At 38.4% G+C, this 72089-nt stretch overlaps 1 pseudogene; it reads right to left on the bottom strand.

Annotated features, from left to right (window-relative positions):
* Window positions 1–37620: 37620 nt before the first annotated feature.
* On the bottom strand, window positions 37621–56856 carry LOC136319224 (ribosome production factor 1-like; annotated as a pseudogene).
* Window positions 56857–72089: the final 15233 nt, after the last annotated feature.

Raw genomic sequence — 72089 nt, 5'->3', positions numbered from 1 at the left:
CTTAGTGAAAACTGAAATAAATAGTTTTTGTGCCTGAAAATGAGCACACTTTTCCATCCTAAATCGTTAATGTAGGGAATTTGTTATAATCTAGTCAAGAATTAGTTAAGTTTGGTATTTTTTGTTCCTACTATATCCCATAATACACTACAAGCTTCAAATTCCTCAAGTAATAATACCTTATTTAGGAGTACAGCAAACCCTGGTTTGCAAAGATTGTTTTTTGTTTGCTTGTTTGTTTTTTTAACTTTTGCTCTAACCCTCAGGCTTGTCATCCCTTTGTACTACATTTTGGGGAGGGTCTTTCATCAGGCTCTTGCAGCTCTCCAGCAGTACATCCCTAGTATTCCTTGTTGATATTTATTAGTCTGCTTGTGGGGAGCTTTCTGTGTTGATGTGATTAAGCTGCAGTCTTAGACATTGTGTCCATCTCATCCTAAGGAGGATGATGTTGTCAGACTTTTCACTTTTCCCTACATGAATACAGTTTAAGGACTTTGTTTTCTATAAGAAAGAAGAATTCTGGTGAGGTTTTGTACTTTTCCTACAGTTGTTTGCTCTCCCTTGCCCTGAGCCTGTGCCGTGTGAGATACTTTCTCAGATCACGTGTCAATCATTTTTGAGAGTACTCGTGAACTCTGTGGTGAATGGCCTGTGTGTGGATGAAAATTCCCTTTATATACACCTCCTCAAAGTTTTCCATATTTAGCCCACATTTTGCCTTTACTAATTTAATAACTTTAGCTAATTTCTTCTAACCAGTGTCCAACTATGTCTGCCCCATATAAGTAGGTGTTTATGTTTCAACTTTTCTTGAAGTCTCTGAGAACTGAACTCAGTTTTCTAATGGGTCTATTAAAGTTGTGAATTTGCAATTTGTCTGGTTTATTTACTGTTTCTTGGATGTATGAACGGGATCTCTTCTCCTTTCTGCTTTCTACATACCAAGCAGAAATTTAGGAAGTTCTAAACATACATTGTAGGTTACAAATGCAATGCAGGTTTATTGCAGAAACCTGGGAAAATACACAATAATATAATGGAAAACTAAAACTCACCCCACAACTTCCCTATATAGGGATAAATAGTTTGGTGTATATTTCATATGCAATACGTATTTTACAAAGAAATTTTAGATAACACTGCATATATTGCTTTGAAATCTAATTATTTTATCCTGCTGTATATCCTCAACTCTATGGACAACAACTCACATTAGCTCAGAGATAGGTCCCTAGATGGTTTCATAGAGTTGTCATCCTAATACCACTATCAAAGCTGAAATGCAAGTTTGCCAGAATTCAGCATAAACCCTTAGGACAATAGCCAGTGTTACTTTGGGTTTTTTTCCCCCTTTCCTTCTACTTTCTCCTCATTTTGAGGCTCGGCCCACTTCTTCCTTTTGTACCAACTTGGTGATATATTTTAAAAGATGATTTCTAATACTTTTTTGAGAATAGTTTGTTTCTATGAGTGGTATCTTTTGGGATAACTCTTCTGCAATACTGTTGGGAAGAAAAGTGAAAAGTCATTTAGCTTTCCATTCATCTTACTAAATAAAAACACCAAATTATTTTTTATTAAAAATTTTTATTTATTGACTTTTAGATAGAGAAGAGAGGGAGGGGGAGAAGTGGGAAGCATCAACTCATAGTAGTTGCTTCCCGTATGGTCTATGTGCCTTGACTGGGCAAGCCCAGAGTTTTAAACTGGCATCCTCAGCATTCCAGGTTGATGCTTTATCAAGTGCACCTCCACAGGTCAGGCCAAAAATAGCTGATTATATTGTTAGCCTTTAGGTATGGGTAGATTTTTCTACAACTCTACTCTTGATTACAATTTGTTTGAAAGATAGAATAACTCATGTTTTAGATTTTTTATAGTCTCTCAAAGGTTTATCACAAGACATTGAATGTGAAAGGTAGTTTATAAATAGTTTTCTAAATGCATCATTGATGCAGGCACCTCATTCTCTCTAGGTTGGTGTGTGTGACAATCAATATGAACAATGCGAACAATCAAACATGGTAGTCATACTTCTGACAATAAATGCACTATTTAAGTTGAGTAGAAAAGATGCATTTCTTTCTTGTTGAAATGCAATTAATTTCTTACTTTGTAAAAAGCCCTTCAAAATTTACCATAAGATTATCAAATATAGTATAACAACGGAAAGTTCACAATGTTGAAGTTTGACCAGCTTGGGGATTTGAATCCCAGAACTATAGCAACTAGTTAAATGATTCAGAGTAAATAGTTGTTCATTACTCAATTATTTATTCAATAATATATATTCAGCATCTACCATATGCCAGACATTGTACAAGGTATTTATATGGTTACTATCAGCACAGACATTATCCTTGTCCTCATTATGGTTACAAATTAGCAGGGAGATACATATTAACTAAGTAAACTATCATTGCCTGTGAATAGAATGTTACTTAGGAATACAATTAGTTTTTATTTTTATTTATTGCATTCTATTCTTTAAAAAAATTTCCATCAACATTGTAAATAGAATAAATGAATATATTCAAATTTCTAGCCAACGTCTCCCACTTGCAAACACAGAGGCAAGGGCGCCTAGAAAAGGCAGCCAGTGAGGATTAGGATCAATCCTCTTATAATACAATATAATCAGTCTCTATCTAGAGCAAAGGATGGGGAGCAAGGACTGAATCTGATAGAAAAAAGTCTAAGAACTAGGATGGGGTCCACTAATACTATCGTTATAATAAACTTTTACTAATTAATTACGCCTAAAATTGCACATGTAAAAATAATACAGTATTAGTTACAATTACTGAGGTCCTGAGAGCTGTTTTATTTCATATGAAGAACTAGGAAGAAAGCAAGAGTCTTTTATCTCACTGAATCTGAACTCAGATTTGTCAGATTTCAAAACATGGCATCTGGCTTTGGCCAGGTGAATCAGAGGTAGAACGTTGGCCCAACGTGTGGATGTCCTGGGTTTGATTCCCAGTCAGGGTGCACAGGAAAAGCGTCCAGCTGCTTCTCCACCCCTCCCCCCTTTGCTACTCTCACTCTCTCTCACCCCCCTTCTCCTCCTTCAGCCATGGCTCTAAGAAGCGCTCAGTTGCTGAGCAACAAAGCAACACCCCAGATGGGCAGAGCATCACCCCCTAGTGGGCCTGCTGGGTGGATCCCAGTCAGGGTGCATGCAGGAGTCTTTCTGCCTCCCCACCTCTCACTGAATTAAAAATAAATAAATATAAATAAATAAATGAAAGAGAAAACATGGCATCTAATATTCTTGGTGACTTCTTTAAAAGTTAAGTAATTTTAGAACAATAACATTCTAAACAATAAAAAAAAAAGAGTATGATTGCACATGTGTTTTTTAGGTAGTGACCACTGCATTAAATCCCATTTTTAAAGTCTAGTATTATTGTTTTTGTAGATTTAGGCTCTGGAAATTTTTTAAATGCTATTTAAATCATTTATTAGACTGGAAAAAATGGCATTTACAATAATTTTATCATTATTTGAAGTTTGTTTATATTGCTTTGGGGGGAAATCCTTTGCTCAAAACATTTTAAATGACTTGGATATATAATTTATGTGATTAAATGACTCACACTTTTTTAAATAGTGACAGATTTTCATTCAGCAAACATTCTGTTTATTAATTTAATATTCTTTATGGGATGTGTATTAATTAAACAGCCATTTGTCATATAAAGAATTGGTTAGAGTTCCCTTTTCTCCCAAGCTTTAAATAGAACTTTATATAATGACTTTTTTCTAGCCAAACTGAACATAGTATTTTGGTGTCTTTAAAGTATAGACTTCTCTCAGCATCCAAGTTGCTCGTTAATAGATCAGACATTGTCATACAAACAAATTCAATCAAAATTGACTTATACAACTTGAAACTCTTCCTTTCTTATAAATGGAGAGAGAGGAACAGCCATTACAATAAAATAAGAGACCCAAGAAATCTATGAACTTCCAAGGTGAGACATACTCACCAAACAGTTGCCTAACCCCAGATCTGCCTGAAGAGTAATTATTTTGACAGATTAAATAATTTAAAGAAAAAAAATATATAACATGCTCTACTATGAAGACTGAAAAGCCATAATGGCTCATAGTGGTTAAGTTTATGATGCCCTGTTTATCCTTTAATCTAGAACTCTCCCCAAAAGTGTGTATATTATATATAACATGAATACTACAATTTCATAAATAAGGGTATTGAGTCAAAAAAAAAAGTAAGTTAATTTACCCAAGGTCTTAAAACTAGTAAGATACAGAACTAGATTTGAATCCATTGTATAACCTGAAGAGGATGAGGCTTAATGTACTATGCTTTAGTGCTTGCTTTTTATACATACATCAATTCAATTAATTAACAAATATTTACTGTACTAGTCATTGTAATAATGTGCTGAATCAGAGAGATGCATGTTATCAGTTATAAAATTCTAAACTTTAATTCATGATGTGCACCAACTAGAGCACTATTACAATAATATTAGGCGTGATTTTTACATTATTTGATAATATTTAACCAGAGGACACAGAAATTTCTGAATCTTACACAGAAAACCATCCCCTTCTTCCACTGCATTCCCAAAAATGTTATAAACACAAGAAAGTAGGAACTAAGTATCACTATCTTATTTGCAGTGTTGAATTCTGATAAAGGTAGGTTGAAATATGCAGTTTAAACTTTAATTCTAAGTAAAGCTTCTATCTCCTTTATGCCAGAACCCCAGGCATAGGCTCTTAGGACTCTAGCCAGCCATGTGATATAAAATCTAAATCAAGGATCTAACATGCATGAGAAGGGAAGAAGATGTATGGCCTGTCCCAAGCAAAAATCTACTTAATGATCATTCGTGAGGGGAAAAGAAATCAAAAGACATTGAAGCATGGCATACATGGCCACTTAAAACAAAATGGTCCTATTCGTGCAAACACAGTTTAATCAGTTCTCTGTTCTCTGAACAATTGGAGGAGGGACATAAACTTGTTAGAAGAAAGAGATTGGAAACCTTCCTCTTCCTTGAAAAAGCCTATGAATAATATTAATAAAAAATGATGCCTCATAGTCACCACTGATAAGGAAAAAAATACTCAGGTGACAAAGACCCAATGGGTAGCAGTATGGCAAATTAAAACTAATAGTACAGCCCTGACCAGTGGCTCAGTGGATAGAGCATCAGCCCAGCATATGGACATACCGGGTCTGATTCCCAATCAGGGCACACAGGAGAAGTAACTATCTCCTCCCTCCCTCTCCCTCTTTTCTCCCTCTTCCCCTCCTGCAGCCATTGGCTCCATTGGTTGAAGTGTGGCCCTAGGCACTGAGGATAGCTCAGTTGGTCCAAGCATTGGCTTCAGGTGCTAAAAATAGCTCAGTACTTGAGCATTGGCCCTAGACAGAGTTGCTGGGTGGATCCAGTGGCAATGCATGAGGTAGTCTGCCCCAGTATCTCCGCTCCTCTCTCTCTCTCTCTCTCTCTCTCTCTCTCTCTCTCTCTCTCACACACACACACACACACACACACACACACACACAAAAGCAAGCTAATAGCACAAAATCCAGTTTCCTATACCTCTGGGGCAAATTAATTCAATGACCTGAGCAAGTAATTCAACTTTTGCACTTTAGAATCTTATTTTTGAAATGAAAGACTTTTGTAAACCAATAATTCAGCTCTAAGGGATTATGATTTTTCAACTATTAGATAATACCTTGACAATCCATGAAGTCTAGAGACCCCGAAAAATCTAATACAATAAGAAAGACCCTAATGCCTCTTTTAAAGAAGTTGTTATTAGATCCAAGCTAAGAATGGAAACAATCTAAAATTTACAAACAAAGTGGCGTAACTAAGTGTAAGTAGCCAAAGTCCCCAATTCATCACAATTCTTCATGTTAAAAAATAACTTGACAACTAGCAAGACATATTGTTATTTTATATTGCCAGGGAGTTCCTCTGCAGAGTCCTTTGGATCTAAATAATGAACATACTCTCTAATTCCAGGACATAGTTCAAAATTTCCCTTCTTTCCAGCTCTACCTCCAAGAAGAAGCACTAATATATATCAGTCAAAAACATTCCATTATAAGAGTTCAGCTTTGGGTAAAAGTGGTTAAAAAATTAAATCCTTTTTGCATTGGGATTACTTGCTTCTCTTTCTTCCCACTCATTGTGGGTGCTCTTAGTGCCCTACCAAAATCCTCTTAATACTGGAGCATCCACACCCTAGCTGCTGTGACTACTGACTGCAAAGAGTCCACAGCTGCCCCCTTCTGGAGAGAATTTACCTTGGCCAAACAGAAATGAAAGATTACAATACTCAGCCAGTGACCAATTACTGATTGACCTGGGCTACAAAGGACCAGACTTGCCCTCTGCCTCATCTTGTAAACAACTGTTCAGGTACTTTGTGTCCCAAAGATTCCCCCATGAAACCGTACTGAAGCTAGTGTTAGGTTAAATAATATGCTCGCTTAGCCTTCTCCCTTGCCCTGCCCTGCCTCTTCTGAGAGTACTCACTCAATAAATCACTAGAAAAGAATCCTCATTTCAGACACTGTGTAGCACACCCAATCTAAGAAGACATGCCTGGAAGCCTGGTGATATAAGGTGGGCTTGGAACCATCTCCACGCTGAGTCGGGGCCTATTTGCCTCAAATGTCATTGGACCAGTGATGTCCAAGGAAAGGATGCCTAAGGCTCTGTCCCTCTGTGGGAATATGGATCTGTTTCTCTTTACTTCTCAGGCCTTTTCTCATAATCAGAGTAAAGATGCAGAAGACTAAGATAAGTATATGAACCCAAAGAAATAAGGCCAAGAAGGCCACTTGATCTATAAATATTTATTTGTTCCTTTTTATTCTAACACACTTCATTTAATTTTTTTATTTCATAAGTTTGACATTACATTTTATGAATTTAAGATGCACAGTGTGTTACTTTGATACATTTACATATTGTAATATGATTGCTATTGAAAGAATATTTATCATGTTACATTATTAAAGTATAATATCATTGTCTATGTTCATTATACTGTGCATTAGAGCTTTACTTATGACTTATTACAAGTTTGAACCTTTAAACACCATTAACTTCATTTCCCTGCCCCCATCTCCTGTAGCCACCATCTAACCATCTGTTTTTCTTTTTATGTTTGACTTTCTTAGATTCCACATAGGAGTGATACCATATAGTTCTTGTCTTTGTCTGTCTGACTTATCTTGTTTGGCATAATGTGTTCAAGGTCCATCAATGTTGTTGCAGATGGCAGAGATCCTCCTTTCTCGTGGTTGAATAATATTCATCGTTTATATGTGCCATATCTTTTTTATCCATTCGTCTACTGATGGGCATTTCAGTTGTTTCCGTATCTTGACTATTGTAAATGATGCTGCAATAAACATGGATATGGGATTGATACTTGATCTATCTTTACATTTTATGCCCCCAAAAAAAGGGCTTTTACATGGTCCCTCTTAGTTCAATGCAAGAGAAGGAAACCACTCCAGATTTGGAGGTCAAATTCTGGTTAATAGAAAGCAATGTGAATTTACCCAGAGGATCTTTGAGTACTAATTTTCCCTTTAACTATTCAACAAAAGTGACTGGTCAATGAGTCTTGTTATTCAGGTTTCTAGCCATCTAGAGATCAACTAATATGAAATACTGCCCACCACCATGCAATATACAGTATAACATGATTTTACACACAGAATGTTTGGACTGACTCAAAATGGGTTCTTCTGTTTCATTGCCAAGCTTGTGGTTGGCCTAGTGATATAAAATTAGGAGAGGAAAATCTCATGACCAGGATACTTAGAGAAGCCTAGACCAGGAACAGATAGAGTTAATCTATGTCCATCTGTTTTTTATTTTTCACCAACCCACTCTGTCAGACACTACAAAATATTCCCATGTGTTCTTGGGTACTGTTGAAGAAGACATCTGGAAACAAGCATCCTTGTTTTTAAACCATGATAACAATAGAGGAATTAGAAAAATTATATTAAATACTTCATTATTCTGTTGGGAAAAATCTCTAGCCAGAAAAACTATGTTAAGGCCTATATTAGAAAGTGTTCTTTTCCTACATATCTTGTCCCAATTTACAGGTTTGATTAGCAAGCATACAAAGGAAGTGGGCTTGGTGCAAAGAGACAGGACTGGTTAGGTGGCCCTTGAAATCAAAACAACCAGGTCCTGCTCTGAGTTAGAAAAAAGCATTGAGTTTGGGGTTAAGGACCTCCAGACTTCCTCCGAGAAATAGAAAATACCAAAGAAATAAAAAAAATACCAAAAAGGCAACATTTAAACAAATAAAAAGACTGTTGGAGCACATATGCCTGTACTTAGTTCTGTTAATTCAGAGATATAGTTATTCCTTAATCTCAGTTTAAGCATAATTATGGAGTCCTAGAGTATACACTTGGGTGAGACTTCTGTGCTTTTCAAAGATAACTACCTCATTAAGCATTGAGACGCAGGATGGTGAAGGAACAGCAGCTGGAACCGGAGCCAGGGAGAGCTCTGCCACCCAAGTTAGTGCACTCCCTGCCCTGTGCCGCAGAATACGGAGACTCCCCCAAATGTGACAACTTCCCAGGATTAACTATGGTCTCCATTGCTACCTTTAAAAACTTAATTAAGGTGCATTAACATAATTGTGCTAACAAAATCCTTTCTCAATAAAAATGAATATATTCAGCATAGAGCTGTTAGCTCTACTCTTTCATTTCTTCCTTACAAATCAGGCAGAACTATCATTTTTCTCCATTGTAACTAAAACTCAGTGTAACAAATAACGCAATGGCATTTAACAAAAGCTAGGTTTTTTAATTGAATTCAAACCAATATCACTGTATTGTTAACACTTTCATATAAATTACCGTGAGATGAAAGCCCGGATACTCTGAGACGGCTGTGGCCTATGCAGACAGGGCACAATTAAAGGGAGCCGTAAATAAAGTTATCAGCCGACAGTTCTGCTTTTCTCTGGGACAGCACCAGAAGGCGTACCTAACACTGAACTCCTTCATCTGCACAAGCTTCAAATTAAGAAATAGAACTCAACTGGCCCACCTCAGTAACATTTTGCAAGGATTCATGTGTTAGAATAACGGCTTCAAATAAAGGTCTACTGTAGAGTTAACACAGTGAAATTTTGTGTGGTAGGGGTGGGGAGGGGGAGAATTGAATGCCAAGTAGAGAGATGAGTGTAAAATTAATTTTTTTTTTTAAATCCCAGAACTCCTCTAGAGCTTCCTCAGCTTTAATTCTGTCCCAACCAAGTGGAAGAACTGGGCTGCCCTGCTGACATCAAATCAAAATGGATTAATTTGCACTTACTCAGAGTTGCCGGGTAACCACCCCCCTTTTCCCCATTCATTAAAAGCCCTCCAGATGTGTGAATTCCACCTTACAAGGATATTCTTTCTGCGGCACATTACAAGTCCCCTTTGTGGTTTTAAAGGAGATGAAAGATGAGGTTGCACCTGGGCACAGCTAATGCTCAAAGTACTGGCTTGGAGATTTTCTAGAAGGCCAGACACAAGAAAAAAAAAGGGCAGATTCCTTTTTTTTTTTTTTTTTTTTTTCAGCTTTGGAACCTTGTTTTTGACAACTCTCACTGAAACGGGTGCATTTCTCTAAAGCTTAAATCAGCTTGACCACCCCCCTTCGGGAGCAGTACTCCTAGGGTCACATAAAGGACAGGAAGAGTCTTCAGAAATCCCATGGTGACATCTCTCCCTCTCTGCACCCTCACTCTCCACTCCATGCCAAGACACCTTAAGAAGGTGTTACATTTAAAGCCTAGCTGGGACCATTCCTTACCCAGGCTAGGCCAAGTGTGCACAGTAAGGAACTCCCACCCTGCTGGCATTGGAATGCACCTTTCATTCATTCCATAAACATCTACAGTGTGCTTATGATACGCCAGGCTGTGCTAGGTGCCAGGGATTAAGAGAAGGATCGGAAAGTCCATGCCCACCCGGAGCTCAGCCTGCTGTGTGTCTAACAGTTCATTTGCCATTTGGGGTTTTATTTGTTCATTTATTTCAGTTTGGAGCCTTGGAATAAGAACTTTTCCATCATTTTGCTAGTGTATGCCTATGTTTAGAAACTCTTATCCATTTCCGAAGGCTTTCTTAGTTCTGAGTACTGTATCCCTATCTTCATGACTAAAGAAACCTCATTGGGCTGAGCATCATTCAAGTTAGTAGACAAAGCAGGAGTTTATCCCCTGAAAGGTGGTTAGTCCAGGCCTATTAATGCACAGTAATGACAAAGTAGAGCAGCTGTGCTGCCTCGAAAACCCTGTGCCTATGGCTTTCTCTTAGAAATCTACCTGGATATCTGAAGCCACTTCGCTAGATTAATACATAAACGATATTAGGAATATGTAATCATAAAAGGTTACATTTAAAGGGCCCTTACACTTTGTAAAGTATATGATTGGAAGGAAGGAAGGAAGGAAGGAAGGAAGGAAGGAAGGAAGGAAGGAAGGAAGGGAGGGAGGGAGGGAGGGAGGGAGGGAGGGAGGGAGGAAGGAAGGAAGAGGAAGGAAGAGGAAGGAAGGAAGGAAGGAAGGAAGGAAGGAAGGAAGGAAGGAAGGAAGGAAGGAAGGAAGGAAGGAAGGAAAGGAGGGAGGGAGGGAGGGAGGGAGGGAGAGAGAGAGAGAGAGAGAAAGAAAGAAAGAAAGAAAGAAAGAAAGAAAGAAAGAAAGAAAGAGAGAGAGAGAGAAAATAGAGGCCTTAGATTTAATCAAGCGCACACTTCTCTTTATAAAAATGAAAAACAAACAAACAAAAAAAAAAACAATGCAGCAAAACCTTGTGGTATTGGGTAGTGTTTGCACTCTAATCATATGCTCAGGTCTCGAGTTGAAAGAAGCGGCCTCCAGAAGCCTGGCAGGATGGCAGAGATCTTTAGCAAGGGAAGGTATTTGGAGGCTTCTTGCATTGTACCTAATAGATGTTGCCCACTCTAGAAAACCCTCCCCAGAAGTGCGCCTGCTGGAACAACTTCTTTGGAAGTATTAGGATTCTCCAGAGAGTAGAACCAATAAAATTGATTGATTGATTGATTGGTTGATTTTAACTCAGGTAATTATGGATGCTAAGATCTCCCGTGATCTGCAAGCTGGAGACCCAGGAAAGCTGCTGGTGTGGTTTGAAGGCCTGGATGTTGGAGAGCTGATGGTGTAGCTTCCATGGGACTGAAGGCCTGAGAGCAAAGAGCAGCCAGGGCAGAAGGAGATCAATGTCTCATTTCATGCAGTCAGTAGGAGGGTCAGTGAACCCTCCCTTCCTCCACCTTTTTCTTATATTTAAGCCTTCAGTGGGTATGTTGATGCCCATCCACATGGTATCAACATATATGAACATCCTTTAATCCAATCAATTTGACATAAAATTCACGGTCACAGTGGCATAACTCACACTTGCTACAAAAAAAAAAATGCAACAAACGGATGATGGTCTATGCTCTACTTTCGATGTGCTGCTGTTCTCTTTTGGGTTTTCTGGGAAGACTTCTAAAAAGAAGACATTCTTTTATCCCAGAATTTGAGTATACTACAATGTATAGAAGTACAAATTAATGGAAATTTAATGACACCTTTAGCTGCTGCCATGTTCATATTGGTTTCCCTTTCTTCCAAGCCACATTTTTTTAAGTGTTGCCAAAGGGTGAGGATGGGGCCATGAGAAAGTAAAGACTACAGGATTCTAAAAGAAATTCAGCCTAAGTTTAAAAGAAACCAGGCAGCTGTAATAACAGAAATATAAAGTCTGCTCTTCTATTACATTTTTTAATCAACCTACAAATCTTTATAGAATGTCTAGTGTGTCCAAGTCACCATGGTGGATAAAAGATGTAATCACAACTGCTACCTTCAAGGAGGGAATGTGGATGTGGGAAAGAGTCGCACAACAATTTTACATTTCAGAGCTATACACTGTAGGAGCCAAATGGGTGATAGAGATAATCAGTTATATCTTACTCACATATGCCATGCCTTTATCTTCATTGCACTTCCTTCTTACCAGCCACTGTCATTTCTTGCCTTGACTAGTGTAGAAGCTTCCTAACTAGCCTTCCTTCATCTTCCTAGCTTCCTGCATTCTATTCTCCTCCCAGGACTCAGAGATCTTTTACAAATCCAAATAGGACCCTGACAGACACTTGAAGCTGCTTGGAGTCCACTGAAGGCCTCTCATTGCTTTCAAGACAAAGTTCAACATCCTTAAACCGGACCCATTTGTCCGTGCATAATCTGACCCCATTCTTCCTCTCAAACTCATCTTCCAGACCTCTCTCCTTCACTCACCCCTTCCAGAGGTTCTGGGCTTTGCTCTATTCTGAAATGCTCCAAGTTCTTACCAGTTTCAGGACTTGAGGGACTGGACTGTTCCCTCTGAACGGGACCCAAGGCCCTTCTTCCTTTTCCACTTTACACTATCTATCAATTAGGATATAACCTCAACATCATTGCCTTGGGAAGGCCTCCTATGACTCTTCATTCTCAAATGGTCCCCCATTGTACCTCCTGCTTTTTCCTCACAGAACATATCTCAGTTGACTACATGGACCAAGAAAGCAAGAATGTTGATCTTTTTTCCCCCACTGCTTTATTACAAACACACATAGTAATAAATATTTGCTCAATGACTATTTTTGAAAGCACGATTGCACTGGGAGATCTGAGGAGACAGCAAAGCACTGGCATTTGAGGTCCTGAGGGAAGACTTAATGACATTGTGTTATAGTCAATCTTATAGATTAAGTAGGGCATTAATGGATAAAGAGAGAAGAGAAGAATTACGGGATTAGTGTTTTGTATGGTGACTTTGGTCTCAGTTATAAGGCTTAAAATTCCAGCACCATTTTTCAGGTTGGTTTCATTTTCATTGGATATTTTACAGAAATAGTTGCTAAGTAGCAAATCAACTTTTGAAAATTCAATCTAATTTCTTTCCCAGTAGTACTGCAAATAGATTCCATCACATTACTGTCATCACTTTACATGTCTAAGTTAACATTTAAACAGAAAAACTAATTTAGATTTAAAGCGGTTTCACCACAGCCTCCTAAAGATTTGATTTGATGTTGAGCTCACACTCACCTTAACTGCAATAAGCAGGAAGAGAAAGTGCATAAAAGGGAGGTGGAGGTGATGTTGGTTTACATGGGCAGGGCCTGTGCAGTTAATGAAGCCAAAATCTCTGGAAAAACTCAAACATAATTTGGACTTGTCTGCTAAACAGATTTAAGACAAATGAATTTTAAAAATATTTAACTGATTTAGATGAGTTGTTAAAAAAAGCTGTTATATGAGAGCCCACATCATAAGTAGTTGAGAAAACATACTTTTAAAAAATAGAGAAAAGCTAAGACGAGTCTTCTCAAAAGAGAATTTTAGTTTCAAGATCTAAGGATGGGGACAGAAAGAAAGGATTTGGGAATGAGGTACTTTTTAATTTATCAAGCTTTTTATTTTATGCAGTAGTACAGGATCCTCCAGTACATATATTGTCCCTGTCTTACTGTTCTACAACCTGTTGGCATGTACCACACTCACACCTGACTTTAACCTACATACACGCTTCTCTTTTCCCGAAAACTTTTTCCTAGCATCTTCATCTGGCTGCCTGCTACACAGGGGTCAAAGTTTACCTTACAACAGAGTTCCACAGCTCCCTCCCCCCCTCTTTTACGTTCTCCATACTCGACTCATTTATATCACCAACCAGTCTCAGAGTGTGGACCCTGAGACTAACATAGCGGTTAAACTCAATAATGTCCTGAGGTTCTTTCATTTGCAGCCTAGGAAAGATTGGACAGAAGCTCTGACAGTATGGTGCTCATCTGATTTGGCTTCTTGACTGAGGCAAAGACACTTAGAAACTAGTTTTTTGACTCTATAGAAATAATGAGTAGCTCCATTTAAACAAAAGAAAATGCTAAGTTTTGTTCTGTTGGGTTCTAAATAATACAGATATGTACTTAACATTTTCTGCTTTATCAGTTTACTCTTAAGAGCTTTTATCAAATCTTTGTAAATAGCATAGTCTTGGGCACAGCTCAAAGAGAATGAATTAGAAATAGCTAGAAAAAAGGGTATGTAAATAATTCAGACATGGAAATCTATCTATCTTTCTTTTCCACACACACATATGTTTATTATACATATATTAAATAAATATATATATTTAAGCACAATCCCTTCCCTAAGTATAGCAGTAGGTATAATTTTAGGGCAACAGACTCAGGCATGCATTAAAATGTTCCTTATTTTGCCATAATTCAATTTATTTCCTATTCCCAACTCCACTCTCACAGATGGAAGAAACTTAATCTCAGTTGGTTTCATTTTACTTCATTTCTGGGTTTTTCAGTTGGTCAGAATCCCTGGGTCTGCATATAAAGTCCAGGTGCCTACAGAGAGCCAAGGTGTCAGGAGAGTGGTAGGCAGAACCGGGTGTCTGATTGTCATCCCTTCGAGTGGGCACCTGATGTCATTTCAATGCTGCCAAGCCTCTCCCATCGTTCTGCAAATCTCTGCTGCATTTTCCTCATGCTACCTGGGAGGCCTTGACAAGCCATTCAGCTTCCTCTGCCATGTATATACCCATTTCAAACACTCTGTTCCTGTTCCTCCTTCCCCAGTCTACCGCCACAAGAGCTATCTGTGCTTCTCTCAGGCTACTTGGCCTGCAGATGCCTTTTCTATTCATTGTCCCCATGCCAGCAGGGCTAGAAGTAATACATTCACCTGGCTTGATCTAAAAGCTGAAGAATGGTGGGAATAGCCATGGAAATGTCTTAACATATTCTTAAAGAACAAGAAAGACATATCTGCATATGACATACCTAGGGAGAAGGATCAGAGATTGACATGAGATGAACTAATAAAAAAGGATACAGAACAAGAGAAGAGACTAAGGTGGGACTCTGAAGACATGGAAGGAGTTGGCCCTGCTGAAGGATTTTCACAGAGAGGCTAATGATCTTGAACATAATCTCTGATGAAAAATGCTGCCAGGGGACTTACGTAGAGTGGAGGGAATATAGTCCATGCTATTATTTCAAGGAATGTTGAAACGTAAATGGACTTGAATATCATCAAATCACCTGCTGGTCTCAAATACGGAAAGTGTCCTAGAACTCTGGATGTTTGCCTCATTTGCTACATATAATATGGAATTCTCACCATCTTGGTTTAGAAGTGTAGCACCATTCTAGCTATCCATTGTATTTAGATAAATGTTTTTGAATTATAAAAAGTAAGCTATACTGCTTAAGTGAAATATTTTGCCAATTTTCTAAACTAGTATTTTTTTCTGACTACTAAAGTAAAATAACTTCATTGTAAATATTTGAAGAATAGAGAAAAATCTTAAAGAAGAAAATAAAATCACCTATAATTCCTTTACTCAGAGATAACCACCATAAACATTTGATGTATGTACTGACAGTCTTTTTCTCTACATAATAATGTGAATTACAAAAATGTAGTGATACCTCACGTACTATTTTCTAACCCATTTCCCCCTTTAATTTATTGTGAACATTTTCCTAATTATTAGCTATTCTTCTGAAATCATCCTTAGTTATTGTTCTTGATTCAATTATGTGTATGAACTATTATCTATTAATTCAATGCCCTATGACTCAATATTTTATGTTGTTTTTAATTTTTGTTATCAAGAGTACAGCTTGCTTTAAAATTAGTGAAGAAGCAATTGCTATTGTCATTACTACTGCATTTTTTTTTTCAGAACAATATGCAACTTGAAATCACACCTACAGTTCCAAGGAGTGAGACAACCAGAAAGACAGGATTACTTTGGTAGCAGTGTTAGGAATTTTTAGATTTTGTTTAAAATGAGCGCAAGATGTCATTGGCTATAAAGTTCTAATCACCAGTGGAAGAGATAACTAGCATTTGGGCTCAGAGAAGAGAACATCACAAACAAATGGTGTTATAAGAAGAATGAAGAAACAAGACCATGTAGAAGCAAAGCAGAAATTTTAAAATGATTTGTTAGGAAGCAATTTTGTTGACTCTAATGGCAAACAAATCAGGTGCTAAAGTCAATGGAAGGGCCATGACACCTCGTGATGCAGACAGCTTCTAGACAAGGACTCCGGCCTCCGTGCTCATGGCTGTGCATAGGGTCTTAGCATCAAGCTAAGTTCAAATGCTGACTTGATAATTATGGACATTAAATTGTACCAATAAGAAGAATGGATGTCTGTAAAAGTTTATCCACATCCCAAGTGTCTGTAGGAAGTCCAGATCCTTGTGACTCATTTGTCCTACTCCATAAGTAACATTATTTTGAAATGATTAGTCCAGAGAACAATTTTCTCCAAATTGAAACAAGAATATCTGAGGATATAAAGGGGGAAAAGCATTATTAGTATTATTAAGCTAGGTACTGTTTACTTCATGTTCAGGACATTCAGAATTGTTTAGAGAGACCATGGATACCTTCAAAGAACAGGAACTGGATACGATTCCCCAAGGCCCTTTCTTGTCTCCTAAGAACAGCCCAAGCAACAGCCCATTAAGAAGATCTCTGACTCTGACTTTCAATATGTATCATGATGTTGGGGAAAGACAGTGCCAAGAATGTTTCAGTCTTTAGATCTTACAGAAAGATGCTTGCAGTTGGGAAAATGAAAGTGTTTGTGACATTAAAAGGCAGCAACTTGTCTTGGCCTATGGTTTGTGACTGCTCCGCATTGCCTTCTACTCAGGCAAGCCAAAGAGACAGTTGAAAAAGAAGTTCATGGATTAAGTTTCCATGTGTGTCTCCATTCACAACAGATGGCCTCCACACGGACAAGCTTTACGCATTTGGTGATCTCCAGATGGGCAAATAAAATGCCATTTTTTGATCTTATTGTAAATTGAGGATGGGGGTTGTTATAATCTTTCAATCAAACAAAAAGAAAAATGAATATTCTCCAGGCAGAAACCCTAAGCTAAAAGAATAAACATTAAGACTATATAAGGATTCTACATGTAAATTTATTTGTCTTCACTAAAGCTTAAGGTTTAATTTGTTACAAGCCTCAGAGATAAAAATATATAAATAATGAGAGAATACTTTTGATAGGTTATACACATGGCATACTCTAGAAAAGATTATTATTCAACTTCTGGTAAGTCCTATGTGCTTCAATATGTATTGTGAAAATAACCCTATTTTAATAGTTTTATTGAATATTTCATTTTATAATTATCTTCCTAACTATTTAAAACACAGACTCCTAAAATTATCTTTTTTTTCCTTTCTTGATGAAGCATTCAGTTTTCCCCATTATTCTTAAAATGTTTCATTATCTCTTCATTTTCACAAATAAAACTGCAGCCATATCATACAACACCTCTTTGTTTTATGCAATACAGTGCACAATTGATGTCTTGCCTTTGATTTGGTGTTTCATTCTGCTTCCCCACCTGAGCCAGTCTCTCCAATATTCTTCTCAATTATGTGACACCCCCCATCACCAACACACACACACAACACACACACACACACACACACACACACACACATCTGAAGGTATTGGATCTGAGTAGCTACCCCTGACTGAAAGCCAGGATTCTGACTGTGGCAAGGAAACTTAATTATCAATTTAGCAAAATAATGTTCTGTGTAAACTTCAGTTTTGAAAACCAAAAGCTCTGCTTTTAAAATCAGAAAAAGATAATGCACACATGTTTTTGATTCTATAATTATGTTTAAATATCACAGACTTTGCATTTTTCACTAGGATACCAAATAGTCAACACACACATATAGAAACATTTCATTAATGCCTCTATTTTTAATTAAACCAAACAATCTAGCCCAGTGTTAAGTTTATTCTCAATATTCAGTAAATAATAATTTCACAGCCCTGGCCACTTGGCTCAGTGGTAGAGCATCGGCCAGGCATGTAGATGTCCCATGTTCGATTACTGGTCAGGGCACACAGGAGAAGCACCTATCTGCTTCTCTGCCCTTCCCCCTCTCACCTCTCTCTCTCTCTCTCTCTCTCTCTCTCTCTCTTTATATATATATATAAAACAGCTTTTTAATCCACTCATCCACTGATGGACACTTGGGCTGTTTCCAGATTTTGGCTATGGTACACAATGCTACAATAAACATGGGGGTGCATTTTTTCTTTTAAATCAGTGATTTGGTGTTCTTAGGATATATTCTTTAAAGTGGTATAGCTGGGTCAAAAGGCAGTTTCATTTTTAATTTTTTGAGAAATCTCCATACTATTTTCCACAGTGGCTGCACCAGTCTGCATTTCTACCAGCAGTGCAGGAGGGTTCCCTTTTCTCCACATCCTCGCCAGCACTTGTTGTGTGTTATTTTGTTAATGAGCGCCATTCTGACAGGTGTGAAGTGGTATCCCATTGTAGTTTTAATTTGCATTTCTCTAATGATTAGTGATGTTGAGCATTTTTTCATCTGCCTATTGGCCATCTGTATGCCCTCATTGGAGAAGTGTTTATTCATTTCTTTTTCCCATATTTTGATTGGATTGTTAACCTTCCTGCTGTTCAGTTTTACAAGTTCTTTATAAATTTTGTTTATTAACTACTTATCATATGTATTATCAACTATGTTCTCCCATTGTGTAGTTTGTCTTTTTATTCTGTTCATATTGTCTTTAGCTGTGCAAAAGCTTTTTAGTTTGCTATAGTCCCATTTGTTTTTCCTATCCTTTATTTCACTTGCCCTTGAAGATAAATCAGCAAATATATTGCTGCGAGAGATGTCAGAAAGCTTACTGCCTATGTTTTTTTTTTTTGCAAGATAATTATGGTTTCATGACTTACATTTAAGTCTTTTATCTATTTTGAGTTTATTTTTGTAAATGGTGTATGTTGGTGGTCTGGTTTCATTTTTTTGCAAATACCTGTCCAATTTTCCCAACAACATTTGTTAAAGCAACTATCTTACTCCATTGTACACCCTTACCTCCTTTGTCAAGTATCAATTGGCCATAAAGGTGTGGGTTTATTTCTGGGTCCTCTGTTCTGTTCCATTGATCTATATGCCTGGGCTTATGACAGTACCATGCTGTTTTGAGTACAATGGCCTTGTAGTATTACTTGATATCAGGAAGTGTGATACCACCCACTTTATTCTTCTTTTTCAAGATTTCTGAGGCTATTCATGTTCTGTTTTGGTTCCATATAAAATTATGGAATATTTGTTTTATATCCTTGAAGTATGCCATTGGTATTTTAATAGAAATTGCATTGAATTTATAAATTGCTTTGGGTAATATAGACATTTTAGTAATGCTTATTCTTTCTATCCATAAACACAATATATGCTACCAATTGTATATATCTTCCTTGATTTCTCTTATCAATGTTTTATAATTTTCTGAGTATAACTCTTTAACCTACTTGGTTAAATTTACTCCTAGGTACTTTATTTTTTTGTTGTTAAAATAGTGAAGGGGATTTCTCTTTCAAAGAGTTCATTTTTGGTATATAAAAATGCCTCTGATTTCTAAATATTAACTTTATATCTTGACACATTGCTGAATTCATTTATCAGAGCCAGTAATTTTTTGACTGAGACTTTAGGGTTTTCTATGTACAGTATCATATCATCTGCAAATAATGATAGTTTAACTTCTTCTTTTCCAATTTGGATGCCTCTTATTTCTTCTTCTTGTCCGATTGATGTGGCTAGGACTTCCAGAACTATATTGAATAAGGTGGTGACAGGGGCACCCCTGCCTTGTTCCTGGTCTTAAGGGAATTGATTTTAATTATTGACCATTGATCATGATGTTGGTTGTGAGTTTGTCATAGATGGCCTTTATCATGAGGTGTGTTCTCTGTATTCCCACTTTGCTGAGAGTTTTGATCATAAATGGATGCTGGATTTTATCAAATGCTTTTTCTGTATTTATTGATTTTATCATGTGGCTTTTCTCCTTCCTTTTGCTTATGTAATGAATCACATTGATTGATTTGTGAATATTTTACCAGCCTTGCCTCCCCAGAATAAATCCCATTTGATCATGATGTATGATTTTTTCATGTATTGCTGGATTCAGTTTGCTAATATTTTGTTGAGAATTTTAGCATCTATATTCATCAGAGATATTGGCCTCTAGTTTTCTTTCTTTGTGGTGTCTTTGCCTGGCTTTGGAATGAGGATTGTGCTAGCCTCATAAAAGGAGCTTGGAAGTATTCCCCCCTCTTGAATTTTTTGAAATAGCTTGAGAAGGATAAGAGTTAGATCTTCTTTGAATATTTTCTAGAATTCGCCTGTGAAGCCATCTGGACCAGAACTTTTGTTTGTTGGGAGTTTTTTGATAACTGTTTCAATTTTATTTGTTGTAATCAGTCTAAGTTTTCTGACTCTTCCAGATTGATTATTGAAAGATTATATGTTTCAAAGAATTTGTCCATTTCACCTAGGTTGTCTAATTTGGGGGCATACAGTTCTTCATAGCATTTTCTTACAATCCTTTGTATTTCTGCTGTATCAGTTGTTACTTCTCTCTCATTTCTAATTTTATTTATTTGAGTCCTCTCTCTTTTTCTTGATGAGTCTGGTTAAAGGTTCGTCATCTTGTTTACCTTTTCAAAGAACCAACTCTTGGTTTCATTGATCTTCTGTATTGTTTTTTTAGCTTCTATATCATTTATTTCCACTTTGATTTTTATTATTTTCTTCCTCTACTTCCTCTGGGCTTTCCTTGCTGTTCTTTTTTTAGTTCTTTTAGATGTAGTGTTAAGTTGTTGATTCAAGCTTTCTCTTGCTTGTTAAGGTATGCCTGTAATGCTATGAACTTCCCTCTCAGGACTGCTTTTGCTGTGTCCCATACATTTTGAGTTGTTGTATGTTCATTTTCATTTGTTTCAAAGAAATTTTTTATTTCTTCCTTGATTTTATTCTTAACCCATTTGTTATTTAATAACATGCTATTTACTTTCCAAGTATTTGAATGTTTTTCAGTTTTTCTATTGTAGTTGATTTCTAGTTTCATACCAATGTAATCAGAGAAGATGCTTGATATGATTTCAATCTTCTTAAATTTATTGAGACTCATTTTCTATCTTAATATGTGGTCTATCCTAGAAAATGTACCATTATAACTTGAAAAAAAATGTATATTCTGCTGCTTTAGGATGAAAAGTTCTGAAGATATCTATTAAACTCAGTTGATCTATACAGTGGTAGTCAACCTGGTCCCTACTGCCCACTAGTGGGCATTCCAGCTTTCATGGTGGGCAGTGGCAGAGCAACCAAAGTATAAATAAAAAGATAGATTTAACTATAGTAAGTTGTTTTATAAAGATTTATTCTGCCAAACTTAGTGAAAATCCAACATAAAGTATTTGGTAAGTAATTATTATTATATACTTTAACTTGCTGTAACTCTGCTTTATAAATTTTATAAAGTAAAGTTACTTCCCTACTTTATAAATCACCATTACTGTAGAACTGGTGGGTAGTTAGAAAATTTTACTGCTAACAAAGATACAAAAGTGGGCAGTAGGTAAAAAAAAGGTTGACTACCCCTGATCTAGTGTGTCCTTAAAGGCTGCTGTTTCTTTGTTGATTTTTTTTTTCTTGAGAATCTATGCATTTATGTTAGGGGGGTATTAAAATCCCCTACTATTATAATGTTGCTGTTGATCTTGCCCTTTATATCCATCAAAGTCTGCTTTATATATTTAGGTGCTCCTATATTAGGTGCATAGATATTTATAATGGTTATATCATCCTATTGGATTGCTCACTTTATCATTATGTAGTGACCTTCTTTATCCCTTGCTATAGTTGTTGTTTTAAAGTCTATTTTGTCAGATATAAGTATTGCTACCCCAACGTTTTTTTCATTTCCATTTGCATAAAATATCTTTTTCCACCCCTTCACTTTCAGTCTATGTGTATCTTTTGTTTTGAGGTGGGCCTCTTTTAGACAGCATACGTACGGGTCCTGTTTTCTTATCCGTGCAGCTACCCTATGTCTTTTGATTGGAGTTTTCAAGACATTTACATTTAAGGTTATTTTTGATATGTAGTTGTCTATTGCCATTTTATTCTTTAAATCTACATTCCTCTTTTTCTAGATTGTTTTTTCTTTATTTTCCTTTGTTCTGTTTACAACAGGCCCTTTAACATTTTTTGCAGCATTGGTTTGGTTGTAATGAATGCCTTAAGTTTTATTTTGTCTGGGAAGCTTTTTATTTTTCCTTCAATTTTAACCAATAGCCTTGCTGGATAAAGAAGTCTTGGTTTTAGGCTCTTGTTCTGCATTACTTTGAATATTTCTTGCCATTCTCTTCTTACCTCAAGTGTTTCTGTTGAAAAGTCAGATGTAGTGACATCAGAGAAATGGCACCGTGAGGGGTGCTTCTGATACTGCTCCCTGAAATTTCAACAAATTCAACAACTAGAGACAGAAAAACAATTCCAGGAGCATCTGAAATACACATACATCAAACAAAGGTACAATTGGGCGAAAAGGTGGCTGAATATATAATCCACTCTGAGGGAAATAAGACAGAGAATGGAGTATTCCGCTTTTCTCACTGATCTGAGGAAAGGCTGCTTTCTCTTGGAACTGAGAGGAAAGGAGGGCTGGGGGAGAAGGAAGAAGCTGGGCTAGGGTAGAGATGTTCAAGCTGAGGAGAGAGTGTGCCCACGGCTCAGCCCACGCAGAGCTAACGCTGGCGGCAGACCCTGGCAGAGGGGGGCAATCAGTTGCCAGCAGAGACTGATACCAGAGTGTTTTGGGGGTTTGTTTACTCCTGGTATCCCAGTCGGCAAGCACCAGCAGTGTGTGAGTACATTCACCTGGCACTTTGAGTGTGTGTGCCCGCATTCCCGGATGGAGGGGCTGGGTTGAAGACTGTCAGCAGTGGCCCTCTGTGTGGGCTGTGGCCAGAATTTCTGTATAATCCAAGCTTCTCGAACAACAGTGCACAGGAAGTGCGCAAAAGCCGGCTCCCCTACACACAGACCTGTCTGGGAGTGGCACCTCTGCCAGCCATACAGGCTAATAAAGCACAGTCCCAGGGAAGAGAACTGTGGAAGTGGTGGGAGGTAGGGCTCTCAGGCAACTTGCAGGCAGCTTCTGGAGAGCAGACCCATAGAACACTGAATGAAGCCTAACCCACAGTCCGCTCACTTCCCAGCTGGCTTACGCTGGCAGCTATAGCTGACAAAGCCTCCTTTCCCAGGCCTGTGATTTAAGAGGACCCGGAGGAAAGACTTGATAGTTCTTAGGGCCCCTTGGTCTGCAGGCAGTGGCTGGGGCACCTTACTGCCAGCCGATACAAGTTAAAAAGTATAGTCCCATGGAACAGACCTCAGAGAACAGTGCGGAAGTTGAGTGGGCTGGGCTGTAGGCCTGCCAACAAGGCAGAAGCCTGTGGAAAGCAGACCCATGGAGCACTGAGGCAAATTTAACTAGACATACCCGGGTAACCTTAGAAAGGAGCTTGACCAGAAATCAGCTCACTCCCCTGCCTGCTTGAGCTGGTGGCTCTGGTTGACAAACCTTTCATACACAGAGCTGTGCTTTGAACAAACCTGGAAGAGGGACTTGGCAGCTTTTGGGACCTCTTGCTCTGCAAGAAGTGGCTGGGGCATCTTCCTGCCAGCTGATACAGGTTACAAAGTGCAAAAAGCCTGGAGAGAGTAGACCTGTGGAAAACTGAGGCATACTAGACATGCCTGGAGGCTCATAGAAATACACCTGAAAAGCAATTGGCTCCCAGCTCTGGCTGATTATGCTGGTGGCTCTGGCTTGCATAGCCTTACCCAGAATCCTGCTTTGAATAGGGATGTGGAGGGATTTGGCAGCTCCTAGAGCCTCTTGCTCTCCAGGCAGTGGCTGGGGCAACTTAACAGCTGGGTCCCAGGCTGCTGGTTCAGGAAGGAGAGATTTGGGGAGAGGCTCTGGGAAAATAAACTCTCCAATTGTCGGAGCCTGCAAATGCTAACAAGGCCGACCTACCAACGGGACTGAGGCCTAGTTTATGTCATCACCATAGTGACAGAACAGCAAATCTCTGCCTAAGAGTGCCACAGAGGCAGAACCTGGGGTACAGTGCAACCGGCCAAAAAGATAGAGAAGAAAGAAAAAGGAAGAAGATAACTTCTCAAAACCAGGAAAATCCACAGTCTTTATAACTTTTTCCAATTTTTTCATGTATTTTTTATCTTCTTATTTCTTTTTTTCCCTTCTGCCTAGGTCATTTTGTCCTCTTTCCATTTTTTCTTTTCATTTTGAACTTTAATACCAATAGATGTTACATTTTTTTATTCATTTTTTTCTATGAGAGTTACATTTCAAAAAGCTTAACTCTATTTTTTTCTCTCTCTCTTTATTTTGTTTCTCTTCTCTTTCATTTTTTCTTTCATTTGAATCTCACTCACAAATTATTTTATTCTAGATTCAAATTTTTTCTTTGTGTGCTTTATTTTGTGTGCTTTTTACTTCAATTTTATCTCTTTAGCATTTCCCCCAACTCCAGCTCTCCATTCTATGTAGTTTTTGTTCCACTTAATACAATAGAATTTTCATTTTTTACTGTATTTTTTTCTCTTTTTCTTTTTTTTTCTTTTCTCTTTCACTATTTCTCTTATTCAACCATCATTTACAAGCAAATTATTTTATTTTTGATCCAATTTTTTTCCTTGTGGTATTTTGTGTGTTCTTGCCTCGTTTTTTTGCATCTTTGTAACATCCCCCAACTCAGGCCCTCTGTTCTCCATACTTTTGTTCCACTTACCACAATAGAATTTTCTGTTTCTCACTGCATTTTCTCAAAAAAAATTTTTATCAACTCTTATTAGTGTTATTAACAATACCACTCTCAAATGCAACTAAGGAAAAAGAAATATAATATCATGGATACAAAAGACAGAGATGTAGCTCAGATAGATGAGAAAAACTCTATAGAAAAAAATTTCAGTAGCTTGGAAACCTTGGAGTTAAATGACAAAGAATTCAAAATTGAAGTCCTAAAAATACTCAGTGATATATAAGAAAGCACAGAAAGGCAATTTAGAAAGCTCAAAAAACAATTTAATGAACAGAAAGAATACATCATCAAGCAAATTGAAAATATAAAAACAAATCAAACATAGATGAAGAACTCAATTCATGAACTGAAAAACAAGGTAACAAGCTTAGCCAATAGAATAGGCAAGATAGAGGAGAGAATTAGTAACATAGAAGACAGGCAACTAGAGGCACTACAGAAAGAAGAGGAGAGAGACTCACAAATTAAAAAAATAATAATAAAACCCTACAGGAATTGTCTGACTTCATCAGAAAAAGCAACATAAGAATAATGGGTATATCAGAAAAAGAAGAGAGAGAAAATAGAATGGAGAATATATTTAAACAAATAATAGATGAGAACTTCCCAAGCCTGTGAAAAGAACTAAAGCCTCAAATTCAAGAAGCAAACAGAACACCGAGTTATCTTAACCCTAACAAACCTACTCCAAGGCACATCATAATGAAATTGGCACAAACCAATAACAAAGAAAAATTCTCAAGGCAGCCAGGGAAATGAAGAATACAACATATAAAGGAAAACCCATTAGATTATTAACAGATTTCTCAGCAGAAAATCTAGAATAAAAAAGAGAATGGGCCCCAATATTTAAAGTTCTGAAAGAAAGAAACCTTTAGCCAAGAATACTATACCCATCAAAGCTATCCTTAAAATACAAAGAAGAAATAAAAACATTCATAGATACAAAAAAGATAAGAAAAGTTATCATTGGAAAAGCCCCACTCCAGGAAATACTAAAGGGGGTTTTCCAACTGGATAAAAAGAACAAAACAAAACAAAACTACAAGTAAAAGCTTAATCAAGATTGCAATAAAAACAAGATTAATCTGTGACAACAGAAACAAAAAAGGGGAGAAGACCAAGATTAACAGTAGCAAGGGAGGATGGAGTGTAAAAGCACTCATGAGGTAATGTACTACAATGAACATAATATGTATTATTTTTATTACTTAATAGTAACCAGCCCTGAAAAACCATCACAGAAGCACTTGGCTTGAAAAAAAAAGTAACAGAGAAAAGAAGTATGGATTACAACCAAACAAAAACAAATGATAGGAAAACAAAAGGGAAGAACCAAACAAGATACAAAACTAACAGAAAGCAATATATACAATGGCAATAACAAACCCTCAAATGTCAATAATTACACTAAATGTAAATAGATTGAATTTACCAATAAAGACACAGAGTAGCAGAATGGATTAAAAATGAAAATCCAACTATATGCTGCCTACAAGAAACACATCTAAGCTACAAGGATAAAAACAAATTCAAAGTGAAAGGTTGGAAAACAATACTCCAACCAAATAACATTTAAAAAAAAAGCAGGTGTAGCAATACTCATATCTAACAATGTTGTAGTAGTCAACATTGTTTACCTATGAGACAGAAAAAGTAATCAGAAATAAAAACAGTCATTTCATAATGATAAAGGGGCTATTGAATCAAGAAAACATACCACTTTTTAATATATATGCACCAAACCAAGGAGCACCAAAATATATAAGACAACTACTGACAAAACAAAACTGACAAAAATACAATCATATTGGAGACCTTAATACACAGATGACAGCTTTAGATCGTTCATCCAAATAGAAAATTAATAAAGAAATACTGGCCTTAAATGAAACACTAGAACAATTGGATATGATAGACATCTACAGGATATTTCATCCCGAAGTGCCAGAGTATACATTTTTTTCTAGTGTACATGAAACATTCTCAAGAATTGACCATATGTTGGGCCACAAAGACAATATCAGCAAATTTAGAAAAATTGAAATTGTACCAAGCATGTTTTCTGATTATAAAGCCTTGAAGTTAGAATTCAACTGCAAAAAAGAGGTAAACAAACCCACAAAAATGTAAAAACTAAACAATACAGTTTTAAAAAATGAGTGAGTCAAAGAAGAAATAAAAACAGAGATCAAAAGATACATACATTCGATTCCCGGCCAGGGCACATAGGAGAAGCGCCCATTTGCTTCTCCACCCCTCCGCCGCGCTTTCCTCTCTGTCTCTCTCTTCCCCTCCCACAGCCGATGCTCCATTGGAGCAAAGATGGCCCGGGCACTGGGGATGGCTCTGTGGCCTCTGCCTCAGGCACTAGAGTGGCTCTGGTCGCAACATGGCAATGCCCAGGATGGGCAGAGCATTGCCCCCTGGTGGGCAGAGCATCGCCCCTGGTTGGCGTGCCGGGTGGATCCCGGTCGGGCGCATGTGGGAGTCGATCTGACTGTCTCTCCCTGTTTCCAGCTTCAGAAAAATGAAAAAAAAAAAAAGATACATACAAACAAATGAAAATAAAAATACAACATATCAGAATCTCTGGGATGTAGCAAAAGCAGTAATAAGAGGGAAGTTCATATCACTATAGGCCTATATGAATAAACAAGAGAGAACCCAGGTAAACCACTTAACTTTACATCTTAAGGAACTAGAAAAAGAAGAACAAAGACAACCCAAAACCAGCAGGAGAAGAAATAATAAAAATCAGAGCAGAAATAAACAAAATAGAGAACAGAAGAGCTATAAAAAAATTAATAAAACAAGGAGCTGGCAGTGGTAGAGCGTTGGCCTGGCATGCAGGAGTCCCAGTTTTGATTCCTGGCCAGGGGACACAGGAGAAGCGCCCATCTGCTTCTCCACCCCTCCCCATCTCCTTCCTCTCTGTCTGTCTCTTCCCCTCCTGCAGCCAAGGCCCCATTGGAGCAAAGTTGGCCCAGGCACTGGGGATGGCTCTATGGCCTCTGCCTCAGGCACTAGAATGGCTCTGGATGCAAAAGAGCAACGCCCCAGAGGGGCAGAGCATTGCCCCCTGGTGGGCATGCCAGGTGGATCTCAATAGGGCGCATGAGGGAGTCTGTCTGACTGCCTCCCCGTTTCCAACTTCAGAAAAAAAACACACACAAAAAAAACCCAAGGAGCTGGTTCTTTGATAAGATCAACAAAATTGACAAACCCTTGGCAAGACTGACTAGGAAGAAAGAGAAAGGACTCATATAAACAAAATCCAAAATGAAGAAGGAGAAATCACCACAGATATCATAGATACACAAAGAATTATTGTAGAATATTATGAAAAACTATATGCTACAAAATTTAACAATATAGAAGAAATGGATAAATTCCTAGAACAATACAATCTTTCTAGACTGAGTCATGAAAAAGTAGATAGCCTAAACAGACCCATAAGCAGGGAGAAAATAGAAACAACTATCTAAAACCTCCCCCAAAATAAAAGTCCAGGACCAGATGGCTATACTAGTAAAGTCTATCAAACATACAAAGAAAACTTGGTTCCTATTCTACTCAGTCTTCCACAAAATTCAAGAAGAAGCAATACTGCCAAACACATCTTATGAAGCCAACATAAGCCTCATACTGAAACCTGGCAAAGACAACAACAGCAACAAAAAAATAACTACAGACCAATATCTCTAATGAATACAAATGGTAAAATACTAAGCAAAATACTAGCAAATCAAATACAACAACACATTAAAAAAATAATTCATTATGACCAAGTGAGATTCATTCCAGAATCACAAGAATGGTTCAACATATGTAAAACAGTTAACATAATACACCATATCAACAAAACAAAAAACAAAAAATCATATGATCTTATCAATAGATGCAGAAAAGGCATTCGATAAAATATAACATCATTTTATGTTTAAAACACTTAACAAAATGAGTATAGAAGAAAAATATCTCAACATAATAAAGGCCATTTGTGATAAACCATCAGCTAACGTCATATTAAATGGCATAAAACTTAGGACTTTTCTCCTAAAATCAGGAAGAAGACAAGCTTGTCCACTCTCTCCACTCTTATTCAACATAGTGCTGGAAGTTCTAGCCAGAGCAATCAGACAAGAGAAAGAAATAAAAGGCATTTACACTGGGAAAGAAGTAAAGTTTTCACTTTTTGCAGATGATATGATTCTAAACATCGAACCCAAACACTGCACAAAAAGACTACTAGAAACAATAAACCAATACGGTAAGGTCACAGGATACAAAATTAATATACAAAAGTCCATTGCCTTCCTATATGCCAACAATGAAACAGAATACGAGTTCAAAAAAATAATCTCCTTCATGGTTGCAACAACAAAATAAAATAAAATACCTAGAAATAAACATAACAAAGAATGTAAAGGACCTTTATAATGAAAACTAAAAAGCGTTGTTAAAGGAAATCAAAAAAGATATAATGAAATGAAAATATATTTCTTGTTCATGGATATGAAGAATAAATATAGTGAAAATGGCCATAATACCCAAAGGAATATACAAATTTAATGCAATTCTCATCAAAATTCCAATATCATTTTTTAAAGAAATGGAACAAAAAATCATCAGGTTTACATAGAACTATAAAAAATGGGAAGAGGACATGAACAGACACTTCTCTCAGGAAGAAATACAAATGGCCAACAGAGATATGAAAAGATGCTCATCTTCATTAGCTATTAGAGAAATGCAAATCAAAACTACAATGAGATATCACCTCACACCTGTTAGATTAGCTATTATCAACAAGACAGGTTATAACAAGAGAGACTGTTATTGGAGAGACTGTGGAGAAAAAGGAACCCTCATTCACTGTTGGTGGGAACGTAAAGTAGTACAACCATTATGGAAGAAAGTATGGTGGTTCATTAAAAAACTGAAAATAGAACTACCTTATGACCCAGCAATCCCTCTACTGGTATATACCCCAAAAACTCAGAAACATTGATACGTAAAGACACATGCAGCCCCATGTTCATTGCAGCATTGTTCACAGTGGCCAGGACTAGGCTCAGAAAACAAACAGCAGTGAAATTAAGACTTTTATGTGGCTCACCTTGTTAGGGAGAATTAAAATCTGATCAACCAGCAGAGGCTGAGGGATTAAGCCCTGGAGGAGGGGCTGCATTCCCTGTAACAACCTCAGCTGCCTTAACCTAGGAAGCTTGCAACTGGAACACAGAAAAAAGAATGAAGCTGGGGACATTACAATACCTGACTTCAAATTATATTATAGAGCCTCCATAATCAAAACAGCATAGTATTAGCAGATAAAATAGACACACCAATGGAACAGAATATAAAGCCCAGAAATAAAACCACATGTATATGGTCAAATAATTTTTGATAAGGGGGCCAACAACACAGTGGGATGGCAGAGAAATGTAATCCAAATGAATCAACAAGAGAAATATCCAGAAAAAGAATTGAATGAGATGGAAGTAACCAAATTACCAGATGCAGAGTTTAAAACAACCAAAAAGCCCTTCAATAGATGACTGGATAAAGAAGATGTGGCACATATACACTATGGAATATACACTTCAGGATGCTCAAGGATCATAGAGCTACAATGGATGGACATAATGAGAACCTAAATAAAGAAATAGCAAGCATAAAAAGGACATTAAAGTCATAAAAAGAATCAATCAGAAAGGACAATTACAATATCAGAAATAAAGGCTACACTAGAAGGAATAAACAGCAGGCTGGATGAAGCAGAGAATCAAATCAGCGACTTAGAGGACAAGATAAATGAAAACCAGAAACAGAGGAGTGAAAAGAAAAGAGAATCAAAACGTTTGAGGAAACTCTAAGAGAGTTCTGTGACAACATGAAGAGAAATAACATCTGCATCATAGGGGTTCCTGAAGAAGAAGAGAAAGAACAAGGGGTAAAGAATCTGTTTGAAGAAATCAGCTAAAAACTTTCCTAAATTGATGAAGGAAGAAGTTGCACAAGTTCAAAAAGCACAGAGAGTCCCATTAAAGAGGAACACAAAGAGACCTACACTAAGACACATCATAATTAAAATACTAAAATTAAGAGATAAAGAAAGAATAGTAAAAGTTGCATGGGAAAAGCAGTCAATCACCTAGAAAGGAGTCCCCATAAGGGTAACATCTGACTTTTCTTTTTTTTTAATTAATTTAATGAGGTGATACTGATCAATCAAGGTACATAGGTTCAGAGAAAACATCTCCAGGTTATTTTGACAGTTGATTATGTTGCATACCCATCACCCAAAGTCAGATTGTCCTCTGTCACCTTCTATCTAGTTTTCTTTGTGCCCCTCCCCTGCCCCTTTCCCTCTCCCTTTCCCTTCACCCCCCGTAACCACCACACTCTTGTCCCTGTCCCTGAGTCTCGCTTTTATATCCCACCTACGTATGGAATAATGCAGTTCCTGGTTTCTTCTGATTTACTTATTTCACTTCGTATAATGTTATCAAGATCCCACTATTTTGCTGTAAATGATCCGATGTCATCATTTCTTATGGCTGAGTAGTATTTTATTGGATTGTTTGCTCGTTTATTGTTGAGTTTTATGAGTTCTTTGTATATTTTGAATATTAGGCCTTTATCTGTGCTGTTGTTTGAAAATATCATCTCCCATTTAGTTGGCTGTCTGTTTGTTTTGTTGTCAGTTTCTTTTGCTGTGCAAAAGCTTCTTAAACTGATGTGGTCCCATTCATTTATCTTTGCTTTCACTTCCCTTGCCTTTGAAGTCAAATTCATAAAAGTGCTCTTTATAACCAAGGTCCATGAGTTTAGTACCTATGTTTTCTTCTATGTAATTTATTGTTTCAGGTTCTTTCTCTTCTTCTTCAGGAACCCCTATGATGCAGATGTTATTTCTCTTCATGTTGTCACAGAACTCTCTTAGAGTTTCCTCAAACGTTTTGATTCTCTTTTCTTTTCACTCCTCTGTTTCTGTGTTTTCATTTATCTTGTCCTCTAAGTCGCTGATTTGATTCTCTGCTTCATCCAGCCTGCTGTTTATTCCTTCTAGTGTAGCCTTTATTTCTGATATTGTAATTGTCCTTTCTGATTGATTCTTTTTATGACTTTAATGTCCTTTTTATGCTTGCTATTTCTTTATTTAGGTTCTCATTATGTCCATCCATTGTAGCTCTATGATCCTTGAGCATCCTGAAGATCATTATTTTAAACTCTGCATCTGGTAATTTGGTTACTTCCATCTCATTCAATTCTTTTTCTGGATATTTCTCTTGTTGATTCATTTGGATTACATTTCTCTGCCATCCCACTTTTTTTCTGTGTTCCAGTTGCAAGCTTCCTAGGTTAAGGCAGCTGAGGTTGTTACAGGGAATGCAGCCCCTCCTCCAGGGCTTAATCCCTCAGCCTCTGCTGGTTGATCAGATTTTAATTCTCCCTAACAAGGTGAGCCACATAAAAGTCTTAATTTCACTGCTGTTTGTTTTCTGAGCCTAGCAGGAAATTTTTGTGATTAGGATGGGGGTAGTGGGCATATCTTGCTCTTTGGCCCCAACTGAAACTCTATCCAGGCCTTTTTTTTCTGTGTGGTAAGTCCACAGGAATGCCATGGGTGTGACCTCTGAGAGCCAGAAGATGTGATTTGCCCAGCTACTCTCTGGGAGCAGGGTGTGTTCTCCGTATCAGAAGGGGGAGGTGTAGTTCAGGTCTCCCAGGAAACCTGAGTCACTGCCCCTCCCCTTTACTTCCTCCTTTCCAAACAGCCTTTTGTGCTGTTTGGCGCTAGAGAGCCTTCTGGAGGTGGATCAATTTGTCTTACGTCAGGCTCATACTGGAAGAAGGGAGTGCCTTTCCCCATGCATATGGCCACCTCAGTATTGGGGAATGACAGCACAGGTATTCTTCTCCCCATCACCATTTGTGTCCCTGTGCCTCAATCTCCCTATTCTCCTCATGCAAGACCAGTCCTATCAGCCCACCTTGTCCACAGAGCCCCAAGCAAGTGGACATGAGCAAGATCCTCTGTGCTGGCCCTTTAAGGGTGGATCTACTTCTACGCAAGCCATTTCCACAGACAGAAATCCTGCTCTTCTCCCAACTCAATGCTGTCAGGCTGTCTCTTCCAGTCTCTGGGTCTCTAGGCTGGGGCTCCGGTCCTGGAGCTGAGGACCCCCATTTCCCATGGTCTCTCTCCCCACAGTGAGAGTTCCTCTGGACCCTCAGCTGCCCCTCACTCCTGGGAGCAGAGGAGCCCCCACTGCATCCCCACACTTCCTACTAGTCTTGGTGTGGTTTCTTCTGTGCTCCTTGGTTTTTGAGTCCTGTTCTTTTATTCCAAAGTTGGTTTTCCATGATGATTGTTCTTAAATTAATTTGTAATCCAGTTTGATCCTGGGAGGTGGCAGTTTGTATGTCTGCCTACTCTGCTACCCTCTTGGAATCTCTCTCATTTGCTCTTGCTTTATAATATGCTGTCCACTTGTTTTTCTTTTAAGGTAGAAAACATAGTGGTTAGACAATTATATAATTTATGAAATGATTTCTTAATAATTTAAGTACCCATCTGGCACTATATATAGTTATTACAATATTATTGACTATATTCCCTATGCTGTACTTTATCCTCATGACTACTTTGTAACTATCAAGTGTACTTCTTAATCCTTTCACATTTTTCACTTAGTCCCCCAACTCCCCTCCCATCAGGAAACCCTCAGTATGTTCTCTGTATCTATGAGTCTTCTTCTGTTTTGTTTGTTTGTATATTTTGTTCTTTAGATTTCACATATAAGCAAAATCATATGGTATTTGTCTTTCTGTGTGACTTATTTCACTTAGCATATAATACCTCCCAGGTCCCTCTATGTTGTCATAAATGGCAAAATTTTGTTCTTTTTTATGGCCAAGTAATATTCTACATCTTCTTTATCCCCATGTCTATTGATGGGCACTGGGGTTGCTTTCATATTTTTGCTATTGTAAATTACACCACAGTGAATATAGGCGTGCATATATTTTTCAAATTAGTGTTTTAGATATCTTTGGATATATACCTAAAAGTGAAATTGCTGCATATCAGGTAGTTATATTTTTAATTTTTTGAGAAACCTCTAAAATGTTTTCCATACTGATTGCAGCAGTTTGCAATCCTATCAATAGTATGTGAGGGCTCTCTTTTCTCCACATCCTCTGCAACACTTGTTGATTTATTAATGATGGCCATTCTGACAGGTATGAGGTAATATTTTATTGTAATTTTAATTTTCATTTATCAGATAATTTGTGACATTGAGCATGTATTCATATGTCTATTGGCCACCTGTATGTTCTCCTTGGAGAAGTGTCCATTCAGGCTTTCTGCCCATTTCTTAATTGCTTTTTTTTTTTTAGTATTGAGCTGTATGAGTACTTTATAAATTTTGAATATTAACTTCTTATTGGATATGTCATTGGCAAATATCTTCTTTTATTCAGTAGGTTGTCTTCTCATTTTCTTTATGGTTTCCTTTGCTGTACAAAAACTTTTTAGTTTAATGTCCCATTTGTTTATTTTTTGTTTTGTTTCCAGTGCCTAAGGATATTAGCAGATAAAAATACTATTTAGAGCAATGTCAAATATCTTACTGCCTATGTTTTTTTCTAGGAATCTTATGGTTTAAAGTTATACATTGAAGTCCTTGTTTTAGTTTAATTTCTTTTTCATGTATCTGTTCAATATTTTCAACACCATTTATTGAATAGATTATCTTACCCTATATGTTCTTGCCTTCTTTGTCATAAATTTCTGAGTTCTCTATTCTGTTCCATTGATCTATGCCTGTTTTTATGCTATGCTGTTTGATTACTATAGACTTGTAATATAGATTCACATAAGGTAGTATGATACCTACAAGTTTGTTCTTTCTCAAGATTGCTGTGTTTCTCCAAAATGTTTTATGATTCCATATAAATTTTAGAATTAATAGTTCTAGTTCTATAAAAACTGCCATCACTATTTTGATAGGAATTGCATTGCATCTGTAGATTACTTTGGGTGGTGTGGACATTTTATTGATGTTAAGTCTGCCTATCCATGAGCATGGTATATTTTTCATTTTATTTCTCTCTTCACTTTTTTCCTTAATGTCATATACTTGTCTGAGTAGAGGTTTTTTAGTTTTTTTACATCCTTGGTTAAATTTATTCACAGGTATCTTATTCTTTCTTTTTTTTTTTTTTTTTGTATTTTTCTGAAGCTAGAAGTGGAGAAGCAGTCAAACAGACTCCCACATGTGCCTGACTAGGACCCACCTGGCATGCCCACCAGGGGGCAATGCTGTGCCCATCTGGGTGTCACTCCATTGTGGCTGGAGCCATTCTAGCACCTGAGACAAAGACCATGGAGCCATCCCAAGCACCTGGGCCAACTTTGCTCCAATGGAGCCCTTGCTGCAGGAGAAGAAGAGAGAGACAGATAGGAAGGAGAGGGGGAAGGGTGGAGAAGCAGATGGGCACTTCTCTTGTGTGCCCTGGCTGGGAATTGAACCCGGGACTTCCACATGCTGGGCCGATGCTCTACCACTGAGCCAACCAGCCAGGGCAGTGTTTTATTCTTATTGATGCAATAGGAAATGGGATTGTTTTCTTAATTTCTCCATCTGATAGTGTCTTAGTGTATAATAATTCAATTAATTTGTGAATATTATTTTTGTGTGTGTGTGTGTGACAGAGTCAGACAGAGGGACAGATAGTGACAAACAGACAGGAAGGGAGAGAGATGAGAAACATCAATTCTTTGTTGTGACACCTTAGTTGTTCATTGATTGATTTTTCATATGTGCCTTGACCAGGGGACTACAGCAGACCAAGTAACCCCTTGCTTGAGCCAGCGACCTTGGGTTTAAGCTGGTGAGCCTTGCTCAAACCAGATGAGCCTGCACTCAAGCTGGTGAGCTCGGGGTCTCAAACCTGGGTCTTCAGCATCCCAGTCCGATGCTCTATCCACTGCGCCACCGCCTGGTAGGCTGTGAATATTATTATTGTATTCTACTTGAACAAATTTACATATTAGTAATTTGGGGTGGAATTGTTATGATTATTTCTATATAATATAATCTCATCTTCAAATACTGAGTTTTACTTCTTTTTTTTCCAATCTTGATGTCTTTTATTTTTTCTTCTCATCTGATTGCTGTGACTTTTATCCAATACTATGTTAATAAAAGTGGTGAAAGTGGACAACTCTGACTTGTACCTGATCTTAAGAAAAATACTTTTAGCTTTTCCTTGTTGAGTATATTAGCTGTGGGTTTATTGTATATGGTCTTTATTATGTAGGTATATTCTTTCTATTCCCATTTTGCTGAGAATTTTTAACAAATGGTCACTGGATTTTGTCAAATGCTTTTCTGCATCTATTGATATGATCATATAATTTTTATTCTTCACTTTGTTTATGTGGTATGTTACATTAATTAATTTGCAGATTGACTTATTTCAATGAATCAACATTGAATCTCAGGAATAAATCCCACTTAATCATGGTGTATAATCTTTTTAATGTATTGCTGGATTTGTTTTGCTAACATTTTGTTTAGAATTTTTGCATCTGTGTTAATCCAGAATTTGGCCTATAATTTTCTTTTATTTCTTTTATTATTTATTTATTTATTTTGCAATGTCTTTGTCTGGTTTTGGAATCAAGATAATGCTGGTCTTGTAAAATGAGCTTGGTAGCCTTTCCTACTCTTGAGTTATTTGGAATAGTTTGAGAAGGATAGATGTTAATTCTTCTTTTAGTGTTTGGTAAAACTCACCTGTGAAGCCATCCAGTCCAGGACTTTCGTTGTCCGGATTTTATTGATTTCTGATTCAATTATGTTAGCAGTAATTGGTCTGTTAAGATTTTGTGTTTCTTCTTAATTCAATCTTAGAAGATTGTACATTTCTAGGAATTTATCCATTTCTTCCAGGTTGCCCAATTTGTTAGCATATAATTGTTTGTAGTACTTTTTGATAATTCTGTGTGCTTATATGGTGTCAGTTATCACTTCTTTTTCATTTCTGATTTTATTCATTTGGGTTCCTTCTCTTCTTGATGAGTCTGGTTAAAAGTTTATCAATCTTGTTTATCTTTGCAAAGAACCAGCTCTTGGTTTTATTAATTTGTTATATTGTTTTCTTAGGTGCTACTTTGTTTATTTCTGCTCTGAACTTTATTATTCTTCTCTTTCTACTTACTTTGAACTTTGCTGTTCCTTTTTTAGAGCCTTTAGGTGTAAGATTTACCTAATTTTTAAAAAATTTCTTGAGATAGGCCTATAATGCTATAAATTTTTCTTTTAAGATGGTTTTTGCTGTCTTAGATTTTGGGGTTTTGTGTTCTTATTTTCATTTGTTTCAAGTTATCTTTCAACTTCTCCATGATCTCATGTTAACCCATTCTATTTTTAGTAACATATTATTTTGCCTCCATGTCTATGTGTGTTTTTTTGTTTTCTTTTTTTCTTTTTAATTGATTCTTGTTTCATACCATTATGATTAGAGAAGATGCTTGATATGATTTCAATCTTCTTAAAAATTTTTAACTCTTACTTAAATGACTTTCAGTTGTATTTTTTATATAGAAACAATGAGTGGTTATTAATGGCACTTGGTAATTTATCCAGACATGAAAGAAGATGTATGAAATCAGTAAATGCCATTTGAAAGAGTCTTCTTTCCCAAATTCTAGATAGGTCTATTCAGAAAAATCCAATGATATTTTACACGACTTTATAAATGGAATTTTCTTCTATTCTTATCCATTTCTTGGAGTTTACAGACCCATTCATATTCTCCCCTATTTAGAACCAAAGGTTTCTTTTTGAAGAGATCTTAGTTTTAAGGTAAAAATTGGTCTAAGTTCCTGAATTCCCACTTTTTTCACTTTTGAATATGTATCTGTGAAATCTAAAGAAGATATTATCCCATTGATTATAGAATATGGCAATATTCTACCTTCCAATAAACTGAAGATTCTGAGGTAAAAGAAATGCAAACATCCCTCCAATAGAGTGATCCAGCCATGTTGTAAAATTATTCAAAATTATTTCAGGTATGTGTTCTTTGAGGTCTTTGCATCTTCTCTCAATTTCTTTATGCAGACAAACACTGCTCATTTAAAAATGGCCCATTTAGCAAATGATTTACTTAATCCATTTGGTGTTTTACAGTCTTCATTAATAACTATCAGATCTATGAAATCTCTTGAGATGTACTGTGGAATAATTTTTTTCATAGCCAGTCCTCTTCTGTAATAAACATGCAAGTTTGGTATAACTGTGGAGAGCTGTTCACAGAGTCATACTGCTCTCCCATGAGGTTTATCTAATGTTGCAATGAGAATCTTGGGAGAAGTTTGTCTTTTGAAATAAGAAGCAAATTCATCTGTAGCTTTATCATAAACAACCTCTTTATCATTAAGGCCTAGTGTAGTTTTATAAGACTCTCACTGGTATCAATGGTCTTGGATATAGGCTTTGGTGGAACCTTATCACCAAGAGCCTCTCTCTCTTTTTTAAGTTTTTTCTTAGCTTCCAACTTTTCATTCTGTTGCTATTTCCACCATGTGAACATCAAGTGCCACTGCTGTTTATTTTTAATCTTTAAAATGCTAAAGTCTGGAGGTAAGGCAGACATTTTGGGGGGCTGGACCCCACTTGCCATTATCTGATCCTCAATGACTAAAGCCTCTTGAGATCTTTGGTAGCAACTTTGCATTTCAATCTTTCTTTTTGTTGCTCCAGTCTTCTCTATGGTGTTTGCTACCCAATCTTCTTAAATGTATTAATACTTGGTTTATGTCCTAACTAACATGTTCTATCTTAGAAAATGTTTCATGTGAACTTGAAAAGAATGTATATTCTGCTGCTTGGGGTAAAATGTTCTGATATATCAATTAAAATTATGTGATCTAGTGTGTCATTTAAACCCACCATTTCCTTGTTAATTTTCTGTCTGGAACATCTATCCATAGATGTCAATGGGGTACTAAAATCCCCTTTTATGACTATTAATTTTTATCTCTTCCTTTATATCCATCAAGATTTGTTTTACATATTTAGGTACTTCTCTGTTGGATATGAAAATGTTTACAAGTGTTATATTCTCTTGTTGAATTGTTTCCTTTATCATTATGTAGTGTACTTCTTTGTCTCTTACTATAGCCTTGTTTTAAAGTCTAGATATCAGATACAAGTAATGCTACCTCAGCTTTTATTGTTTTCATTTGTGAGAAATATCATTTTCCATTCTTTTACTTTTAGTCTATGTATACCTTTTATTCTGAGAAGGTTTCTTGTAGACAGTATATATGTAGGTCTTGTTTTATTATTCACTCAACTACCTTATGTCTTTTGATTGGGGCATTTAAACCATTTATATTTAAATTGATTATTAATAATTCACTGGGGGACAATATTTTTTATTTTCTGTTGCATGAGGTTTTAGAACTATTTCTATATATTTCTGCAATGCTGATTCCAAATCTGAAATTCATTTTTTGGTGCATGCTTCAGTTTTTATGCAATTTTAATTTCTTTCTGTTACAGTTAATGGCATGCATTGGTTTTTAAATTGGAGTTAAAGGGAAACAACTCTTGGATTGAACATAACAACAAGGCAATCAATGTTTTACAAATCACTTTTACATCATTGTAGTTGTTTTTAAATGTAAAAAATTATTATCTGATAAAAATACTCTTATTTTGTTTTAAGATTGAATCATGGCTTCTTCGAGTAGGATAAATGTAAGAATAGTCCTGACACTTTCTGTTTATACTTCAACGTCAAAGGCACAATATTTCATCATTTGTGACACGTGCATATATTGCCTATTTTCAAGTTCCCCTTGGTGATCAAGACAAGAATCAGGCTCCTCATATTGTGTGTCATAATTGTGAGAAAATGCTTCATGACTGGACAAAAAGAAAATGCAAAGGAATGCCTTTTGGTATTCCCATGGTTTGCGTGAACTTAAGGACCACAGCAGTGACTGTTATTTCTGTCTGATACAAAGGGCATTGGCAAGAAAAAACAGCACATGATCACATATCCTAATATTTCTTCAGCAATATGACCTATCCCACACTCTGAGACACTCCCAGTCCCAGTTTTCAATGGTTTTATTTCTTCTAAGGATGAAGAAAGTGAACATGGTGATCAAGTGTATTTTGATCAGATGCATGAGGAAATGGTTGTAGAATATGAAGGGTCCTCTTCTGATGCCAAGCAGTCATTAACCCCTTAGCAGTTTAGCCAACCCAAATTGAATGACTTACTAAGAATGACATAAAAATTGTCCTCAACTTTCTGAAGTATAAAGAGCATAACTGGATCATTTGTGTGGATCTTAAAATGATAAATTTCCTGCTAGGACAACAGAGAGGTTTCACAAAGTATCCTTGCTTTTTGTGTTTGTGGGACAGCCGAACTCAGGAGAAACACTGGACACAGAAGGAGTGGCCAAAACGTGAAGCTCTGGAAGTAGGGATGCAAAATATTGTGAATGAACCTGTAGTTAATCGAGACAGGATCATTTTTCCCCCACTTCACATCAAACTTGACTTAATGAAGCAGTTTGTTCAGGCTTTAAATAGAGAAAGTAAATGCTTTCAACATATTATTTCTGCTTTTCCTGCCTTGTCTTTCGAGAAGATAAAAGCAAGTGTATTCGATACACCTCAAATTTGAACCCTCATACGTGATGAAGAATTTGCTAGGAAGATGAATGAGGAGGAGAAAGCAGTATGGCAGTCTTTTGTGGCAGTTACAAAAAACTTCCTTGGCAACAAAAAAGCAGAAAACTATGAACTTCTGGTTCAAAAAATGCTGTTGGCTTTCCGCGAAATTGCATGTAACATGATCATTAAAATTCACTTCCTTAACAGTCACCTTGATAAGTTTCCTGAAAATCTTGGAGCTGTTAGTGATGAGCAGACTACTGCTGGAGCATCAAACGAGAATGTCCTCAACAAGTACACAAATGCAAGAGCTACAAATGCAAATTTTTGCCTGAATAGAATTCAAATAAGTTTTGCACAAATTTTATGATTAAAATAAGTGTTTTAATATGTTCTATTTTGAAATTGTAGACAAATTCTGATGCAATCATATCTTTTAGTGCATCAGTATATTTACTGTATTATATAAATTATTATATTTTCACAAAGATGCCCAAGAAGACGTCTACTTCATTATGTTAAACTAAATGTTGAAAATTTTACAATAAGATGAAAACATAAAATCTTGAATTGCAAAAAAACTGTAGCTTACAGAGAAAATCTAATGTCAGATTTGAGATCAGCACACTCGAATTAGGTAAGAACAAGTGTTTTTGTGGATGCAACAAAAATTTTGTTACGCAGTGTTATTTATGTATTCCTATTTTATTATTCATATTTATATTCCTTCTTAAAGAAGACCCTTTAACTTTTCTTGTGACACTGGTGTAACTCCTTTAGCTTTTCCTTGTCTAGAAAACTCTTTTTCTCTCCTTCAATTTGAAATGATTTCCCTGCTATGTAGAATAATCTTGGTTGAAAGGCCTTGCTTTTCTTCACTTTGAATATTTTGTGTTAATCTTTTCTGGCCTGCAAAGTTTCTGTTGAGAAATCAATTGACAGCCTTATGGGAGCTCCCTTGTAGGTAATGAACTGTCCTTCTATTACTACCTTTATGATTCTCTTTGTCTTAACCTTCCTCACTTTAATTATGCTGTGTCTTGGTGTGGGCTTCTCTGGGTTCATCTTGTTTGGAAATTACTGTGCTTCTTGGACTTGTTTTGTTTTTATTCACCAGATTAGGAATACTTTCAGTCATTATTTATTCAAATAAGTTCTGAATTTTTTCCCTCTTTATTTTTTTTTCTGATATCCCTAATATTGGCATGCTTTATGTTGTCCCAAAAGCCCCTTAAACTATCCTCATTCTTTTTGCTGTTCTGATTTGTTTTTTGTTGTTGTTTTTTGCTACTTTGTCTTCAAAATAGCCAATTCAATCTTTTGTTTCATCTAATTATTTTTTATTCCTTCTGGTGTAGTCTTCATTTTAGTTATTGTATTCTACATTCCTGACTGTTTTTTATGTTTCAATGTCCTTTTTTATGCTATCTCTTTATTGAAATTGTCACAAAGTTCATATATTTTTTCTTTAAGTTCCTTAAGCCTCTTAGACATAGTGTTTTCAGCTATGTATCTTATAGATTGCTTACCTCCATTTCTTTTAGTTCTTTTTCTGGAGATTTCTCCTGTTCTTTCATTGGACATGTTTCATTGGACATGTTTCTTTGCCTTCCCATTTTGGTTACCTTTCTGTATTGTTTTTATGTATTTGTAGACCTGCTATGCATACCAGTCTTGGCAGGGTGGCATTATGTAGTAGGTGTCTGGTATGGCCTTGTGGCATACTCTCTCTGATCACTTGAACTGGGTGCTGCAGGAGTGCCCCTTGCTTGAGTTATATGTGCAGTTCTATTGCAGTTGAGATTTGATGGTTGTTCACACATCATTGGGTGGGGTTGACCCTCAGGCTGGCTGGCTGTGAGTATTGGCTGTGACCACAGCATCAAAACTTCTGTGCAGGAGTTGTCCTAAGGGAGAAGAATTTACCCAGCAGGGTCTGGTGCCTGCTGAGACCTACCTTTGGGTGTGCTGCTTGTGGCTAATCAGGTGTTGCACTGTTGTGATCTAAAACCAGCTACCAAGTGTATTGGTTCTGACACCTCTTGGGAGGGACTGTGATTCAGGTCAATATCAGATGCTGCCTGTGATCAGTCTGGGGCTACCTGTTAGGAACTACAAAGAAATCCACTGCTAATAGTTGCCTATGCTGAGCATTGATGCAAATAGGTGGGACCACACTGTGAACTGAGGTTGGCTACTACAAGTACCAGGCCTTGGGAAAGTCAGCAAAAGGCCCAAGCCACCTTGATACCTATCACTGCCTGATGATTGCCCATAAGGCTCAGCCACTGAAAGAATCACTGGCAGTACAAAAGTGGCATGAGGCAAAGACTCAAGGAGTCACCAAGGTAAGGTAAGTGGTATTTATCAAGTCAATACAGATTCAGACTCAGCACCAGTCCTGGGCCTGAGGATACTCAATAAAAGTATCAGGGTACACCGATGCCAACTGCCACCTGCCTGGGGCCTGAAGACCTTTGCAGTGGTGCAGGGTTTCAGGGAGTCATCAGAGTGGTATTAGTGAAGTTCATTTGGCTCCTACCAATTAAGATTTGAATGTGTATGAAAAAGCTCAACACAGTAAAGGCAGCACCATGAGCCACATAAGAAGGATAGCTCAACACAGGGACCATGACAGCCATCTCTCTAGCCCTCATCCCAAAGCCACACAACTCAGTCTTTACCTGTATGTCTCTGGTCCCTCCACATCACCATCCCTCCACTGGACACAAAGGTGAGTACCTGCAAGCGAGAGTTTGTGAACTAGCCCTTGCAAGGAATGTCTGGGTTTCCAGCAGCCTTCCATCTCACTGGGACAGATAGAATTCCTGCTGATTTTTAAAGCCAGATATTTTATGGGCTCCCCCTCCCGGCACTGGTGTTCTGGGCTGGGGAGCCTGTTGAGGGGATAAGAAACCCTTGTTCCGTAGGAGGAACCTCTGTAGCTGAGATATCTTTCCAGATTCTCAATGGCCACATGTGGGTACAGGGTCAGCTTGTTTTACATCTCTGCCCCTCCTACTAGTCTCAACACAACTTCTTCTTTCTATCCTGAGTTATAGGACTTCTGTTCAGCTAGTCTTCAGATAGTTATCTAGGTTGATTGTTCTAGAATGTAGTTGTAATTTTGATGTGCTCATGGGAGAAGGGCAGCTTCTACCTATTCCACCATCTTGACCAGAAGTTGCTGTGTAGGTCACTCTGTATGTAACATTCCAACAGGAAAAGTGTACACTTAACCACCTGTTAGAAAATGGGGCTTTCTTTTGACTTTTATAGCTTCATTAGTTGAACATTCAATATTTCAAAGAAAGATTCTTCAGAATATTGGAGAAGAAAATTTTCATGAGAACTTACAGCTGAATGGAGTAGTGGAAGGAGAGCAAATTTGAAGTCTTATAATCTCTTGAGAGCTGTACCTGCTACTTATCGCATACCTGAAGGGCAGGGTTGTGATGTGCATGGAGTGAGATAATGCAAGTATATAAAGTGCTTGGTGCAGCATGTGAGTCATTAGTAAGAACTCAAGTCATTTTCTACACCTCCTCCCTGCCTGCCCTGCACCTCTTTACTGAGTCAGAGTCTAGCAAATAAAAAAGCAGTTATATATATGCCGAACATCTTCCTAGAACATACATTCTTAGCCCAGAAATTAGACTCACTTGTAGTATGCAAAGATGAGGAGGCTGTCAGCATTGCCAGTAAAGATAATAAGGGATTCATTCTCCTGAAAACAAATTCCAGTGAAGACGAAACATTATGCGATGATTGTTTTATAAAGATGTTCTCTTCTTTGTAGGTCTGCTAAGTGAGTAAATTCTAAGCATTTTTAATGTGAATTGAAAAAGACAAGGAATTGCAAGGAATTTTAAACATAGTATTAGTATCTCATCAGAAAATGGGAAAATAAGTGAGGGATACACTTCAACCCAAAGATCATAGACATGGCTTCTTCTGGAAGGAGTATGTGTCTCAGTATGAGCTGCTATAACAAAGTATCATAGACTAGCTTGGCTTATAAACAACAGAAACTTATTTTTCACAGTTCTGGATTCTGGAAGCCAAAGGTCAACATGCCAGACTGATAATGTTTCCCTCTATGTTCACATGATGGAAAAGGAGTGAGCTAGCTCTCCAACCTCTTCTTGTAAGGGCAGTAATCCCATTCATGAGGCACCCACTCTCGTGACCTAATTACCTCCCAAAGGCTCCACCTCCAAATACCACTGCATTGGGATTAAGGCTTCAACATAGGAATTTGGGGGGAACACAAACATTCAGTCCATCACAGGCTGGGTTGCTTTTCTCTTTTTTGCTTTCATCTTTCTCTTCCTGTGCTGCCTCCTCCATATGGCCCTCATTTCATCAATACATGTAATTGGTTTGGATTCTAATTTTATTTAACAGAGCCTGCCTTGCACCTTATTTTTTTCAGTTTTATGAAGAATGGCCTATTATTATCCTTTCTTTTCATGCCCCCAAAGACTCATTTTATTCTTTAGTAAGTAGCAACTTTCACACCAAAGCTGAACTCTGATAATGCCGGATATTAACAGAGTCAAAGCATCTTTGTTTTGGTTTACCTGATAGAGGAGATGAGTTTGTGGGAGGTAAGGAAATTTTGTGCATGAAAATTTGCAGTGTTTCTCTCTGCCACCTTCTCATTTTCCCCAGTTATGATGTCCATGGTAACTAATATCTTCAAATTCTTTCATTGAACAAGATTTGCTCCTGATTCTGTAGAAGTTTTAGATGAACAATCAACTTTTCACACATTTATCTGTACATTTAACCGTGTGGCTTAGAATTTTGTACTTAAATAAGAGTGGCTTTTTTTTAGTGAAAAGATGATTGGATTAAAAGCTCAAAAAATATTGGCTTCTACTTGTGTCCTCTACTATTCATAGATAAGAATCAAATAGATTTCTCTGTAAGTTAGATTTATTATGTTTAATATATTAAAATATGTAGTGCTGACCTTTAGCTTTTGGAAGAAAAAAAATATGGCTCTTGGCAATTGTTCTTTTTCTTTTTCTGCAAAGATGACAATCTCTGGATTTTCTAGTCTTAGAGACATACACATGCTAAGTTTAAATTTCATGATGTCTCCACATAACATATGCACTGTTCTAGAACCTTAGCTCTGAATGAATGCCTCTCTGAATTAAAATGCCAAACTGTTCATCAGTTTTAACGATAAAAAATAGATTATTTTCACATTTTTAACAATATTTTTAAAGTGAAAGATGATCTTGTAGACTCTGTGGTCTGGTCTTGGCAGATGCAATTATGCCAGGAGTTCCCTGCAAAAGTAATTAGGAAAGTTGAAAAAGTGAGTACTCCCCAGATGTGATCTTAACAGTGGCCTTAATATATGACATCAATGAGTTAAATGAGGAAACTACCAGAGGCCAAACATCTAGGTTTCAGGTTTCAGATGAAGTCCTTGCTTGTGCTCACCTCAGGAAATGAATATTGCATTCATAAATTGTTGTTCTTATCCAGGAGATGAACCATAGCAGTTTCATTTAGCCCTAGAGTATTAAATTTCCTTAACACTTTGCCACATTAGAATATGTTTTCCATCTGACTATGATGATGCAATATTTGAAGGGAAAAATCGTTAGCCAAGTGACATTCCATAACAAGCCATAAAAGTTTATGATGCACATAGTAGGGTAATTGGCACAACAGGAATTGAATACTTCCTTATGGATAATATTTGATAAAATATGCATGTATAACAATCCAATCAACCATCGATGGCTACTTTAGAATGCATTTATTTTATTGTTACCATAATGGATTTTACAGTGCCAGAATTTTCATCTTCCGACTCTACTAGAAAGATGAAAAGAAGACTATATTATTTTCCTCCTGCATTTACTTCTCATTGTAATCTTTTGCTTGTGCATTTTATGCCCTACCCCCAAATTGTTTCACCACAAGCTGTTGACAAATGATTTGTTGAAAGCCAAAGCTAGTAGACAGCAATATTTTATTTTTCTTCTTTTGTCAGCATTCTTTTGCACAAATTTCTTTTATAATATTAATTAAATCATTCATGGATGATGTCCTTTCTCCCAGGTTCCAGATTTTCTAAACCTCACACCTGTTTTTTCTTTGAGATTTGTGCTATATAAGCTTATAAATCTTCCTATATTTCCCAGTATAGCTTCTTATAAAATAACGTGTTTTTTTCCCACAAAACTTTAACCCAACTGTTTTCAATAGTGGCAGTCAAGCCTGAAGTTGTCAGTCAAAGAACAGCTTATCAGTCTGAGCCTTTTCTTTTTAAACTTTTACTTGGTGACTTTTGAGACCTGTCAACACCCAGTTGATTTTAGCCCTAACAATAAAGTCACACTCTATCTTCCACATAGAAGCTTTAAGATTAAATTCTGATGTCATATACGTCATATTTACATAGTTAAAACTCATAACAAGCAACCCACAGGCAATAGGATGCAATAACCATGCAACAGAGCCATTTCCTGTCCCCCTTTTTTCTCTCACAGTATGTTTTGTGCAGTTTATTGGATGTGAATGTTATGAAAATGAAAATCGTCTGGGAGAAACCTGCTGGCCAGCTCTGAGGTTTAGAAGAATTTGACTAGAGGAGTATATAGAGTTGTAAATGCTTGGCCACCCCCTACATTATAAAATAGAAACACTTTCAACATTCCTTTCATTTCCAGAAAAAGGAGAGATGGGAGGTCACAATTACATGCTCTAACAGCAAATTTTTAATATCTTTAATTCTTCTACTATTAAAGGAAAACAACTGACATAGAATCAAAAACCATGAAACACTAAAAGTTTTGCAGTTTTCATTTTTAAATACAAAGCACCTACTTCAAATGCACATCAAGGTGAACTTAACCATGGATGGGATTTAAGAGTCAAATCTGCTGTGGCACTTTAAACAGCCAGTGTAGAGGAGTTAAGCATTTTCTTGGCAATCACTTTAGAGCTAGAAATAAGTGTCATGTTAAAGTAAGAAAATGAAAGCAAAAGTCTCTGATTTAATTTGAAGCCTCTGTTGCATCAAAAGATTAGGCTTTAAGCAAAAATACTGACAAGAAAATAAGGCTCTAATGGAAGCACATTATATACCATGTTGTGGACACTTTTTTGTAGTTTCATTATTGAAAGTGAGACCAAATGAAATCATTCCCTTAATAGAGTTACTTCAGAAAATCTTCTATATAAATAAGATCCTAAACTACCATTTTGAAATAAGGTCTTATTCTTTCTGGAGCTGATCTTTCTTATTCAGGTTAAAAGATATACTGTACATTGGAATTTAACAACCATATTTTATCACTACATTAGAAAACATTTGCATTTCTTTTCTATAATACAAGATAGACTCAGTTATATTCCTCATGTAAAATAATATTAAAGAAAATTCAGTGGAATTCATGTTTTAGTGGTTATAATTCTGTCCGCAAACAAAAGAGACATTTTTTAAAAGGCTATAACAGCATTCTTCATAAAGCCTCAACTTCCATAGCTTCCATACAAAAAATCAGATTATTTCAACATTTTTTATTTAAACTATATAGAAAGCTGAAATTTGGATTCAATGGTTTTGTTCCAGCAAATAAAATAGAGTTCCTAGAAGTATATAAGCTTTTTAAGACCCCCAAATGGAAATGTCTTTTTTTGTTATTAAAAGATGCATTTACCTCTCTCTCTCTCTCTCTCTCTCTCTCTCTCTTTCTCTCTCGTGCACATGCAAGCATGCACACAATTTACTACATACTCAAGGAATAACTAAGAGATTTCAAGAAAGGTCTCCTCCATCCAGACTTTAATTTTTTCTCCTCACTGGCTCATGACTAGGCCTGAGGTTCTGCTGACAGAATTCATTCCTCCTTGTTAGACATTTTGTCTTTAATAATTCTCAGTTCAAATGAAAATATTCCTAAAGTAAGAGTTTGTGGAGTCTGTAAACTACCCTGCCACCACCCTAAAGAGCTAATATTGGTCATTAGCAGCATATTGAGAAATAGTTTAAATTCATTTAGAGAAATAATTATTGTGCACCCATGAGTTTTGAGGACACTGCTCTGGGCACTGTGAACAATACCAAGAAGTCTAAACTCCTACCTTATGGGAAGCAAAAGAAACAGACAGATCAGATCAAGGACAAGGAGAGAGAAAGGAACTTTACAATAAAAGGGCCAGAGGAGGAGATGCAAAAGTTAGAGAAAGGAATTAAAATAAGAGACCAGAAAATGTCAATGGAAAATTTCTTCTTTTACAGTTATACATATTGCAACCAAAGAACCAAAATGCAGCAACAACTGTCACATCTGCATCCTTTTAGCTCCCTTTGGAGACCAGAGAATCTTGTGGAGTAAAGAAAATTGGTCATGCCAGTGAATATTTTTTAATTGCAAAAATACCTGCAATTATGAGTATGCAGGTATGTCCAAGACCATGCAGCAAATACCTGCAAATATGCATACTATGAAGTATGCCTTAATAGTAGTGTATGAGTAAAGGGATATTATTATTCTAGAGAATTGCAAGCTTTTGTATAGGTTTTATGAAACTTTAGTTACTAATATAATTGCTGTGGAAACATGAAACTGAGACATACCTCTGTATGAAGAAAATATTTAACCACCTTGTCTTTGCCTGGTTCTTTCACTGTGTGCTAAAGTAAACTAAGGGTTGAGGAAGTTTAAAACAGTCTCTCAGAACTTTAAATCCTGTTGAGTGTAAGCCGCTTAGAGAAGGAGATCGGTCAAAGATTACTGGTCTCTTTCAGTTGGTATCATATGTAAAGGCTAGCTAGATTCAACTCCTGGAGTCTCTGATAGCAATTGCAGATGGAGTAAACTTCAAACGCTTTAGAGCTTGTGTTTAATTCAGAGCAGCACATGACATCTTGGACAGATCCCGATATGCTCATGAAATTACAAATGGAGTTGGAAATCTCATGAAGTAAGTCAAAGATATCACCCTTTATGAGGTATGACTATAAAGTAACAGAACTGCTTTTGAAACCAACATTACAGAACTTCCACATGCCATTTGAGTCTTGTCCCTTTAAAAACAATCAGGTTGGAGGTTCTGTATTCATGTAATTCTTGCTGCTAGAACTGAGCCATAGTCTTTTCTAGTCAATGAAAAAACTTCCTCTTTGGAGGCTAAATCTGAAATTTAAAAGTGGATGAAGTTGTGTAGTCCCAGTTCTGTTGAATAGAGTAAGTAGTAAAACTGAGACAGGGATAGAATTCAATGGGTCCATAAATAAATATAACTTGTTTAGAAAATTTGCATAGTGATATGTAATAAAAATAGCTAACATTTGAGATCCCACAAGTTCTTGTATTGCTCACATTAGTCCCATGATGCAGGTGAACTCATCACCATTTTAAAGTGAAGGAAACTGAGGCACAGAGAGAGAAAATGTCCAAGACCATGCAACAAATATGTGGCAGACCCAAGGAATCAAGCCTGGGAAGTTGGTCTCCAAAGCCCTTGCTTTTGACCACTCTGCTGTATTAACTCCAAGACTCATTTTAAAGAAAAGACCTAATCAAGTTCTAACCTGGTGTTATAGGCTAATGGAGTTAACAGTTCTTCATTATCAATCCTAAACATTTCTAATGTAATAATGTGTGATTATTCTAGTGCTTGGGTTTGATTTTTGGGGCTAGCTTGCAGGAATCCAACACATACCCCATGACTGAGCCTTCCTGATCCCTGGCAAGCCCATCTCGGCAGTACACCTCGGCAGCAGTTGTGGAGGAAGGTTTATAACACAATGCCCTCTTCATATAGGAATTTAAAAATTCTCAAGACGTATTATTTGCAAATGCCAGATTCTCTTATAAGCACACAAACTCACGTGATGGCTACTCTCAGTGACATAATTTACTTGGATTTTTTTTTTTTTTTTGTATTTTTCTGAAGCTGGAAACGGGGAGAGACAGTCAGACTCCCGCATGCGCCCGACGGGGATCCACCAGGGGGCGAAGCTCCGCCCACCAGGGGGCGAAGCTCTGCCCACCAGGGGGCGATGCTCTGCCCCTCTGGGGCGTCGCTCTGTTACAACCAGAGCCACTGCAGCGCCACTGCAGCACCGGGGCAGTGGACAAGGAGCCATCCCCAGCGCCCGGGCCATCTTTGCTCCAATGGAGCCTCGGCTGCGGGAGGGGAAGAGAGAGACAGAGAGGAAGGAGAGGGGGGAGGGGTGGAGAAGCAGATGGGCGCTTCTCCTGTGTGCCCTGGCTGGGAATGGAACCCGAGACTTCTGCACGCCAGGCTGACGCTCTACCACTGAGCCAACCGGCCAGGGCCGCTAATCCAATTTTTATGGCATAATCCATACCTTTCATAAATCCATGCCTTCCATAAATATTAGTTTTCTGCCTTTTTCAAAAATATCCTTGGGCCCTGGCCGGTTGGCTCAGTGGTAGAGCGTCGGCCTGGCATGCAGGAGTCCCGGGTTTGATTCCCGGCCAGGGCACACAGGAGAAGAACCCATCTGCTTCTCCACCCCTCCCCCTCTCCTTCCTCTGTCTCTCTCTTCCCCCTCCCGCAGCCAAGGCTCCATTGGTGCAAAGTTGGCCTGGGCGCTGAGGATGGCTCCATGGCCTCTGCCTCAGGCGCTAGAATGGCTCTGGCAGCAACAGAGTGATGCCCTAGATGGGCAGAGCATCGCCCCCTGGTGGGCGTGCCGGATGGATCCCGGTCGGGAGCATATGGGAATCTGTCTGACTGCCTCCCTGTTTCCAACTTCAAAAAAAAAAAACCTCTCTCTCTCTCTCTCTCTCTCTCTCTCTCTCTCTCTCCTTGGATGCCCTGGCCGGACAGCTTGATTGATTAGAGCACTGTTCCAAAGCACAGATGTTGTGGGTTAGATCCCCAATCAGAGCAGATACAGGAACAGCTCAATGTTCTTCTCTCTCTCTCTCTCTCTCTCTCTCTCTCTCTCTCTCTCCCTTCCTCTCTTGCTAAAATCAATAAGTAAAAATTAAAGCAAAATATATCCTTAGACTCTCTAACTGAAAACAAATTACCTTCTAATCATTGACTCAGCTTTTTGAGTGTTTAGGAGTATAATTGTGATACTGTGGGGAAAACGGCTGTGTTAGGCTTGCTCACTGGTTTACCAACTGCAAGCACTTTGCTTGACTAGTGCGTAAGCAAGTGGCAACGCCACATTGTGGATAGTCTATGTAAGTCTATGGGTGCTTGCACTAAGGGCAAAGGGTGGATGGCGGATTACCGATTGACTGCCTGCCACTATGAGGGGCCATTTTTGCTGTTTGTTTGCCTGAGAAGCAGTTTTCCCCTGCCCGTTTGCTTGTCCACTGTTTGGAGAATCTATTAAAAGAGAATGACCCAAAATTTTTTGGCTCTGCATTTTCTCTACCATCTGCTCGAATCCAATGTGGATCTGCCTAGCCTCAGCCACCAGCATTACAGATACTATAATTTTTTTTTTATTTATTCATTTTTAGAGAGGAGAGAGACAGAGAGGGAGAGAGAGGAGAGAGAGACAGAGAGAAGGGGGGAGGAGCTAGAAGCATCAACTCCCATATGTGCCTTGACCAGGCAAGCCCAGGGTTTCGAACCGGCGACCTCAGCATTTCCAGGTCGACGCTTTATCCACTGCACCACCACAGGTCAGGCCTCAGATACTATAATTTAGAGGCATAGAGAAAGGGTATTTTTACTGATCTTGTTCATGATTCACCCCTGCTATTTTATTTGCTTAAAGTATAGTGCCTGCAGCAGGCACCAACTGAGTTCCAATTGATAAAGACAGCACATGGGAGGAGGTGTGGGGTCTAACAAAGGGCTTGCAGCTGTTGAGAGAGCAAATGGATTAGGCAGCCAAGACCAGAAGCATCTGGTAAAAATGTCACTTTTTTCACAAAATTGACATTTCTGTCATAAACAATAATTCCCTGCTTTCTTTTAACTACATTTGGAAAACATTTTTTTTTAAGCGGGGTATGGGGTTGAAAAGATAGGGGTTGTTTTATTCTCCATCTGATTATTCTTGTCTGCAGAAGAAGAAAGGAAGACTCTTTCTTCAGGCACAATAAAGGTCAAGGGAGTGTGTGTGTGTGTGTGTGTGTGTGTGTGTGTGTCACAGAGAGGGCATGACGGGGAATTGGGCCCTGGGAGACTGGGAAAGTTCACCAGGGTGAATTTCAGGAAAAACACCTAAAATTTTACCAGTGAGAAGTGTACAGCCCTGGCTGGTTGGCTCAGTGGTAGAGCATCGGCCCGGCGTGTGGAAGTCTCGGGTTCAATTCCCATCCAGGGCACACAGGAGGAGCACCATCTGCTTCTCCACCCTTCCCCCTCTCTTTTCTCTCTATCTCTCTCTTCCCCTCCCACAACCAAGGCTCCATTGGAGCAAAGTTAACCTGGGTGTTGAGGATGGCTCCATGGCCTCCACCTCAGGCACTAGAACGGCTCTGGTTGCAACAGAGCAACGCTCCAGATGGGCAGAGCATCGCCCCCTGGTGGACATGCTGGGTGCATCCTGGTTGGGCATATGCGGAAGTCTGTTTCTCTGCCTCCCTGCTTCTCACTTCAGAAAAATACAATAAAAAAAGTGTACAGCAAGATTATTGATCAGATATCATTGACCATCAAACAGATGTTCTAGGATATCCTGAATTTATGCTGTGAAACATGGCCCAGTTCTTCCTCCCTCGTCTAGACCAAGTGCCACCTTAGCCCTAGGGGTGATTCCAGGTGGAGAGATATGGGAAAAAGTGGTATCGCAAACAACCATGAGTCATCCACTCCTAAAGATCCCTTAGGAGGCTTGGGTTTTCGCAGAGACAATGTGGTGATTTTGTCCACTTTAAAAAATACTCAAGTCAGAAACCTGGGACCATCTGAAAGCAAATCTAGACTTAGGGCTGGTCCAGGATTCCTCTGTCCTGACAATGCTCCACTCCTTAGATATAGCCCAAGGTAGGCCTACCATTGTTCACAAACAAATTCATTCAGTAAACATTTATTGAGCATCACAGTCTGCCAGGCACTATTAACATAGTTAGAAATTAGCTATAATCACAAAACAAAAACCTCTACCTTCCTGGGCTTATATTATTGTGGTGAGAAAGAGAAATACGATACAAGTTAATACAATGCAATATAGAACACAGGGATGGTCATAAGTGCAGGAAAGGGGAACAGAGAGTGAAAGGAACAGTTTCAACGTAGAGTAAAATTGAGGGAGGAAGTACAAGTAGCTGCCGGAAGTACTCTCCAGATGGAGGCACTACAGGTGCAATGAGTGCGCCAGGAGGTTTAGAGGGACCACAGAGAGGCCGATGTGAAGCCAGCAAAAAGGAAAAGAATAGAGGAGACCAGAGCAGTGGAAGCAGGAACAGAGGCTATAGAGGGTTTTGTTGGCTTTTCCTCTGAATTAGATGGAAATGGAGTGCCTACATGTTCCAGGTATTGAATGGGTTGCTTTCTTCTGAATATTCTCTCTGTGCTATGAAGCAGACAAGGCAAGTGGAGCTGAGAATTAAATATTTGCGTAAGATTATATTGCAATAAAATTGATTCGCTAAGGACACAACCTGGAGTCTCTGCAGGCCGAGCTTGAACATATGCATCCTGCAAGGTAAATAAGAATTGGAAGCCCTGGACAACCTGCTGAATAGGGGAGCTGCCCGAAACAGTCCCTTTGTGAAACCGTGTTGTAAAGTGTTGCCATAAACTAGTCAAGTACTTACACCCTCTGACCACCCCGTAACCCCCAAGTCCTACCTGCTCTGCAACACTTTTAAGTTCATGATTTCTAAGACTTGCATGTATGTGAATCACCTGAAGAACTTTTTGGAAGTACTAATTTCAGAGGCTTACAACAAACAACTAAATTAGAAAATTATAGTTCCCAAATCTTTTAGACGAAGGAACTGTTCTTTCCTGGAACACCTCATAGATACAAGTATTAGGAAGAAGGTATTTTGGAAATGAAACCACAAGTACAAATCTTGTGCTGTACTGGCTTTGATACTAACAAATTAAAGGACAAAAATAAAAGCCATAGCATGGTTTGGTTGCTTGCTCACTTAATTAATTTATTTCTTTATTTATTTCTTTATACAATTTTGGTCGTAGCTATTGAGTGCTCAGTAAATGTGCTTGGCTGACAGTTTTTGAAATAGCCATTTTTGTAGTCCACTTACTACTATAATGAAGGCAACACTTTATCCATTAAAAACAAAAATTCGAGCCCTGGCTGGATAGTTCAGTTGGTCAAGCATCGTCCAGAGGCACAGATTTGCCAGTTCAAACCCGGTTAGGGCACATACAGGAACATTTCCATATTCCTGTCTCTCTGTCCCTCTCTCCCTGCCTCTCTTAAAAAAAAAAAAAAATTGAAGCCAAGGAAAACATTTGATTTTGACCACTAGAAAGTGTTCACTAACTTCCTCTAATTCCTGTAATTTTACCATAGTTATACCTTAGAAGTAAATTTGCTTTCTGAAGAATTATTAGAATGACCTCCCAAAGATTACCATGATCAATTGTTTTAAAAATCCAGACCAACATACATTTCTATGCCATTATTTGACCAAAAATGTTTTATTGTTTATAGTGATCACAAAATGGTTTTTGTGTTCCGATTACTGTGAAGTTGTTTGACTCAAGAGGAATTATCTGTTTGTGTTGCCGCATGAGCCATAGGTAACCTTCCATTAGTGTTTAAAGGCCGAGGACCAGAGTTTTGATGGTTCACGTTGTAGAAGAGGACGTGTCTGTCTTGGCACTGTCATAGCCCTCACGTCCCTCCCTTCACCCATTCTGCTGCTCAGTGGCCCAATAATTTGAACAATCTCTAAAATAGACTGAGTCCTACCAATCTGTTATGGAAAAAGTAAAGAGCAGTTCTTTAGTATTTTATTTTTGGGAGGAGGAGTTGTTTGTTTTATAGCTTGTTGTAAGATCACATTCTAATGCTTGAAACAAAGCAGAGAAAACAATAAATACATAATCCCCAATGATTGAAGATCAATGAATATTCATTTTTCAAAATTACTTTCAGATAGCATCTTCCACTTAAAATAATTTTAATATGTCTTCATTAGAAATTGTTGAAATTGAAGTGATATGGCCCTGGCTGGGTGGTTCAGTGGATAAAGCATCCACCTGAAGCACCAGAGGTTGGGGGTTCAACTGGAAGTCAGGGCGCAAAGCAGAAGTAATCAATGAGTACACAGCTGTACATGGAACAACTAAGTGAAACAATGAGTTGATGCTGCTCTCTCTCTCTCCTTCTCTCTCTCAAATCAATGGGGAAAATTTTTAAACAGGGGAGGATACTCTTCTGCTAACTGAAGGAGTTTTAGTTTATAGAAATTGTAAGGCTGGTGGCTGTGGCCATGCAGATTTGCATTGAATTCAGGTAGAGAGTAAAGGAACTGTGGAGCTGGAAGTCGGTGAACCAGACCAATTTGTTGGAGGCTCACAAAGACAGGCAAGCCAAAAAAAGAAAGAAAAGGGAAGAAAAAAAAAAAGGGAAAGGAAAACCTGCTTTTTGCAGTGGAGGGCAAGGGATCAGGAAACCAATCACACCTCTCAATGGCCGGGCACTGTCTGATCTCATTGCCCCTGATGGGAAGCACTTATATCCTTACAATAGTGCTGTCACATGCTAATACACTAATTGCACAAACTCTCCTCGCAATCTATGCAACAGGTATCTTCCACGATGGTCCTTGTGCAAGAAGTGAGGTGCATTGCATAAACAGAAACAGTACAACTACAATAAAATTACCAGAGTATAAGCTATGGGTGAAATGAAAAAGTTGTCAGTGGCACCAAGAGAGGCAAATCTTTCCCCTCTGGCAGAATACAGGCCAGAGTTTTGTCCACAGACAGCACAGTAGCTGGTACCAGAGGCCGCCCGGGTGGGTGTGCCAAACCTTATTGGCCTGTACAACAGGATCTAATGGTTCTATGTATAATAAAATGGAAGAACTCATTACTGGCCATAAAGAAATTACATCTCTTCCTTCCTGTCTGTCTGTCTCTATCTGTTTCTCTCTCTGACTCTCTCTGCCTGTAAAAAAAAAAAAAAAAAAAAGTAAAGAAAGAAATTACAGAGGTGCCCTTCATAATGCTGTCCTCCTGAGCACTCAAGGGGTAATACACTTCTACCTTAGGCAGCCAGGTGCTGGTTGCCCAGGGAGTTAACTGGAGGTCCACCTCTAGCCTCTTACCCCATGGTGCCAACAAGGCCACCAATTGTAGGAGGGAGGCCTGTACAGTTCAGGGCCATGTCCATTGAAGCTGTTGGTCTTTAAGGAGGGCTGTTGGGGCAAGCAGGAGCATGTTGCCCTGCCATCCAAAGCCCTGCTTGACTCAAGCATCCTTGGTGCATATCTGCGACTAGTTGGGAGCAGCTGCCCAGCACAGTAAGTAGTGCCTCCACTGGAGCTGGGCTGCCCCCGTCAGGGTCTCTCATTCAAAATCCAGAGCACTGTCCTCAAGCACTGTGTACATCCAATGAGAGAGCTGCTGCCCACCTCCTGTTGCAGTCCCTGCTTTAAGAGTGCTTTATACCACTCGGTGATACCAGCGGCCTATGGGTGATACAGAACATGGTACTTCCAGTCTACCCCCAGCTCTTGAGCCCTTTGCCTCACCATAGAACCAGTGAAATGGGTACCATTGTCACTTTCAAGGACCAGAAGCTATGCAAACACAGCACCCACGTGGTCCAAAGTCTGTATGACTGCCCTCTGGTCTGGGTTACAGGAGAGTAAGAGCAAGCAGACTGGTGGCAGTATCGATACAGGTATCTGCATACTGGTACCTGTCTGACTTTGGTAAGGGCCCAATGATGTCTATCTGCCATTGTGTCAGTGGAACACAACCTTTCTGGATCTGTCTAGGTGATGCCAATTGTCTCCAAGGGTGCTCCTTGGAACACACTGCACATCAATTGCAAGCTGCAAGTACCTCTGCATAGGACACAGGCAAGTTTCATGCCTTAGCTGTAACCCACATAGTTTCTGTCCTGTATGGAGCAGGCACTGGTGGAGCCACTGTGTCACATTATCTGCAGATGCAGTCTCCAACCATCGCACCCTTGCCAAGATGTCTGCCTCATCATTCCCAGGATGGGCTAGAGGGGCATTGCCCTGAATGATATACTGTTACCTGCTTCTGGTGTCCCATTTCCCATAAGTCCTGCCACATGACCTGACCCCATAGTAAACGATGCATTACCATCCACTGGTTAATGTGCCAAGTAGCAATCCAAAGGGTCAGTCCATGATATACAGCCCAGTGCTGATCACCAGAGGTGAAGGTTCATTACGGGCAATGAGCTATATGGCTCTTAATTCTGCCAATTGGCTGCTTTGGCTTGTACCTGTGTTGATCCAAATAGTCTCAGTGGCCAGATAGAAGGCTATGGCCATCCATTTGGCAGGTTGGCACCTGCTGGAACCATCAGTATACCAGGCATCCTCGGGGATGGGCATCCACCCCTCCTGGTGGGAACTGACTTCAGGTTCTGCCTCCTGAGCCCCAGCTACACCTGACTTTAAGGTCACATAGGTTATAGGACCCAAGACTTCCTGCAGTTCTGCCCTCCACAGGCTAATGATAAAAGCACAGCATTGTTGCAAGTATGTACCCCTTTTGGCCAGGGAGGAGGTTTGGGCCATACCACTAGTGGTTTGGTCATCCAGTCTCTCACCCATCTTGTAATAGGGTATATTGTCTTGGCTGTAACTGGCATTGTGATCATAATACTCTCAGCAGCCAGGAGGGCAGCATACACAGCTGCTAACTATTTCTCCACTAATGAGGAACAGAGTTCAGTGCCTTTCCACAACTGGGACCAAAACCCTATAGGTTGCTGTAAGTGCTCTGTCCATTGCCACAAGCCCCATCCAAACCTTTCAGGGGTTACAGGGATGTCAGGCTCAGAGGGCCTGGCAGAATCAAACACATTCAAGGCCTGTGCTACCTTGACAGCTCTCACAGCTGCTGCAAATGCACCTTGTGCCTTCTCAGTTCAATTCCAGCAAACACCCTTTCAAATAAGTTTGTAGAAGGGGCAAAGTAAGTGAGCCACACAAAGTATGAATGCTCGTCAATCCTCCAAGAGACCTACAAATTCCTGTAGTGTAACTGTTCTACCATAGTGGTCACAGGGAACACTTGGTTCTTATCTATAACTGTGTGTGCGACAGCTGTGTTAGGCTTACTCACTGAGTTACCAGCTGCAAGTCCTTTGCCTGATTAGTGCAGGAGCATATGGCAGTGCCATGTGTGTATGGCCTATATAAGGCTATGTGTGCTTGCACTCAGGGGGATTGCAGATACGCAGATTGCCTTCCTGCCACTGTGAGGGGCCATTTTTGCTGTTTGTTTGCCTGAGAAGTGGTTTCCCCTGCCTGTGTGCTTGTCTGCCATTGTGAAACTTTATTAAATGGAATGGCCCAACCTTTTCTGGTTCCACAGTTTTTCTACCATCTGTGCAAATCCAATGTGAACCTGCCTGGCCTTGGCCACCAGTATTACATCTGGCACAGTAAGCAGGATTCAGAGCAGATGGGTATGGAGCCACTGACACCTTGAGGGTGGCATAGAGGAATGGTCGCTGTTCTCCAGTATATGATTCCCTGTGGCTGTCCTTTTGGGGGCCACAGGCCAGGCATTTTTTACAGCTCTTTGAGAGGAAACCGAGAGCTCTGTGCAAAGAACTGAGCTAGGTCAAAAGCTCCAGGATGAGCTGCATACTGAGCACTAATGATGGTGTAAATTAGAGTGAGTGCTGGAGAAGGAGGCCGATTGGGTCTGAGAGTTGCAGTGTGATGTGCAGGCTGAGCACCAACAGTGCCTGAAACTGAAATGGTCTCTGGACAAAGACTTACAGGTTCTTAGTTGCAGTTTGCCCTGGAAGCTGAACGTTGGCAGAAACAGCTGTTGGAGAAAAAACTGCAGGTTCAGGAGCTCAAGAGTCAGTTTCAGGCTGAGAGCTTGCAGCCACAGGAACCAAAGAGGATGTGGAAGACGAAGCTGCATTCCTGCTGTCGATGTGGCTCTGATTCAGTGGGAGCAGGTGTTTCCAACTCTTACGAGGGGGAGGCTCAGGTTGTAACTGCCATCTACAGACTCAGAGCCTGGCCAGTGGCCACCAAGAAGGTAAAATCCCAGCAGCCAAGAGTCCCACAGGGGAAGCCACAGCCTACTCTGTGGTCCAACCCTGCACCTGGGCAGAGCTAATGAAGTTGGGGGTGAAATTCAGGCAGAAACCTACTGAGCCCCTGGCAGCCTGCTTGGTGCAGCTGTGGGACATAGGGGGTGGATGGCATTATGGTCTCCAAACAGAGATGGACCATAAGGCTGTGAGGGCTGGTGCCTGTGCTGCTCCTCCAACTAGCAAGAGGACTGGGCTTGTGAAAATTACTTGAACACAGATGTGGATAGATTTGACTGTGGCCAGGGCAGATAGAGAGAAATTAGATGACAAGTCTAATAAAGTCTTGGTGCTTTGGCAGCAGCTTGAGTCAGAACAGAGGTTCCAGCCACTGAAAAAGTGAAGAAGCTGGTGGCCCTGGCATCTGTCAGGAAAATGGCTGGCGTTCAGGTTACAGGATCCCCAAGATCCATTGCCCCAGTTTTAATAGGGGGAAGGGAAAGGGACCCATCTGACAAGGATGGGTGGGGGCCAGAGGCCCCATGTAAAATTGGCAATCCACTGGTCCCCTTCTAATGTGCAGCAAGTGTTGGCATTAGAAGGTAATAGGTGCTTGCTTTTTTTTTTTTCACAGCAGAAGCAGCTAAGCGAACTATTAAGGTGACATAGGCCTTGAATGTGTTTAAACCTGACAGGCCCTGTGAGCTTGTTGAGGGGTCTGGATAGGGCTTGTAGCAATAGACAGCAGACAGCACACTATGGAAAGGTGCTGAGATTCATTAATAGAGCTGTATGGCTTGTTGCCTATAATAGACCTTCATCTTGGTGATTTGCACAGACAGCTAGGCTGTCTATCATGGACTGACTCTTGGATGGCAACCAGAGGGGAATACTGGCTTCCTTGATGGATGGACACATCGCTCATGCACAGTACTATGAGAGACCCTGATGGGGGGTGGTGGGTTGCCACGGCACCCGTGGAGGCCCTCCTGCACTGGTTCTCATGAGTTGCAGAGGTGCACCAAGGACACTTTGTGGTTTCCATGGACACGGCCCTGGACTATACAGGCCCTCCTACCTATCATGGGTTAGGGAGTTAGAGGTGGGCCTCCAGGTAACATCCTGGTAATACTCCCAGAGTGCTCTGGGAGACACTGTGAAGGGCACCTTTGTAATTATTTTAATTATTGTGTAACTTTTACTGTTGCTGTCCCCTATGTTTTCTGTCATGTAGATTGTGAAGTGAGCAACCCCAAAGGGGTGAAATGTGGGGCAGCTGTGTTAGGCTTGCTCACGGGTTTACCAGCTGCAAGCACTTAGCTTGATTAGTGCATGAGCACGTGGCAGAGACACGTGTGTATGGCCTATATACAAGGCTATGGGTGCTTGCGCTTAGGGGAATTGTGGATGCGCGATTGCCTGCCACAATTGTGAGAGGCCACTTTTGCTGTTTATTTGCCTGAGAGGTGTTTCCCCTGCCTATGTACTTGTCCACCATTGTGAGACTTTATTAAATGGAATGGTCCAACACTTTTTAGCTCCACAGTTTCTCTACCATCTGCCCAGATCCAATGTGAACTTGTGTGGCCTTGGCCATCAGCATTATACTGCGTCAGGGATAACTTTTGTCTTACCCAACCAGACAACTCCCAAGAACTTAAAAGATAATCCAGGTCCTTGTAATTTGTCCTCCTTGACTGCCCAGCCATGTGCTTTCAAATGAGATAGCAGAGTAGAGATTGCTTGCTCCAATTCTGGAAGACAGTCACTAGTTAGCACAATATCATCAATATAATGGTACATACTAACCACCTCTGGCTATTTCCATTTAGCCAAGTCAATAGCCATGAGTCCATTGCACAAAGTGGGGCTATGCAAATAGCTCTATGGTAATACTATAAAGATCCACTGTCTCCCTTTCCAACAGAAGACAAATTGGTCTTGATGCTGCAGCTATATCAATAGAGGAAAAGGCGTCAGCCAAATCTGCCATAAAGTAGTTTGTTCCCAATTCATAGCTTAGTCAATCTATCAGGTTAGCTTTCTAGAGATAAGCAGCAGGCAAAGGGGGAACAACTTTACTAAGTTCTCTGTAACCTACTGTCATTCACCAGGTTTCATCTGGTTTACGTACAGGTCATACCAGGAAGTTGTAAGGGCTGTGTGCTGGCTGGATGATCCCCACTTTTTCTAGATTGAGAATCATCCCTGTGATTTTTCCTTCTTTTTATTTTTATTTTTAATTTAGTCAACTAAATTTAATAGGGTGATATTGGTCAGCCAGAGTACATAGATTTCAAGAAAATATCTCCATATCATTTAGACAGTCGATTATGCTGTATACTCATCACCCAAAGTCAAATCATCTTCTGTCACCCTATATTTTGCTTCTCTTTAAGCCTCTCCCCTTCCCCCAACCCCCTCTGTCTCCACCCTTCCCTTCCCCCAGTAACCATGGCACTTTTGTCTATGTCCATAAGTTTCAATTTTGTGTCCCACATATGTATAGACTCATACAGTTCTTAGCTTTTTCTGATTTACTTATTTCACTAAGTATTTTGTTTAAGATTTCTGCATCTGTATTTATTAGAATATTGATCTGTAGTTTTCTTTTTTTGTGTTGTCCTTACCAGGTTTTGGTATGAGGGATATGTTGGCCTCATAAAATGTGTTTGGAAGTATTGCTTCTTCTTCAATTTTTTGGAAGAATTTGAGAAGAATAGAAACCAATTCTTCTTTGAATGTTTGGTAGAATTCACTAGGATAGCCATCTGACCCCAGACTTTTATTTTGGGGGAGGTTTTTGATAGTTTTTGATAGTTGTTTCTATTTCCTCCCTACTTATCAATCTATTCAAGCTTTCTACTTCTTTGTGATTCAGTCTAGAAAGATTGTATTGTTCTAGGAATTTATCCATTTCTTCTAGATTGTTAAATTTGGTGGCATATAACTTTTCATAGTATTCTGCGATAATCCTTTGTATATCTATGATATCTGTGGTAATTTTTCCTCTTTCATTTTGGATTTTGTTTATGTGAGTCTTTTCTCTTTTTTCCTTAGTGAGTCTTGCCAAGTGTTTGTCAATTTTATTGATCTTTTCAAAGAACCAGCTCTTTGTTGTATTAATTTTCTCTATAGTTTTTCTGTTCTCTATTTCATTTATTTTTGCTCTAATTTTCATTATTTCCTTTCTTCTTCTGGTTTTTATTTGCCTTTGTTCTTTTTCTAGTTCATTAAGATGTGATGTTGTTTACTTGGGGTCTCTCTTCTTCATATAAGCATGAATTTATGAACTTCATGCTTCATATAAGCATGAAGTAATGATATGAACTTCCCTCTTACTATAGCTTTTGCTGTGTCCCAGAGATTCTGATGTCGTATTGTCATTTTCATTTGTTTATATATATATATATCTTTTGATCTCTTCCTCTATTTCTTCTTTGACCCATTTATTTTTTAGAAGTATGTTGTTTAATTTCCACATTTTTGTGTGTGTGTTTACCTCTTTTTTGCAGTTGAATTCTAGTTTCAAAGCCTTATGGTCAGAGAATAAGCTTGGTATAATTTCAATCTTTCTGAATTTGTTGGTGTTAGTTTTGTGGCCCAGCATATGGTCTATTCTTGAAAATGTTCTATGTACGCTGGAGAAAAATGCATACACTGACGTTTTGGTATGAAATGTTCTGTAGATGTCTATTATGTCCATTTGTTCTAGTGTTTCATTTAAGGCCGATATTTCTTTATTGATTTTCTGTTTGAATGAACAATGTAAAGCTATCAATAGTGTAATGAGGTATCCAAGTATGATTATATTTTTTTCAGTTTGCTTTTTTCAGTTTGCTCTTTTGGATCAGTTAGTAGTTGTCTTATATATTTAGGTGCTCCTTGGTTTGGTGCACATATATTAAGAGTGTTATATGTTCTTGATACAGTGTCTGTCCCCTTTATCATTATGAAATGTCCATTTCTGTCTCTGGTTACCTTTGTTGTCTTGTATTCAGCATTGTCAGATATCAGTATAGCTACTCCTGCTTTTCTTTGGATATGATTTGCTTGGAGAATCATTTTCCAACCTTTCACTTTGAATCTATTTTTATCCTTGTAGCTTAGATGTGTCTCTTGAAGGCATTATACTGTTGGGTTTTGCTTCTTGCTCCCATTCGCTACTCTGTGCCTCTTTATTGGTGAGTTCAATCCATTTACATTTAGTGTAATTATTGACACTTGAAGATTTTCTATTGCCATTTTATATACTGCTTTCTGATAGCTTTGTGACTTGTTTGGTTCTTCTTTCTTGTTTTCTGTCATTTGTTTTTGTTTGGTGGTATTCCATACTTCTATCTTCTGTTTCTTCTTTATACAAGCTATGTGTTTCAGTAGTGGCATTTTCAGGGGTGGTTACCGTTAGGTTATTAGAAGAAAAATTATCATATTTATTAAAGTCCATTATCGCATGGGTGCTTCTGCATTCCATCCTTTTTTGTTACTGCTGATCTTTATACCCTCCCCTTTTATGTCACAGATTATCCTTGTTTTTATTTTGGTTTTGTTAAAAATTTTTACTTGTAATTTTGTCATGTTTGTTTTTTGTATCTGGTTGGATAACCCCCTTTAGTATTTCCTGTAGTGGGGGTATTCTGGTGGTAAATTCCCTCAGCTTCTGTATGTCTGTAAATGTTTTCATTTTTTCTTCATATTTTAAGGATAGCTTTGATGGATATAGTATTCTTGGCTGGTAGTTCCTCTCCTTCAGTATTTTAAATGTTGGGGTTCATTCTTTTCTGACTGGTAGAGTTTTTGCTGAGTTTTGCTTTAACAAAAACAAATATAATCATAGCCTAATAGGCTTTCCTTTATATGTAATATCCTTCTTCTTCCTAGCTGCCTTGAGGATTCTTTCTTTGTCATTGATTTGTGATAATTTCATTATGATGTGTCTTGGAGTAGGACTGTTTGGGTGTTTGGGTTGAGGTAACTCGGTGTTCTGTTTCCTTCTTGGATTCGAGGCCCTCTTTCCACAGGCTTGGGAAGTTCTCTTTAATTATTTGTTTCAATATGTTCTCCATTTCCTCTTTCCTCTCTTATTCTTCTAATATACCCATTATTCTTATATTGCTCTTCCTGATGGAGTCAGACAGTTCTGGTAGGGCTTTCTCATTTTTTTTTAAATTTGTAAGCTTCTCTCTTCTTTCTGTAGTATCTCTAGTTGCCTCTATTCAATGTTACTAATTCTCTCCTCCATCTTTCTTTTTCTATTGGCTAAGCTTGTTACTTCATTTTTTCAGTTTGTGTATTGAGTTCTTCATTTCTGTTTGGTTCTTTTATATAGTTTCAATTTCCTTGGTAAAGTACTCTTTTTGTTCATTAAGTTGTTTTTTAAATCTTATTTTTATTAATTTTAATGCAGTGACATTGATAAATCAGGGTACATATGTTTCGAGAAAACATCTCCAGATTATTTTGACATTTGATTATGTTGCATACCCCTCACCCAAAATCAAATTGTCTTAAGTCACCATCTATCTGGTTTTCTTTGTGCCCCTCTTCTCCCCCAACCCCCTCTCTCTCCTTCCTAGCCCCCTCCCCACTCCCCCAATCCACCCGCTGTTACAATCACATTCTTGTCCATGTCTCTGAGTCTCATTTTTATGTCCCATTTATGTATGGGTTCATATAGTTCTTAGTTTTTTCTGATTTACTTATTTCACTCCATATAATGTTATCAAGGTCCATCCATGTTATTGTAAATGATCCGATGTCATCATTTCTTATGGCTGAGTAGTATTCCATAGTATATATGTACCAAAGCTTTTTAATGCACTCGTCCTCTGACAGACACTTGGGCTGTTTCCAGATCTTCGCTGTTGTGAACAATGCTGCCATAAGCATGGGGGTGCATTTCTCCTTTTGGAACAGTTCTATGGTGTCCTTGAGGTATATTCCTAAAAGTGGGATAGCTGGGTCAAAAGGCAGTTCAATTTTCAATTTTTTGAGGAATCTCCATACTGTTTTTCACAGAGGCTGCACCAGTGTGCATTCCCACCAGCAGTGCAGTAGGGTTCCCTTTTCTCCACATCCTCACCAGCACTTATTCTGTGTTGTTTTGTTGATGAGCACCATTTTGACTGGTGAGAGGTGATATCTCATTGTGGTTTTAATTTGCATTTCTCTACTGATTAGTGATGTTGAGCATTTTTTCATATGCCTACTGGCCAACTGTATGTCCTCTCTGGAGAAGTGTCTGTTCATTTCTTTTGCCCATTTTTTGATTGGATTGTTTGTCTTCTTGATGTTGAGATATACAAGTTCTTTATAAATTTTGGTTATGAACCCCTTATCAGACATATTGTCAAATATGGTCTCCCATTGTGTAGTTTGTCTTTTTATTCTATTCTCATTGTCTTTGGCTGCGCAAAGGCTTTTTAGTTTGGTATAGTCCCATTTGTTTATCCTGTCTTTTATTTCACTTGCCTGTTGAGATAAATCAGCAAATATATCGCTGCGAGACATGTTGGCGAGCTTACTGCCTAAGTTTTCTTCTAAGATGCTTATGGTTTCACGGCTTACATTTAAGTCTTTTATCCATTTTGAGTTTATTTTTGCATTCTAATTTCATTTTTTTGCAGGTAGCTGTCCAATTTTCCCAGCACCATTTGTTAAAGAGACTGTCTTTACTTCATTGCATGTTCTTACCTCCTTTGTCAAATATCAGTTCTCCATAGAGCTGTGTGTTTATTTCTGGGTTCTTGTTCTGTTCCATTGATCTATATGCCTGTTCTTATGCCAGTACCAGGCTGTTTTGAGTACAATGGCCTTGTAGTATAACTTCATATCAGGAAGTGTGATACATCCCACTTTATTCTTCTTTTTTAAGATTGCTGAGGCTATTCGTGTTCTTTTGGGGTTCATTATAAATGTTTGGAATAGCCTGACCAGGCGGTGGCACAGTGGGTAGAGCACCACACTGGGATGCGGAGGACCCAGGTTCGAGACTCTGAGGTTGCCAGCTTGAGCGCAGGCTCATCTGGTTTGAGCAAAGCTCACTAGCTTGAATCCAGGTTCACTGGCTCGAGCCAGGGGTTACTTGGTACAGCAAGGAGTTGCTGTAGCCCCACGGTCAAGGCACATATGAGAAAGCAATCAATGAACAACTAAGGTGTCACAACAAAAAACTGATCATTGATGCTTCTCATCTCTCTTTGTTCCTGTCTGTCTGTCCTTATCTATCCCTCTCTTTGACTCTCTCTCTGTCTCTGTAAAAAATAAAAATAAAAAATAAATAAAACTTCTTAAAAATTTTTGGAATATGTGATCTATATCTTTAAAGTATGTCATTGGTATTTTAATTGGTATTGCATTGAATTTATAAATTGCTTTGGGTAATATAGACATTTTAATGATGTTTATTCTTCCTAACCATGAGCATGGTATATGCTTCCACTTGTTGGTATCTTCCTTGATTTCTTTTATCAATGTTTTATAATTTTCTGAGTACAAGTCTTTAGTCTCCTTGGTTAAATTTACTCCTAGGTACTTTATTTTTTTGGTTATACTAGTGAAGGGGATTGTTTCCTTAATTTCTCTTTCTGACTGTTCATTGTTGGTATATAATAATGCCTCTAATTTCTGAGTATTAATTTTATATCCTGCCACTTTGATGAATTCATTTATCAGGAATAGTAGTTTTTTGACTGAGACTTTAAGGTTTTCAATATACAATATCATATCATCTGCAAATAATGATAGTTTTACTTCTTCTTTTCCAACTTGAATGCCTTTTATTTCTTCTTCTTGTCTGATTGCTGTGGCTAGAACTTCCAGGACTATGTTGAATAAGAGTGGTGACCTCCCATCCAAGAAGATGTGGCACATATACACTATGGAATACTACTCAGCCATAAGAAATGATGACATCGAAACATTTACAGCAAAATGGTGGGATCTTGATAACATGATACGAAGTGAAATAAGTAAATCAGAAAAAACCAGGAACTGCATTATTCCATACGTAGGTGGGACATAAAAGTGAAACTAAGAGACATTGATAAGAGTGTGGTGGTTACGGGGGGGAGGGGGGAATGGGGGAGGGAAAGGGGGAGGGGGAGGGGCACAAAGAAAACAAGATAGAAGGTGACAGAGGACAATCTGACTTTGGGTGACGGGTATGCATCATAATTGAACGACAAGATACCCTGGTCTTGTTATTTTTGAATATATGTATCCTGATTTATTGATGTCACCCTATTAAAAAAATAAAATTATTAAAAAAAAAAAAAGAGTGGTGAAAGGGGGCACCCCTGCCTTGTTCCTGATCTTAAGGGGATTGCTTTTCATTTTTGCCCATTGAGTATGATGTTGGCTGTGGGTTTGTCATAGATGGCCTTTATCATGTTGAGGTATGTTTCCTGTATTCCCACTTTGTTGAAAGTTTTGATCATGAATGGGTGCTGGATTTTATCAAATGCTATTTCTGCATCTATTGATATTATCATGTGGTTTTTCTCCTTCCTTTTGTTTATGTGATGAATCACATTGTTTGATTTGTGAATATTGTACCAGCCTTGCCTCCCAAGAATAAATCGCACTTGATCATGGTGTATGATTTTTTCCATATATTGTTGGATCCGGTTTGCTAATATTTTGTTGAGGATTTTAGCATCTAAATTCATCAGGGATACTGGCCTATAATTTTCTTTCTTTGTGTTGTCTTTGCCTGGTTTTGGAAATCAGAATTATGCTCGCCTCATAAAAGAAGCTTGGAAGTCTTCCTTCCTCTTGAATTTTTTGAAACAGCTTGAGAAGGATAGGAGTTAGTTCTTCTTTGAATATTTGGTAGAATTCACTTGTGAAGCCATCAGGTCCAGGACTTTTCTTTGTTTGGAGTTTTCTGATAACTATTTCAATATCATTTGTTGTAATTGGTCTGCTTAGGTTTTCTGATTCTTCCAGATTGAGTTTAGGAAGATTGTATGTTTCAAGGAATTTGTCCATTTCATCTAGGTTGTCTAGTTTTTTGGCATACAGTTCTTCATACTATTTTCTTACAATAGTTTGTATTTCTGTTGTGTCAGTTGTTATTTCTCCACTCTCATTTCCAATTTTATTTATTTGAGTCCTCTCTCTTTTTTTCTTGGTGAGTCTAGTTAAAGGTTCATCAATCTTGTTTACCTTTTCAAAGAACCAGCTCCTAGTTTCATTGATCCTCTGTATTGTTTCTTTAGCCTCTATATCATTTATTTCTGCTCTGATCTTTATTATTTCCTTCCTTCTACTACATTTGGGCTTTACTTGCTGTTCTTTTATTAGTTTTTTAAGGTGCAGGGTTAAGTTGTTTATTTGAGCTTTTTCTAGCTTCTTAAATTGTGCCTGCATAGCTATGAACTTTCCTCTCAGTACTGCTTTCACTGTGTCCCATAAATTTTGGGTTGTTGTATGCTCATTATCATTCGTTTCTAGGAATTTTTTTATTTCTTCTTTCATCTCATTCTTAATCCATTCATTATTTAACAACCTGCTGTTTAGTTTTCATGTGCTTGAGAATTTTTGAGCTTTTCTTTTGTGGTTGATTTCTAGTTTCATGCCACTGTGATCAGAGAAAGTGCTTGACATGATTTCAATCTTCTTAAATTTGTTGAGATCACTTTTGTGCCTTAACATGTGGTCTGTCCTAGAGAATGTACCATGAGCACTTGAAAAGAATGTATATTCTGCTGCTTTAGGGTGAAAGGTTCTGAAGATATCTATTAAATTGAGTTGATCTAGTGTGCCCTTTAAGTCTGCTGTTTCTTTGTTAATATTCTTTCTTGAGGATATATCTAGTAATGTTAGTGGGGTATTGAAATCTCCTACTATTATAGTATTGCTGTTGATTTCACCCTTTATATCCATAAAAGTCTGCTTTATATATTTAAGTGCTCCTATATTAGGTGTGTAGATATTTATAATAGTTATATCTTCCTGTTGGATTGCTTCCTTTATCATTATGTAGTGGCCTTCTTTATCTCTTACTATATCCTTTGTTTTAAAGTCCATTTTGTCTGATATATGTATTGCTACCCCAGCTTTTTTTTCATTTCCATTTGCATGAAATTTTTTTTTCATCCTTTTACCTTCAATCTATGTGCATTTTTGTTTTAAGGTGTGTGTCTTGTAGACAGCATATGTACGAATCTTGTTTTCTTATCCATGCAGCTATCCTATATCTTTTTTTTTTTTTTAACAGAGGCAGAGATAGACAGGGACAGACAGATAGGAATGGATAGAGATGAGAAGCATCAATCATTCGTTTCTCGTTGCACGTTGCGACTTTCTAGTTGTTCATTGACTGCTTTCTCACATGTGCCTTGACCGCGGGCCTTCAGCAGACCGAGTAACCCCCTGCTGGAGCCAGCGACCTTGGGTCTAAGCTGGTGAGCTTTTTCTCAAGCCAGATGAGCCTGCGCTCAAGCTGGCGACCTCGCTGTCTCGAACCTGGGTCCTGTCGCATCCCAGTCTGATGCTCTATCCACTGTGCCACCACCTGGTCAGGCTATTCTATGTCTTTTGATTGGATCATTTAATCCATTTTCATTTAAGGTTATTATTGATATGTAGTTGTTTATTGCCATTTTATTCTTTAAAGCTGTATTCCTCTTTTGCTATATTCTTTTCCCACTTTGATCTGTTTACAACAGGCCCCTTAACATTTCCTACAGCATTGGTTTGGTTGTAATGAATTCCTTGAGTTTTTTTTTTTTTTTTTTTGTCTGGAAAACTTTTTATTTCTCCTTCAATTTTAAATGATAGCCTTGCTGGATAAAGTAGTCTTGGTTGTAGGTTCTTGTTCCACATTCCTTTGAATATTTCTTGCCATTCCCTTCTGGCCTCAAGTGTTTCTGTTGAGAAGTCAGATATCATCCTTATGGGGGCTCCTTTGTAGATGATAGCCTTTTTTTCTCTAGCAGCTTTTAATATTTTCTCTTTATCACTTAGCTTTGGTATTTTAATTATGATGTGTCTTGGTGTAGGCTTCTTTGGGTTTCTCTTTAATGGAGTTCTCTGTACTTCTTGAACTTGTGAGAGTTTCTTCTGCACTAATTTAGGGAATTTTTCAGCTATGATATGATTGAACAAAATCTCTATCCCTTGTTCTTTCTCTTCTTCTTCAGGAACCCCTATGATGAGGATGTTATTTCTCTTTATGTTGTCACAGAGCTCTCTAAGAGTTTTCTCAGACTTTTTGAGTCTCTTTTTTTTTTTTTCTTCTCTGCTTTCATACCTCTCATTCCAGTTGTCCTCCAACTCATTGATTCGATCCTCAGCTTCATCCATCCTGTTTTTAATTCCTTTCACTGTGGTCTTCATTTCTAATATTGTATTTGTCATCTCCGACTCATTCTTTTTTAATATTTCAATATCCTTTTTTTATACTTGCTATTTCTTTATTTAGGTGTTCATAATGACCATCAATTGTTGTTCTAAGATCCCTAAGCATTCTTATAATCATTATTTTGAATTCCGCATCCGGAAGTTTGGTTATTTCCATATCACTCTGTTCATTTCCTGGAGGTTTCTCTTGTGGTTTCATTTGAATTGCACTTCTCTGTCTTCTCATTATATCTCTGTGTTTGGGTGTTTTGTTTGTAGAGCTGGTTGAGGCTAGACTTGGTGTTGCCTGCCTCCAGTTTTCAATTTTGTTATTTCTTGGTCTTCTTGGGTTGGCATCAGCTATTTTTTGTAATCCACTTTTGGATTCGGGCCACTTTGAAGTATTGATTTGTTTGTCTTCTTAACAGGTGATAGTCTTGTTCTCTGATCTCAGCAGGGGGCTTATTTGAAACTGTATCCAGGAATGCGGTGGCTATAACATGAGACTCTGAAGGTGTCTTCTGCTAGTTACTCTCTCTGGGTGCAGGGTGTTTTTTCAGCTTCAGTAGGGGGAGGTGTATCTCAGATCTCCGTTGAGACCTGAGTTACTGCCCCTCCTCCCCACTTCTTGTTTTCAGCTGTGTCTTGTTGCGCTGATTGACCTGGAGAGGTGTCTGGAGATCTGTGACCCAGAAGCACTTTGACTTTTGTTTTGTGGAAGGATCATCCCCTCCCCCACTTATGGCCGCCTCCAGCACTGGACGAGTCAGCTTCTCACGTCATCCCCTGCATTCCTCTGCCCCTCACTGTCTCTCTCTCTCTCTCCCCTTTTTTTTTTTTGAAGACAAGTCAGCCCTTTCAACACACCTCATTCCCTGGTCACCAGGCAAGTGGCTGTGAGCAGTATTTACTGCTCTTTTCCTTGGAGTGAGATCCTTTCTGGGCTCTCAGCCTAACCCCCTCCTCTGTTCCTGTAAGCAGGGGAGATTCAGGCACTCCCTACCAGGTTT

Source organism: Saccopteryx bilineata, chromosome 1 (assembly GCF_036850765.1).
Source record: "Saccopteryx bilineata isolate mSacBil1 chromosome 1, mSacBil1_pri_phased_curated, whole genome shotgun sequence".
Taxonomy (NCBI): Eukaryota; Metazoa; Chordata; class Mammalia; order Chiroptera; family Emballonuridae; genus Saccopteryx; species Saccopteryx bilineata.
Note: the sequence above shows the minus strand (reverse complement) of the source record. Positions and strands in the feature narration are given on the sequence as shown.